At 39.9% G+C, this 60,948-nt stretch overlaps 1 protein-coding gene and 1 gene segment (V, D, J or C); both read right to left on the bottom strand.

Moving 5' to 3' along the window:
* Nucleotides 1-3,184: 3,184 nt before the first annotated feature.
* nacc1a (nucleus accumbens associated 1, BEN and BTB (POZ) domain containing a) lies at nucleotides 3,185-17,737 on the bottom strand (the record flags this gene model as incomplete). Its single annotated transcript, XM_083896641.1, has 8 exons — nucleotides 17,608-17,737; nucleotides 9,804-9,957; nucleotides 9,257-9,526; nucleotides 8,435-9,065; nucleotides 7,651-7,818; nucleotides 6,780-6,885; nucleotides 6,524-6,621; nucleotides 3,185-3,495 (listed from the first exon to the last, which is right to left on the bottom strand). Exons 2-8 carry the CDS (start codon nucleotides 9,927-9,929, stop codon nucleotides 3,185-3,187), a joined length of 1,710 nt encoding a protein of 569 aa, XP_083752767.1. The 5' UTR covers nucleotides 9,930-9,957; nucleotides 17,608-17,737.
* Nucleotides 17,738-28,666: 10,929 nt separating this feature from the next.
* Nucleotides 28,667-32,506, bottom strand: LOC310932707 (immunoglobulin heavy constant mu-like). The segment is given in 5 exons: nucleotides 32,459-32,506; nucleotides 30,750-31,046; nucleotides 29,705-30,040; nucleotides 29,293-29,607; nucleotides 28,667-29,170 (listed from the first exon to the last, which is right to left on the bottom strand).
* Nucleotides 32,507-60,948: the final 28,442 nt, after the last annotated feature.

The following is a 60,948-nucleotide window of genomic DNA, read 5'->3' as shown; positions in this document are numbered from 1 at the left end:
ATATATCTATATATGCTGTCGTAAGAAGTAGAGTTGGCCCTGAAAGCTTGACTATAGATAAAGCTCCTGACACGTACCGTTTCCATTCCAACTGATCTTAACGCGATGCCTGAACGCAGCGCTATGTGAAGCTTTGCTTGTGAGGTGTGACGGCGGGAGACTCTGACAACTGTGTGTGAACGCCTCTAAATTCTGCCTGGATTCCTTGTCAGAGCACGCTAATAATATGGCTTCCTTTTCTTTCTTTTTTTTAGATTGAATGCAAATTCACTAGTGACAGTTCAGCTGGTTCAGTTACACATTTCTTCATATTCTTTACCGTTTTATCGTCGCAACTTGATGTCGATGATGGTAATTATACTCTGCTTTCACCGATCCCCTTCTGAGAGGCACGATCAATAACAATCGTTGAATTATGGCGATAAAGACATTTAAACAGTTATTTGGCCATTTTTTTTAATACCTGGTCGTATTTCTTTCTCTCTGAGCAGGAATTTGAACTGGTTTAACGAACGTTGTGCTCAACAAGGAATTAAGCAATGACTTTTTCTCGTATCATTTTTACCCGGATTGATTTTGTCTCAAAACTCCACACGTTTAAAGTCTTTTTTGAGCGAAGTATGTTGGGCCTTTCAGTTGAATGAAAATCTTCAAGTTTGAGTGGCTGAGGTTTTCGGTTTCATGTGATATCCCAGCAGACTAGTTCATGGATAATGGTAACTTTAACACAACTGGCAAAGACTTGAACTTAAGTACTATGCTAATTGAAAATGAACTGCAGACTTCAGGACCTGATACAAAAACCACAGTTCAAATGACACGCGTCGTTAGTTAAGATTCGTCTGCGTTAAAGCTACTGCTTTGCCTCTTTAACACATAAGAAAAACTGATGGACGTGAACCATGACACCAGCTGCATGAAGGACAGGAAGCACAACAGTCTTCAAAAATACAGAGGAGGTATAAGTAAGGGAAGGGCTGCCCGTTTGGCATCTACAGTCAAATGCAAATTTGAGGTTTTGTTGTCATTATACTTACAAGGTACTGCATTGTTGTTCTTTCCACATGTCTCCGAGTCAAAGCACCTAAGTAAACTCATTCTTAAAAACTTAAAACAATAACAATAATAAAAAAATAGGTCTATCTGACATGCCGTTACTTATTTTCTAATAAGATTGACTCAGCTGCTGTGTCAGTCTTTTCAGAAAAGCCTCGTCAGTCACCTGCGTGACGCCGCCTCATCGTTTTCAGGAGAGCACATACACCCAATTCAGACATATATCCATCAGCAACCAGAACAATTCATTCCCCACGTATACTCGCTAACGTTCACAAAGAAAACAAACAAAAAAGGTGGTCATTTTTGACACGTCATCAACAGAAAGGAGGAACACTTGGGATTCAACTCGACGATCTTCCTGATTATTTACAGTAGGACTCTGTGCCACTTTAAAAGCAGGACACACAGGTAGACATGGAAAAAAGAAAAGAAAGACAAAAAGACAAATTCCTCCTCCTAAGGGGATTTAATTGCTACACTCATTTTTTTCCCCCCCAAAAAGGTGCATGAACCACTGGTTCTTGTCATTAAGGTGCACAAACCTCTACTTCCTCTCATGGAAGGTGCAAAATCATTTAAAACTCAAAGGAAAAAAAAAAAAAAAGGTCAGCCATTTTGAGTTTCCATATGTAAGAGAGGTGGAGCATTAGATATGTGAAGTACATACCAGAATACAAAGCCGCATAAAACAGAGATCTATGTCTCACATAGATAGTACCATAAAACCTATGTTCCTATTGCAATTGTTTTCTCTTTGACGGTGACATACTCACCAGCCTTCTGCTACTTAATTTCAATTAAAAGGCACATTCCATTATTTTAAAACTATTCCACAAAATGTCAGCAGTTTTCTCTTTACAATAAATGTTAATACAATTACAAAAAAAACTAACCGAGGTGTTAGATCAATATAACGCGTGTATATATATATATATTTTCTACAGGTAAACGCTGCGGCTTCATTACCGAACACGTAATGGTTATCACAGACAACAGTCAAGCTGGCTAAATCAGTCTCATTCCTTTTTAAGCGAGTGAACAGAAGATGAAACGCTTCAAATTTAGCAGTTCAACTGCCCATTCCATCACTCTGCACAGTAAAATAAGAATAAAAATAAATGACTATGGGACCTCTGATAAGACTGCTTTATTAAACTCCTTTTTTTTATTTTCAGCAAAAATACCGCTTCTCCTTATTTGACAAGACCTCTTTCAATAAAATATGAAGATCGAGATTCTAAAACAAACCCTCTCACTCTCGTCGCTCACGCCATTTCGAGGCATGGACACTCGTATAAATATAGTTTGTCTTCTAAAAATAGGAACGTCTCCAAATTACCTGTTGCCCTTTCTTTTTTTTCTTTTACAGTCGACGCAGAAGAAAAAAAAAAAAAAAGAAGAAGCTTCTTCCCTTCTCTCTGGATAACGTTTCACAAACATGCTCAAAATTTAGAAAAACGGAACGATGAGATATATTTCTATAAGACACTGCACAGTGAAACACTCCGGTGAGATTCTGTGGTCTCGAGAACGTGAGGTGAGGGTTAAGAATTCTTGCAGGGCGATGAGCAGAATATGCAAGAGGAGGAAGATCAGGTAGTGTTATTTTTTTCTTTTTTTGTAATCATACATCCATTTCTAATTTAGTTCCTTTCCCAAGGCTGAAAAACAAGGTGTCAGAATCCCACTGACACTTACAATCAATATAGTCTCCACCTCTACTACTACTACTAGTCTGTCCATCAGCACTTTTCCTCCTCCAGGCTGCACCTGAAACCCCTCCTCCCTCATCACCTGCTCGCCAGGGAATGTATTTATTTAATATGCAACAGTGGATGCGCTTACACACCTTAAAAAGACAAGGGGAGGCAGAGGCAGTTAGTATGTCACCAACTCTCTTCCCCCCATTCCTGAACTAACTCCATTGCACAGTCATAAAGCAAAACTTAACGTTTTCAAGTCCTGGTTACATCAGGGTAACAAAAACCCCAGCAGTGTAGTATAGACAGTCAAATATGAGATATCAGTGTGGGCAAAAGAGTGAGGAGGCAAGCAGAACCGGGAGGGAGGGGGTATACTGGTGTGTATGTTGCCAAATTTTTTAATTTTATCCCAGGAACAGTGTTCAAAATAACGGTCCTCCGTCCCCGCCCACACCTGGTAGTGATTCACCTGAAGAGCCACCTGACTCCATGCCAGCACTGCCAGTGGCCTCCAGGGAGGCGGGGTCAAACGCCTGATCCATGCCGAGGGCGTCGTCCTCCGTCTTGACGCTGTCGGGGAGGAACGCGGAGTAGGCGTCGCTCTCGGCCATCAGCAGCTTCAGCTTCGGGATCCAGCTCTTACGGACCACGCGGCGGGCGTTGGTGCACATGTCGGCTGCGATGGCGTTCATCTCGCTCTCTTTAAAGCTGGTGGCAAAGTTCTGGCAATAAACTGACATGGGAGAGGGAGAGGGGGAGGATAGAAAAGAGTCAAGAACGGCTGTCATGAGGGAAACAGGAGCCTTAAAGGACTCATATTGTACCCTATTTCTCCAAGTTAACCTAGTTCCCTGGTGTCCTAATGAACATGTCTGTGACATGCTTTGGTCAAAATACCTTATGGATGAAGCACCACAGAAGTTCAATCACCCTGCCAAAACAGCCCTGTTGAGAATGCTCGGTTTTGTGTGCCTGTCTCTTTAAATGCAAATGAGACACAGGAAACTACGTCAGCGTCACTGAGGCACCGGCAGCTAAGAGCAGTTAGCATTTGGAAAAGCCATCATTTGCCGACTCTCATCGCACATATAAAATGTAGTGCTGGGCGCGCTAACGGCGGCAACGTTAATGCACGACACGTTTCTATGACGACTGACGGAAAAAGACGCGTGTGACGTCATGTTTACGTGACTCCCGATTGTTAAAATGAGTCTCTAAAGTAACTTTAAAAACAGAGGCACACATACGCAGGTACGCTGGTTATTTGTAGCGCTGCTCTTTTCGTTTAATAAACAGACTGCTCCAGTTCGACTGTTAACGCGCTAAACAAGCTAATGCAGCTAACGGAGCTAACTGGTAAACGGTGCCTGGACTCCAGTGTCGTTTTGGGTTAGTCGTCACGGAAACATGTCATGCGTTAACCTAGTGCCCAGCACTAATAAAATGTATCCACTGGACACCTGTGGAAATCCTCTGAGGCTAGAAGTTTGTGTAGAACTCTGTGCTGCACTGTGCAGCCACGAATAGAACACTTTGCGGACTTCCACTCTTCCAGATACTATTGGCCTCGCCTGCACTCTCGCGTTTCTTAAGGACAAAGCGAATCTCTGAGAGACAACAATTCCAGGAATGTCTTATTGTGACGTAGCAATGAGTGCTGAAGTCAACATGTTTTATCTCCTGTACTTCGACTGAGGAGGACCACAAAAACATGACTGAGACATCTTTTTTTCACACTTTGCCTACTCATAGGGCCTCCAGAGTCCCAAATATAACTATCAGAATGATTAAAAAGTTGATTTTGCATAATATGTCCCCTTTAACACCGAGAACGCAAATGTGTCACATACCTGTTTTCTTACCACCTACTATTTGTACATAAAACTGATTTAATTTAACAAAGGAACAGAGGCGTAAACAATCTGTGTTCGGGGAATCTTTAGTGCTTCGTATCCTATCAGTGCTCTTCTGTAATTCAGCACATTTAACATCTAATGACTTGATGTGATTTTAAGTTCATTCACTCCCGACTGTTTATTCTATAATTTTTGCTGTGATGGCTCACTGTAAACGGGCTTGTAATTATCCTTTTTTATCAAGTTAATGATCACATTGCATCTCTTATGTTGCTCGATTACATCTCTTTTTTATACATTTTGTGCTTTCAGGTGATGCATGCCGACATAACAACGATGCCTTCGTTGACTGTTTACTGATAAAAGATGTCTGAAGTGCATGAAGTAAGTAAAGATTTTTCAATACAAAGTGGTGCACAGTGTACATAAGAACACTTAAGAACACATAAGAGCTGCCTCTCCGTGCATCTCTTAATCGCCCGACTGACCTTTGGGTCATTTGACAGGTTTCAAACTTGGCAACGGACGTAGAAATGTGACGGATAACGACATTTGTGTCAATAGAGAGAGTATAAGCAAGGCAATGTGGCATGATGCTGAGTCAGCTGAAGCCTGAGGTGTAGGTACTGCACTAGCATCAAAGCATCAAAAATAAACGGTATTTTCTGGACTTCATACTAAAACAGTAGTTAAAACTGTAAACTAATTTCTGCCTGAGATGAAGCCAGTCTGGCACGCTGCATTGAATTGTATGAATAAGCAGCTGAAAATGAGGAATTAAAATGTCTAGCTAATTTAATGTCTAAATGAAAGGAGGAGGTTGATAATTAGTGCAAAATGAGGATTTGAAAAAGTCTGAATACATCCATTTCAGTGTATGCGAGTACACCAAAAATGGAAGAGAAGTTGCAGCGCCTTTTAAATTTGGGGACCTTTGTGTCGGAGGTCAGTTTATACTGAGCTCTATGGAGAAGCCAGACAGTTCTCTTCCCTCACTCTCAGAAAAACTGTTCAAATTCTGTTAGTCACTGTGCTTTGAAAAAGCATGAAACTCAACACATTTGTCTACATTCTGGTAGAACGTCATGTGTGAATGATGAGGAGTGAAATTTGTGAATTTGGTCGGTAATTACCTTGATGTTCTGATTGTACATATGAAAATGAATTAATTACGTATTTTAAAAAGAGAGAACAATTTGACGTTCAAATGAAAGTTTGTCCACTGCAGCATTTTTAATTTTCAAGTTCATCTGAGATTAGCACAGCACCCCCCGTGACCATCATGTGGAGGATAAAGGGGTAGAATATGGATAGATGTGGAAGTATTTGAAACTAGTTAATGGCAAATACAGGAATTATTCAAAGAAAAAAAAAAAAAGTCATAGTGTGTATTAAGACCCTGGCTCTCTTAAACCCAGAGTCGAACCATAATTAATGTTACTGAATTTGACAGACGTATAACAACAAAGCCAGTGGCGCCCTGACACTTTTGCACAGCACTGCAAATCACTCCCATGTTTTCCTTGAAGATCTGTCTGCTGTTGAAGCTAAACCATCAGACTGAACGTTGCTCTCTAGTGGTCACTGTGAGCTTTTACCTTTCAAACAACATCATCGGAATAAACAGCCAAGTTGAACTGCTAATGGGTTATGATCATGAGCCAAGTGTACAAAAACCCCCCCAAAACTAATTGCACGTGGTTGTTTGTGGGGTATATTTTTGAGTTGAGGTTGGGGGGGGGGGTGATATTGTGTTGATATTGTGATGATAATAAATGTACAACATGTCACACAGCCCTAATGTAGACTCCCTTTTTGGTCTGTATGCAACATCACAAGCAAATGTTAAAATTGTCCGCGTGCTTTTGGGCAAACACCCACATACAGACAAATATGTGCACTCACATTTAACAGCGTGCAGCACTCTGTTGTCCAGGGGCTTGCGGCTCGGGTCGTTGGTGGATGAGCGGATGCCTGTGCCACAGCTATTGGCCAGAGTATTCCTGATACATTTAAAAAAAAAAACACACACACACAATTGATGAGCAAAACAGAAAGAGAAACAAAAATAAGTTGTTTTATCCCCTTCTATATTAAAACTAAGCTCGACATGAAACACTTGCAGAAATAGAAGCAGATACAGCGACGGAAAGGAACAAACCTGTCAAAGAAGGCGGCCAACAGCCTTCTCAGCAGCACTTTATGTCTGGTCCCTGCGCTCACATGACAGTTCATTAGCTGGGCTCGCGATATATACACAGAAGTACCTGCAAAGAAGAACGTGGATGAAAGAAGCAGATTTACCACCAAACATAATCAAAACAGTATGGAAACATACCACCACTGTACGTGTGTACATATATGTATGTACGTATATATATATATACACGTGTATATATGTGTGTGTGTGTGTGTATATATATATATATATATATACATACACGTGTGTATATGTATATGTGTATATATGTGTGTGTGTCTTTATACATATATATGTATGTATATAGACACACATAGATTACACGTATATATATGTGTGTATATATTTGTTTTTGTGTCACATGGTGAGTAAAATAGCTTTATTTTCTTATTTTCTTATATTTTTTACTTTTTAATTATACTTCAATCTCTCAAAGAGGAAATGTAACCAAGCCAATAAGAAAACAGTCACAGGACATACACACAACGAGTCACATGTACAATAGTGCCGAGGAATCTGCATGCCAGTGCCAAGCCCAGTCATTTGAGGACACCCTTCTCGACATTTGTATACATATCACTGCCATTGTCCCTGTACTGTTCCGATCCCTAGTATCAGGCAACACTGGTTTATTGCCACAAGACTGCTTCTTTCATTCAGTAATCCAGATTTCAAGATTATGCACTCTATATGCCAAACTATTAAGGGGCCTCGATCTAAATCTTAAGTCTGTTGTTTCTATGGAGAAGCTTCTCCCACACACACACACATATAAATGTTTGTGAGGACACGAGGCCCAAACCTTAGCCAACACAGATAAAAGCCAACATACCTGAGACTAACTCTAGTTTCTCAGTGGGGTCTCCTTCTTCATACAGTTTGGGATGACAGCGGTTGCCTATCTGAGCAATGAGTTCTGCTGGGAGACACGTCAGATCTCGGCCTCGCATCCGACCCCGCGTCTCTGTGTGGTCTGGTAGAGCTTCAACACGCTCGCCAGCTGCTGTAGACACACGGATATCGTTACAGTAAAAATAAATACCACATCGCATTCAGACACAGGGACAATATGTCGTGCTCATGAGCCTACAGTAACACGTGCCACCATTAGAGCTGCAATCGATGAGTATTTTAAAATCGAATTGCCGCAGCTGGAGCTGCAACTAATGTTTATTTTCGTAATCGATTTATCTGTCGATTACTTTCTCGACTAATCAATTAATTGTTTGGTCCATAAAATGTCATAAAATGTTAAAAAATGTTGATCAGACTTTGTCAAACCTGGAAATGGTGATGTTCTCGAAGTCTAATGATTCAGTTTTAATGATTTCTTTGTTATGTGGAGCAAAGAAACTAAGTAAAATTCACATTTAAGAAGCTAAAACAATCATAATTCTTGTTTTAGTAATGAAAAAAGCTTCAAACCGATTCGATTATCAAAATAGTTGAGGATTAATTTAATAATCGATTAACTGTTTCAGCTCTTGCTGCAGCCCTACCTACCGTACATAAGATAAATCTATAAAAAAGGGTATTTAATATTCGATAATGTCAAGTTAAACTGTAAACATAACCACATTTCCATTCATGCAGTTGCATTTACAGGTATCGGTTACCTGCAGCTCCCATATTAAGCATGCTGTACATGGTGTACATGTTGCAGATTTGCCTATACTGCTCTTCGGCACATTCATCTGTCCCTTCTTCCTCCTCTTCGTCGTCGTGGTAGCTGATGGGCGAGTCACTAGTGTAGGTGCTAAGAGTGCCCGGGCTTGCTCCCTCTGACATGCCCAGTCCTGCTGCAGAGTTCCCGTTGGTGCTGGCGCTGCCACTTAGCCCGCCGCTGGCTGCCATGCCTGCCAGGCTGGTTGCTGTGGCACCCATACTCATGGCCAGCCCGAGCGCTGCGGAGCTTTGGATGGCGCTGCCCCGCACTACCTCTTGGGAGTAACGCGCCGCCTTCCTGGCTCCGCCCCCTCCCGCTGAGCCGACCGCACCTCCGTCTCGGCTGCTGCCGCCCTCCCACAGCCGCTTGGCGACGGGGGTACAGACCACCGAGTAGGGAGTGGCTGCTTCTGGCTGGCTGGGCGGCTGCTCGGTCTTTACTCTTGACACGAGAGGGAGTGGCGTCAGGCAGGAGGCAGGCCGTGCTGCACTGTTACTGGTCTGAGTTACAGGGCTTTGTGGCTCAGAAGGTGGGGCTTCCTCGGCATGAAGGCCCTGGGAGTCACAGCTGGGTGAGGAGACCTAGAAATGACATATGTATCGATCAGCTAGGGGTGGTCCATCCCGTTTGGTGCATGACGTAACGTCCATACCAACAAAAAAGAATATAAAAAAGTGAAACCACATATTTTGTAAAAGAGCCTAATTTCCTCTTTTCAGATAACAAGTTCTAGTTATAGACACATTTCCACTGCAATCCACTTGAACTTTACCTTGAGGAAGAATTCCGTGCCTTTCTCCATGATCTGCTGGATCTGCAGAAAGCCAGCAGTGTACATGAGGAGAAACTGGTCCCCCACTGTCATGCTTAGACGGCCTGTGTAGCAGAAAGCTAAAATCTGCTGGAAACTCTGGGGCTGCACAGCCGGTGGGAGCTCTACTACTGTGGAGCTGGTGTCATTGTTGCTACCACCTCCACCGCTGCTGCTGCTGAAAAGGTCCCGGAAATAAGAGCTGCTAGCAGCCAGAACGGCCCGATGAGCCTAGAATGAAAATGAGTAAGCATGTTTGACAATTTTTTGGAAAACAGTTTTCAGATAAAAAACCTACACAAAAATCTATCAGTAGCTGAATCCTCCATCATTTACCCAAGTTACATAGTTCCAAAAACAACCACCAAACATTGCTAGAGTTATATTTGGTCTACATTGGTCTTCAGTCTGCCATGGAGCTATAAGACTGAACATGTACATCCAAACTTTGACTTCTCCAATTGCCATCGTGTAAACAGGGTTAGGTTAAGGTTAACTTTGTCAGTACCTTGAAGGCATGGCCCTTGACCACCACGGACACATCACAGTAAAGGCCCTGCAGTCGCTGCTCATTCAGACACTCTAAAATGTTGTTGCCAAAGTTCGGGATCGCCATCTGGAGGGTCTGGGCCATGGTGCGCCTACGCACACCACCAAAGGGTCTGCAAGAAAAAGAGACAGAAATGGGGAGCATGAAACAGGAGGAAATTAAGGATGGGGCCGATCCGATCCAATATCAGTATTGGGTTCCGATACAGACGTAATTGATGGATCTTAATCGTAACTGCTCTGCTAGCTGGCTGCAAAAAGTTGAAAGGATTAAGGTGTGGAGTAATGATGCACAATCTGTTTAGGAAATCCATTCCACAGTTTATAGCCAGCTAGCCTCGCTGAGGAGAACAGTACTGATAGCAGCTTAAAAACAATGAATATCACACTCCTCCAAGCCAGGGTTTAGGTTAGCCCGGAACATGCCGTTTTTTGGCCGTTGTCACGTGAATTTGGCCGGCGAAAAAAATGTCAGTGGCCAAAATGTCATCATAAAGGGGCCGTCCACACACAGGATCTAAAGGAGTTTATTAAAGCCTTATATAAAATCAACAATAATGATAATTATATTAAAGCAAAAGCAAAGTATCGGTATCGGCAGCTATCCAAATTCAGGTATCGGATCGGGAAGTGATATGTAGTACAATGGGTCTTCATCAATGGCCACCTTCATCTATCTTGAGTTCAGTTCTGATCTGACAAGGAGATGCCGGAGTTCTGATCCTGTCAAACGCAGGCTACGTGAACTCAACATCAAGTACTTTCTGGGCTCTTACTCAACTCTCTGTTACTGTTCATGGCAAAAATCAACGTTTCACCACTGCTGAAGCAGTTTTCATGTCCCCCTCGACTTCTCCTGGACAATGGCTAACCTGTTGAGGGGTAACTTTGCTGTTGTTATGTTGCGGATTTAACGTGTTATATAAAGTCCTCGTGTCGGATTTAACTAGTTTTCCATGTGTTTACTGTCTGTTACAGCAGTTGGTGAACTCCTTCAAAGATCTCACACACAGTGTGTGTACATCATACTGTTTCAAGGTCGACAAACATTTTTTCTTGACTGTCCTTGCTGCCCATAGTGACCAAAAATAACTGGTTGTTCGGTAGCTTCATTTAATTAATTGGTATTATTTTTGGAACCATAATGTAGCTTGAGGTTAACAGATGGCTATTAACTACAAGGCATGTCTGTTTTGCTGTAACGAATGAGTCCTGTTGAGTCCCTAAAGCCTTTCATTTAATTTTTGGATCCAATTAATCCGTGAAATGTGTTATATCAGTGCCAGTTTTAGTAATTCTTTCTCCTGGATTGGACAACACAACATTATTTAAAATCATCAGGAGTCTTGTGCCTAAAATCGACTAACTTTGTGCATGAATCTCTATACATAAGCCTAACATCAACAGACTTTCTGAAGCATGGTTCAATAGTTATATCTCAAATAATGATATTGGTCATTTCAGATCTGATACATTTCATCTGATCTAATAGCTGATTTAGTAATACCAGTGGTCGATTCAGGACAAAAAGAAAATAACATCATTGTGAGTCTAAATGTTACACAATTAATTAATGGGCCAACTCGAATTATCCCTACAATCCGATCTCTACTTGTCTGGATTCCTGTCTCTCACCCAGACAGAATACTCAATTCAGACATATTATCTGGATTGCTGCTGTGTCTGGAAAATTCAAAATCACTACCAAAATTAATCGAAGTGAGACGATACAAGAAACTGAACTTTCATCTATTTATTGATGAAACTTTCAATCAGTATTTTTCTTTGTTCAATCTGCCCTACTACCAGACTCTTATAGATACTGGCTTTTTTTTGGTAGTACTTCATCTGCTGCAGTTCTTTTTCTTTCAGCAAAAAATTATCTCCTGAAGTTCAGACTGCTATTGGTGAAGTGAAATTGAGTGATGATGCTCGGCTGTGTGGAATAGAGAACAGATTTATTCAAGTAGCTTCCCATATCCTCATGTATCTACTTGCTGATTTTGTTCAACCTTTCTCTTTCTACCTGTGAGTGGCCAGTTATATGGAAAGAAGCATCCATCACTCCTCTTCATAAGGGCGGGGATGCGCACGATAAGTGCTGGGCGGTATGACCAAGAATTCACAGTAATTTTCAAAATTTCAGCAGTTTCACAATAAACTGTACAAGGGTATTTTTTTAATGCATGAGCATGAGTGCTCCAGTGAGAGAAAAGTGCAGCTAAGTGTGTGCTCGTATTGAGTTAGTGGTCCAACGAGAAAGAGGGAGTGGCGCAGTTGAGTGAGTGTGTGCTTGTATTGGATAGGTGTGTGTGTGTGTGTGAACATAACTACATACATTTGTGGTACTCTAACATGTTTGCTGCCAAGTTGGTGAAATAAATGGTTCATTGTTGCAATTGCTACCACAGTTACCGTTTCTGGCAATGTAATCAATATGTATGTTGTTTATGCGCCAAACCTTTTGTTATTCATGCCGTGTGTAATGTGTAGTGCGTTCCTACTCGAGGACGTAATTGTGTGTACTTCAGGTAAATGTCACATCTATCTTAACTATTTAACTGAATTATCTGCTGCGCTATTTGGGTTCACTAACCAGGAAGTCAAGTGGGAGGTGTAGAACTTTCTAGTAGGTATGGAGCATGTGCGTAATCAAAGCGCAATTGTCATCAAAGCCCAGTTGTCATCAAAGCTTTGTCACCAAAGCAGTTTCCTGTATTGCTAATCTTTTATTTTCCTGTTTTCATCAGTAACTGATCGTTAGAACCTGTACGCTTTGTCGGTTTACAATCTATTAAGTAGTGTATTAAGCTGTGTGTAGAATAAAACAACTTATAGACTCTCGAGTTGTCCCCTGTACTTGTTCTGGCCGCCCTTCCCAGAGGGTAGTTTATTGAGCTGTAGGAAGCAGATGGTAAAAATCTGGTCTCTTTACCAACAGTCCACGCAGCTGAATGTTTTTAAGTGGAAAAACTAAAAGAACCTCCAGATCATGTCATTTCAAATCCAGCTTTACCCCACTGGAGAACAAAGTGAGAGAGTTGAGCTTTAGCAGGGAGTCCTCAAGCCACTTTTGGCCCTGCTGTATATTTAGTCCCCTGGTATTTTTATTGTTTTACTTATGCACTGGCAGTGAAATGCCCCCCTCAAACAGTATTTTGCTGCACCATGTTTAATTTCTCATAAAAATGTGCAAATAAAAAATACCAGTTTTCAGTATGTATACCGCCAAGCAACACGCATAATATTAAAAACGAAAGACCTAGAGCTATCTATCTGCTCCATTGCAAAGGTGTTTGAAAAGCTAATTTTCTAATCAACGCAAATTTTATCTCAGTAATTATACTATATCATCACCATTTTAATCTGGCTTCAGGTCGAACCATTCCACATACACACCTCTACTCGAGTTCACTCATGGTGTATTCTCTGCTGCAGGTAATGCGGATCTTACTGGTGCAATCTATAATGATTTATTCAAAGCTTTTATTTACTCTTAGATAAATGTCATTCCATCAGTACATGGTTCAACAAAAAGGAGTGGGCTAAACATTAGGACCACTTCTCTTCTCATTCTATGTAAATGAACTGTTCTGTTTAACTTTATGTTGATGACACCATAATATGTGTGTATGTATGTGTAATGGCCACCTCTAACTGATAGATGCATTCCCTGGTTAGAATTTACATGTGAATCCATGCATTTCAATAAGCCACTTTATTTAAAACATTATCTTGCACAATTCACATCTAACTCTAAATTAGGCACTCGGCTCCATGTTAACTCTACGTCCCACGCATGCAAAAATCTATTGGCAAAAAATCTTTTATGTTTACGGCTCCAACAGACTGGAATAATTTACCAGCTGATACCCTGTCCTTTGCATCGCTGGGTTTGTTTAAACGTACTGCGTACTCTTTCCTTTATACTGTTTTTCTACTTTCTGGTATTATACTTAACTGTATTTAGGGATCCACTTAAACTTGACTGTTTATCTGTTATTGGCCACTCTGGCCTCCCCACAGTTGTGATGGTGGCATTTTTATGTGTGTATTACTTGGGTATTATTCTCAAGAGGCTTATCCTCGTAAATTAAATAGATCCGTATTATTATATTTCCTGGAGAAGTTGTCGTGGATAAGAATTATATCCCTTGGTATATCCAGTTGACATAGGCCACAAAATATGTCTCCACATAGTTCTGCTGGGAGCTTTTGGCAGGCTCACAGGACACAGGTATTTGAAACAAAGTTGTGTTGATGCTTCCATGGATAATCTACACTGCATTAATCCCATACGTCCTCCAGCAGTTGTTATTTCCAGGAGTATAATGTTGTTTTCTGTGAGTTATGAAACCCTGTGTCCTTAAATGACTGGGTCATGGTCCATTATTCTATGCGTAAGCAAGTATGTGTGGCCTAACCAAACACCACATAGCATGTTTCTATTCACTTCTCTAAACAGTCAAAGGCAAACAAACCCCCTTGGTATGTACTCTCTCGAAGATTCTTATACCAAGACCGTCATTCTGTCAATATTAAATTTAACTGAACCAATTTAACTGAACCAATGTTCCCTCGGCTGTGGATATGAACAATATATGCAAGATGGGGTTTTGCCTGATATAGAGCTTCATCATAGTTTGTGGTATGCAAATGCACTTTTCAATTTAAATAGTTTCTATTTTATCCACTCACATAATATAGGTATAAGTGTAGATGAGGATACAGTGATAGCTTCTTTGTCCATGGATAATTTAACACTTAATTTTGCTGCATGAACGCACACCACAGAAACTCAGAGATATAGGCCAAGTGAAGAAAATCTCACATACTATAAGAACAAAATGATTGAAGTCTGCCCTGTTACAGGCATACAACCAAATTTGGTGTGGCTGCCCAATGCGGGCTGGAGTGAGCCGCCCCATCATATCCAAAGTCTTTCTTTGGGACCTAGCCAAGCTCCAGGGTACAGAGAAATGCTCTCTTTGTCTCTGTCTCACTCAAGCTCCCTCTCCCTCATACTAAAACACAGATGCACACACACACACAAACTCACCCACAAAAGGCACACTGAATCACACAGTGACATTAGACAATACTGCTTGTTTACAGTTTGGCGAGCCACAGTAAGCACACATGCGTGCACTGAAAGACACACAAACATAGGGCTGAGAGCTTGGGTGTGTTTGCACAGTTTGCCCTGACAGTGAGGAAGAATGTGAGTGTGTGTGTGTGTGTGTGTGTATGCATGTGTGTCCTTAAACAACAAAGAGGGGCAGTGGGGCCTGCAGAGATGAGAGGGATATCTCATGTCCTTATTCCATTGTAGATATTGTTGAGTTCAGTAGTTGTGAGTGAATGAGTGAAATTCACCTCAACTCACCCTGTGGATTAGATCATATACAAACTAGCCTGAGAGCAAAGTAGGTCAAACATGTTCACATGCTTAAGGTCCAGTGTGTCGTATTTAGGAAGGTTCATTGGTCGAAAACGAACATACAACAAATTAGTAAAAGATACGCACACACACCAGGGTCTCTGCAGGTTTCAACAAGTCAAATTTAAGACTTTTTAAAGACCATAATAAATACAATTTAAGACCCATTTCAAATCCATACTGGCAATTTTTTTTACAAAAGACATGAAGGAAAATTGGAACCACAAATCGATGAACTTGCAATTTGGCTTAGCCGTGGGCTTTCATTAAGTTTTCTCCGCTGCTATGCTAAGCGAACACACACCGCGGCGCGCGCGCACACAGCACACTAGCTAGTGGTGCTCGATAAATTCTCACTGGGGAACACAGGTGGCCTACTTTAGTTCCGTGTTGTAGTTATAACTTATGTTATCGCATCCTCAAAAATAGAAACATTTCAAAGCGAGACTGAAGTTTATGCATGTTTTTAAATAAAAGTAACGTTAATAGATTTTTTAGGACCTTTCAAAACTGTATTTAAGACCTTTTATGAGATTTTAGGAGAATTTAAGACATTTTAAGGCCTTAAATTCAAATGATTGGATTTAAGACTTTTTAAGAACCCGCGGATACCCTGACACACATATACGGTAACACGTTAGATTAGTGAACACATTCACCATTAACTAGGTGCTTACTAGCATGCATGAGTAGCATACTAGCCCTTTATCAGTAAATAGTAAGCAAGTATTAACACCTTATGTAGGAAAAATCTTAATTGATGTCGAGGTAGAATAAGGTTATGTAGAATAAGGTGTTAATACTTGCTTAATATGCTACTTATATATGTTAGTAAGCACCTAGCTAATATATGAATATGGTGTTATATGTTATATGGTTTTTCCTACTTTCACACAGCTTATGCTCTGATGAGATAGCCATCGACATACTTCTAAACTTATGCTGGGCAAATACTTTCCAGTTCATCCAGTTCTGCTCCTGACAACATTCTGTGGATGGCATAATTGTGGAGTCACTGGTGGAGTTGGCAGAGAATGCATTCCCTCTATAAGCATTTCCTGGTTCTCATGTGCCCCTGCCTGCATGGCTGTGCTGCTCCAGCCAAGTCAGGACAAACTCGGGGCCTCATCCATTATAGTTCATATGGGCTGAAACAGGAAGAGAAACTTCCTAACTTCTTACTGGTATATGTTTTAAGCCCATGCTTCCGATATGTGCGGATATTAAACAGGATAGGATGTGGGATTAACACGCACGCCGTGTGCCAGTCTACACGCCGAGTGTCTGCTTGCACCGCAGCCGAAAGGGGGGCGACAAAACACCGGTGATACTCAATGAAGGCGACGGTGTATTACTGTTACAGTGACATTCAAGTACATTCATTTAAACCATATTCGGCAGACCAGGCGGCTGTAATGTGCCCCTTCTCCGCCCCTCTCCCCTGTGGCAGACACCGCTGAAATGTTTAATGCCCTCTCCCATCCGCAGCAGGCCTACGGAGGTGGCTAACAGCTAAGCTAACGCCACTGTTAAATATTTTGGGTTCGCACCATCTACCTCATGCACAATATCAGGCATTTCCGAGGAGGTGCACACACGATGACTCACAACACAAACAACACTTACTGCCTGAGCGGACGAGGTAGGTGCTGGTGCTGCTGCTACGCCGGTTGTCAAGCCCAAAATGTTGCTTATTTAAATATTTTGGTGATGGGGGAAATCGCTCCCCCTGTCATTCTCCATTCTACCGACATCAACAGGTCATCCCAGGACACGCAGCAGCTGAGGGCGAGCCAGACGGAACCAGTGCGGCACGGAGCAGGGGGGAAGGCGAAGGTGGGAGAGAGCACAACAAGGCACAATTCTTTACTAGCGGCGCTCAAATTGGGGCCGACGTGCCAAAAAAAAAACCCGACTGCCACTGCTTTTTCACGTATTTGTGAGAAGAGCCTCGTGGAGTTCACCGTTTGACTACAAACACCGCTGGCAACGGCGCCGATCTCACTGTCCTGAAAAAGGTTGGAATGTGCCAAACTTCAACCTGAACGCTCCCCTTATCCCAAACTTTTTGTTTTTTTTAATCGTCCTTTATCTGTAACTTTATGTTGTCACACATTTTGCAACTTCGTCGACCACCACGCTATAAAGACCACCGGCACAGTCAGACACGCTCCCCTCCCTCTCCTCCTCCTCCCGCTGCTGCTGCTGCTGCTGTTGCCGCCGCCGCCGCTGGTGGTGAATCCTCACACGACCTCGGCAGGTCGCCTCACAGTAACGGCTGCAGACATTAAAAAAAAAAAAGAAAAGTAAAGAAAACACTCACCCCCTCGCTGGGAAGATGATGCAGGGTGAGGACGATGGTTCACAGGAGGAGACACCGCGCTCTCTCTCCGCGCTTTTCCTCTCTCCGGCTCCGGGCAGCCATTCAGTTTAAGCGGAACGCCGAGAACAGAGCCATGGAGGGCGGTACTGTATCCCGAGGGAGTGCGGAACACAGAGCCACTGATCGCGCAGAGCAGGAGAAGGAGGAAGACGAGCAATGACGCGCTCGTCATTCATTCAAACGCTTTGGTCGCTGCGAGCGCAGCCTCATTTTGGGGGAGACCTAACCCACAGCAGACTGTTGGCGCATTTGGCACAGCAACAACTCACTCCCTGACTCTCCCTCTCAGCATATGAGTGGAAGGATTGGAGGGAAGTAGGCCGTGCTTGTACAATTAACTAGTGAACTAGTGAAAATGTAGCTATAAAGCTCGTAAAATTGTTAAAGGTATGAATGACACTTTCACAAGTAAACACCCCCACTCCAACTGTTTATTAGGTTATGGCTCAATATGGTCAGTTAGTGGCTATTATGTCAAAGTTAATTCCTAATTAATGTTAAAGAAAGTAAGAAAAACCCTGGATCCATAATTGAATGGGGTCATAGGCCGCCACCACAAACTTTCACTGAAGTCAGTTTTTTGAGTACTGATGACTGACAGATAGATAATGACATTACCTCATTGACAAAAGTACAAATGTATTTCAAACTTTTGCCAAATAACCAAATTAAAATGCATAGAATATACGTCAGGAGTCCATTGGATAAATATATTGTATGTATATATATTGTTATAAATATATTGTATGTATATATATAATATATATATTATATATATATATATAATGACATTATATTTTGAAAACTGAATGACTAGTTTTTTTTATGTATTACACATCGCAATCCAGATAATGAAATATTAAAAGTGACAAAAAGTGTCCTAGGAACAGGAATGGGTCGTACTACTTTTTTTGTGTGTCCCCGATATTGATACCGATATCACAAACTCGAGTATCTACCATACCGATATTAGTCCGATACAGTCAGAACAAATATTGTTCTCTCGAAATGAAGACGTAAACAGCCCAAACATGACTCAGCTAAAATGCTTTTGCTGATTTTTATTGATGTTTTTACACTATATATAGAGGATTTTTGAATTTAATCGGATTCTACATTTTATATGTAGATCATTTTTTATATGCGATATCCAACACACCCAGGATGAATGACATTATGGATAATTAACATGATTGATGTTGATAGGAAATGTTAATGTCTGCAAAGTCAGTTTTGTCGAGGAAGAATTGTGGATATTTATAATATAGCCAGACTAGTAATGAACCATCCAGGTCATGTACCACTCTTTTGCACCCTGTAAATATTATAGGAATATAAATTCTGTACATTGGCGTACATTTGCGGGACAGCCCATAGCCGACCAGAAGGGGAACTTCACTTGTGACAGAAGGGTTGTCACGGTTTGAGTCTGCACTAGGTCAAGGGTTGAGGAAACCCAGAGCAAGTAACCCAATCCCCGTTGCTCAACAAGCCCATTGGGAAGGTTGCATCAGGAAGAGGATCCGGCACAAAAAATCTCTGTCAAATCAAATATGCGGATCATCCACTGTGGCGACCCCTGGAGAGGCAGAAGGCAAAAGGGTGAAAATAGTACTTTGCGTATATTTAGTCATGTACAATAAACATATATGGGGTCAATGCTGTGTCCTTAGCCCCATTAATCTACCACCACATGTGCAGAAATATCCGTTTTTAATTTTTCGTTACCAAACAAAATCTCAGTCACCGGATTATTTTGATGTTTAGCCCTATTATTTTGTAGCAATTATTCTATAATTTGTATCACTGAGGCTTTGTCTTTTGCTTTTGGCAAAGCAAAAACCACTGGTGATTCCTTACTTGGCTGACCTGCTATTTCCTCTATCTACAGGAATTAAATGTTGGTCAAAATGTCAGTATAATTATAGACATGCGACAGGTCATGATTAAAATCTTAATGGTTTGAGTGGATTACATTTGAGCCCGATCCTGAAACTGTATGTGACCTCGGATGGGGAAAAATGTAATCAAAACAGAAAATGAAAGTGAATAAAAAGGAGGTATTCTATTCATATTGACTAATTAAGTTGTGTTTTATTTATTTATTTATTTATTGGTAAAATATCAGCTTGCACACATTGACCTCTGAGTAAGACAATACAATGTTGTCAATACGTATCTAAAATGTTCACAAAAAGAGAGCATACAGTATTTCTGCCAAGGTAAATGTCTAATTTCACCGATTTATAATGAAATAGCCTCATTGAATTACGTGCCAAATGAAATGCATGGAATATATACGTCAGAATAGGAGAGTAGAATCTTGTGAGGATGAGCATGCTCTGAGTTAATTACTTATGCATTTTTTTTAGGTCACTGTGACCTTGTTGGACCACCAGGATGTTGCACTCCCTTCCAATGTGGTTTATTTCAACAAGCCACAAACACAGGCTCTCTGTATAATTCAGAATAGAATTTAAAATCCTCCTCAGTGATCTTTGAGACCCCATCATGTCTCAAAGAGCTGATCGTTCCTGATTACCCAAATGGACTGATCCGCTCTGCAAATGGAGGCTTGCTTGTGTGTTCCCAGAGTTTTTAAGTAGAATGGGAGCCGGATGTGGCCCCCGGGCCGCCAGTTTGAGACCCCTGAGCTGCACTCTCTTCTCCTGTGAAACCAGCCGACACTCTCCCTACATTTACAGTGAAACTTCAAACTTTCCTCTGGTTAAGGCTGGTTCAAGTGAACTCTGAACCATTGCTTAGTTATGCTGCCATAGGCCTCGACTGCTGGTGGAACAGCCATTATGCAGCAAGCACTCGCTCCGTCTCACACACACACACCTCCTCTACGTTAATCCCTCTCTCTCCTTCTCCCTCCCTCCTCCTCTTCTCAGCACTCACACTTTACCATGACAATAACTTTGTTTTCTCTCCCTCCCCCTAGTCCATGCTCTTCCTCTCTGTCCCCTCTGTCTCTCTTTGTTCTTATGTTACAGGTCACTCCGATACCACAGCTCAATTACTATTACAATACATTATGCAGCTGCTAATGAATGCAGATAGCACTGGGGGCAAGTGGCATGTCACACTCTGGACAAGATGATGAAGATTCCTGTTCTCCAGCTCTCCTCTATCTTCTTGTCTCCTTTGCACTCTTCTTTTTCACTAATCCCCCTTTCCCTCCTCTCTCCTATCCCAACCGGTCGAGGCAGATGGTCGTACGCTCTGAGTCCGGTTCTGTCTGAGATTCTGAGATTTCTTCCTGTTCAAGGGGTTTTTCTTTCTCGCCAGTGGAGGTTTTGTTTCTGTGCATGTTTTTTTTTTGTCAAGTCACTGCATATCAGCATCAGCATTCGCTCTCACACTTTTGTGTTTAATGGTTTCTTCACGACAGCATCATAAGGTTTTCACGACGTCACCTTTCTGGTGAAGATTTAACACCAAGAGGTCCAGCTTGAAAATGTTTCTTGCAACTGGAAAGGTTGGCAAACATGGTTCTATGTCATTTTAAAATTTTTCTCTGCCTGCTGTATTGATGTTTAAATGATTGCAGTTGAATCATCACAGATATTGGGTAGTGGCATGATGGGGTCTCTGTGCTCTGGCTCATCAGGATACTGTGTTAATTTCTCACAAATGTGTGTGTATGAGAGAGAGCTCTATATGTCATGATGCTGTCACAACAGTATTGATGTGACAATGCTGTAATGATCATATTTTTCTCTCTCTCGCCATCTACCTTTTATATTGTGTATTGTATGGCCCTTTAATGACTGCACTGCTTCACACTCATGTTCAACATATTTAAAGGTGCATTATGTAATAAATCTAAAGCAACTGGCCATAAAATCCTCCTAATATGTCACAGAGACTCAGGAAAAATGTTCATATAACAAACTGAACTCACCAACAACGACAGTACAGCCAAAATATTTGCATTACAAAAAAAATATTTTGCAGACTGCAAATCATGTTTTGGCATGTGGCGCCACCTACTGCCGTCTACCAATCATTGCAGTCAGTAGAGTCTCAGCTGCTGAGCAACCATGGGTTGCCAGTTACGTCGGAAAACGAAAACCTAAAAGACCTTGGCGCTTTGAATTTGAATGTAGTAACTGTTTTTGGCCACATTCTTACATATGGCACCTCTAACACTGCAAGCTGCTAGGTACAACCACAGACCTCTATACCACCGGCCACTGGATGGGTCTGGACAGAGTTCCTTGCTCATTGCGTCTGAACAGCACAGCTGTGGAAGAAAAGATGCTTCCAAGTTCTTTAGTATCTTGTCCCTGGTTCATAAAGACCAATTCATGCACTTTGGAGATATGGGATTTTGACAAGGAGACTCTCTCAGGGCAGTCTGCTAACTCTTCCTTGCTTCCCTGTTGCAGGCCTCTCAGCAATGAGACTGGCAGCATCATGCTGTGACTCCATCCCAGCAACAGCGTCACAGAATTGGGCTGGCTACCATTGGGTCCCTGGCCAATCAGTGCATGCACAGTGCCAGATCACTGCAGAGGTAGCCAATAGTGAGCCTATAGTGTGCTGAGCGACATCCCTCCCAGATGTGAATTCCTCAAAAGCCACAAGGTACACAAATGCAGACCCAAACGTGCAACTCAAAATCAAAGACAAAGTGTGCACATGCACAGTTGACTGTGTGTGTACTGCACGTGTGCAAAGGAGAACGGGACACAATGCAGACTCTGTGTGCTGTCATGAATGTACCTGTGAATTACGCCTTTTAGAAAGTTTAGCATCATCAAACTACTTTGCCACCAGTGTTTCATACACAGTCGAGGTGACAAATCACCCCTGCTGTATACGGACCTTTGTCTCACTCTTGTGGACATTATTAGAAATGCAGGGTGACTTGTTTTATTGTAGTCAACAAAGACACATTATAAAAGAGATCCAACTCGTCCAGTCACTGAATATTTGTTTATTATATTGTTTTTTTGAAAGATTTAATATGAAGACTAAATCAAAAGAAATTAATATAGTCCCCAAGTAAGAGAAATAGAACCTTAAAAAAGAAATACATGCGACCTCTCCATGTCATTTGGATCATAAGCTGAGAGGAGATCTTTCCTGTGATCATCATCTGGTCTAAAGGGAAAAAATGAAGAGGGAATGAATATTAAGTTCACTTTAAGAATACGGACAGATGTTTTTTTTTTTTAAAACACAACACAAGTATTACAACCATACTGTTAAACCTGAAATATTGGATGATGACTTTGACATTTCAGAATGGCAACAGTTGCTTTGTCCTACCATAAATATGGTCGCCGAGATAGCGTAGATGACAGCGATGAGAAAAAACGGCAGGAAAGCTAAAAAGATATAGCTTTCCACACCTATGTCCTGATACAGGTCAGCATACAAGATGTCGTCCAAGAAATGACAGTGGTCCAATGTGTCTGTGAAAGAATTAGCGTGAGATTTAGCACCGATTAGATTTTAAAATTGATAATTGAAAGAGACAAGAGACGAGCTCACACCTGGTTTAGATATATTCAGTGATAGCACGGTGTTTGCGTGCGTCACCCTGCAGGTAATGGTTGCTCCAGGTAACCAGTTGTCTTCGGACAGACGGAGGTGGCTTTGGATACTGAACTTTCCGTTCTTGCTCTTTTGAGGCTCACTGGTGTTGAAGTCCCACAGTTTGATGGAATCATCGAGAAACCAAGTGATGTTAATAGATGCAGGACTGAAGCCAAACACTAGGCACACAAGTTCATTTTTACCCTGGAGCAAGGTGCCCGAAGGTTCACTGTGGGTCACTGTGGCTGGATAAAATAGTCAAAAGTTAATTTGTCAGTAGCTGGTTCTGAGGAAGGTCAACAAGCAAGAAGAAATGCAAGCATATTCACTGTCACAGTGGGAAATTTCAGCAAAATCATTTTGTGGAACTAACAAAATTCCTTTGATTACTATCAAACGTTATAGGCATTATGTTTAGTTCATCATTATATTTAATACTGCAACACCGACTCCAGAGAAAGACAAAGGGAGTAGCCAAAAAAAGTAGGAGAATAAGAAGCAAGGCAGACTGCACTTCACACTGAACTCACCAAACACCTTCTTTATGGTGCTTTGAAAAGGTATTTCAGAAGACTCGTGTCTGACTGAACACAAATATGCAGTCCCCTTGTCTTCGTGTTTGGATATGTTTAGGCTGCTGCTCATTGAATAAGTGCTGCTCCCCGCGTTGCTCCACGCAGCGCTGTTGGTGAAGCGATTTGCTGGAAGTCTCTGGCCATTGTGCTCCCAATACACCGCGACATTAGATGGATAATATCCAGAAACCAGGCAAACAAGTGTGACAACGTCTGACGAAAGGGGGAGCTCAGCGGCACTTGGCTGTATTATCGTCACTGTCGGTTGGTACAGGTCTTGAGAAGGAAAATGAAAACAACAGTGAAGAAGAAGACTTTTTTTAATTTTGGCCAATTGTTTTCTAAATGATGCTGAATTCATATTCATAAACTACAAAGAATCCAACAGTACCTCTGCTTTTGCTTATTTCTTCCTTGTAGCCGTTTTCGGAGCATCGATGCTTTCCCTCACAGGACACCGGTTTATAAGCGTGCCAGTCTTCTACCGAAACGGTGAGGTAGCTCTGCAGAGTCTCTGACCCATTATTGTGAGTTACTGGTTGCTCTTTACGGAAAGAATGTCGCGTGGCCCCATGGACTGTCCAAGTGATGATGAAATCATCAAGCCGACGGCCAACGAGAAGACAGGTGATTGTCACATGCCCCTTGTCCTGAGGCTCAGAAAGCGGGGGTCCCTGAACATATACGGCAACTTTCTGCGATGATGCTGGGGTCACTGAAAAATAAAGACCAATATAATGAGTAGAAAAATGTCTCATCAGTTGACTAATACACTACTAAAAGGCTGACACATTAAGACGTGGATTCAGTTGTACCTGAGCAGAAGCTGACACTTTTGCTGACATTCTCATTCAGAGTTGCGTCGGACACGTCACAAGTGAAGACTTTGCCTGTTTTCCACTCTGTTTGAGTGACATGAAGTCGACTGTTTACTTCCACATGTCCATCCACTCCCATGGCAAAGTCACTTTTTGTGGAGGTTTGCTGAGACTCAGGAAACCATTTCATTTTAGGGTCGAATCCCCTTCCGGAGCATAAGAGTACTTGTGGTCCCGATTCTCCACTGGGAACCAAAAAAAGTTCCACAGAAGGATCCTCTAAAGGAAATCAACGAATAGCACCATTGGACATTAATGTCATGTGAAACATCGCAACGCAAAGTCAATTTTTTGGGAAAGAAGAGGCGACTTTCTCACCGAGTATATTGCCAGTTGGTTTTGATGTGTAGGGGCCGGAGAAGCCTTGGTGGACTTTGCAGGTAAACGTTGTGTATTTTTTCCAGTATTTTGAAGGCACAGTGAAGCGTCTGGTAATTGAATGGAGTTCTGTCGCCTCAGGAAGATCGACATAGAGTTTGGGAGAGATGTCGGAACCGTTGGCCTGAAAAGTGACATAGAGGTCACTAGAGGAGCCCGGGGTGACGACGCACTCGAGCACGGCACTTTCTCCCTTCAACAAATCTGGCAGGGATCGCTTGATTTCTACTGATGGAGCTGTCACTTCAGGTCCTGGATGAGGAATCGCAGTAATGTTAACTCTTTGCAGTCTTTCGCAGTTATAATATTCACGTTGTAAAGTCATCTTACCTCTGATATTTACTGTCCTCTGAGCAGACGGAAAGCACTTGTGGTCAACTTTACAAGATATAAATCTGAGTTGTTTCCACCGTCTCAAGGGAACCGTGACTTTACTGTTTATATGAGTTGCGTTCACAGCCTGTGTCACTGTGTTATCCGGTGCAACTTTTTCATTCATCAGCCAGGTCACCTTAGCATTAAACAGAGTGTGGACAGAACATGTTGCTTTCACTTCAGAATCTGTCATTACAGTCCTGAAGCTGGGGATCTCCACATCAATGGAAGGAGGGCCACTTGGATGCACTGTGGGGCAAAATTCTGTTTTTATCAGTGGTATTAAAGCAATGCTATTTATGAGATGATTAGACACACATACCTTGACAAATATTGATTGTTTTCATAAATTCCGTTTGGTTGTGAACGGCCCTGCATTTAAACGAGGAGCCGCTTTCCCATTTGGTGTGGTCCGGCTCAATCTCACTGTTGAGCGTGAAGGTTTTCTTCACTCCGATGCTCTGCAACTTTGTCTGAAGTGGGACACTATTTAAAGCGTCAGTGTCCTGTTGCCACTCCACAGTCAACTTGTCTGGATAGAAGCCACTTAGGGTGCAGACGAGTTTGACGGGCAATGTATCTTCCCAGTTTGAGTGCAATGTGATATGTGGTGCGATAACCTCGATTACTGAGGAAGAGAGAGAGAGAAAAAGAGATTATTTTGTATTTACTTGACTTATTCCAAATATTAGATGTATCTGTTCAGTGATACATACCTTCCGATTACTCTGAGATAACCAACTGTGTAGTTCTCAGTTCTAAATGCAATGTCTTTATTTTTAGGCTAGATGGCAGAGTTCTACTTTTTTTTTAGAGTGTCTTTTTTTTTTTACAGTCAGGTGGAATTAGGGCTGCAAGTCTGTTGCACAGATGTTGACAGGGCAGAGTGATCACAGCAAGCGGCAAGCAGAAACATTGAGTAACACCCACGTCCCAAAAAAGCCCGGAATACAGAAGTGAAACGGTGCAGAAGTCAACGGTGCGTCACACAGACAACAGGTGTGAGGTGGAGTTATGCCGGTAAGAGTAACAGAATGTGCATTTACATATTTCAGATCGGTTTACATACGTTGTCCCGCAGATTTAGCGCGACATCTTATGACTTTGCCGAAGAGGCCAGAAAGCAAACGGACTGTAAAATCTGCACGTTTTCACGTGGAGAGGATCAAGGTCTGTTGAGTCCAGGTGTCTGGGAGGTGACAGACTGAACCTCACATTACATAATACAAATAAAATATCACACTTTTGTGCATTAAAAATGAACAATATGAATTCAAAATAAAGGAGAGGGAAAAAAAAAATGCAGTAACAAGATTAGTTATCTTCACGTGAACATTTATTCAAAAACACACACAAAAAGTTATAGATAATGGCTGCAATTACTTACATGACGCTGAGTTTTTAAGAAAAATATGTGAAAAGATTTTTTTATTTTTTTTTGGTTGCCTTGTTTCATTTAACCTGAAAAGACAGAAGAAAAAAAAAGTACATTAATGATTCTGAACCAATTCAAACCATGTATCACCGCTTAAATGTGTGGTTATAATGGAGCTGTATTGAATGCGCAATATCACATTTCTGCATTATATTACAATTACAATATCCATGTCATGATTGCTGGTCTGACGTCTTCGTAAAGTGTTTCCACTGGGACCCTTTTAAATTCAAAAGGACTTTTCCAGCTCAGAGCTGTTATAGATTTTCTAAAGAATCGGTATTATGTGGCACAGTGATGAGTGACTCTTTTTTAGTTAGGTGTTTTGATGTGCTGAATCTAAAAATCACATTGGTTTTGCTCAATCAGGTCAACTTTCTGAACAAAGCTACCTATTTGTTTTTTGTACGGGTATTTTCACGTCAGATGATGCAAAATTCTTTTATATTTCTCGCAAAAAACAATATCTGAAGATTTTACATGTGCCGTCGTATGACTAATGTATATTACAAGTGAATGAAATGGCTTCGACTAGAAGATCGGAGCAAAAATAAGCCTGACGTATTCTGCTACAGGAATCTAGTCAAAAGTTCCATAAAGCGTGCTTACCATGCTTATTTTTTTGGGGGCATTAAATGTGGTATAATGTCACAAAAATGTAATCAATTTAGTCAGAAGATCGGATTTTTCAAAATCAAATTAGCATAAAACCCTGACCTTTATTGAGAAAAATGGATGTCATTTTTAGATTCAGCGGTGCAAAATGTTCCTAATTCAGTTGAAAAGACATTGACAATTTACAATTTTTTTTTTGTAACCCAGTCTTATTTTAGACTAATTAGTGAGGGGAGCTTTTCGTTGCATGTTGATTATACACTCCATGCCATAACATTAAAAAAAAAATAGACAGCAATAGATGTAATTTAATCAATTATATATTTATATATATATATATATATATATTTTTTTTAAACAATATTATTCCAATATATAAGGTAATTGTTACCTTGAAAGCGGTGGTTCCAATGGCGAACAGCAGGGTGATGAGAAAGAGAAGGATGAAGGTGATGGCAGTGTTTCTCATGTTATCGTCTGCCTCCTTGCCACTATCCCATTCAGTCAGGATCACTGCAGTGAATGTACAACAGGTATTCAGTGAATACCAAGGACAACCCACACCCAAATGAACAATAAATGAATTTCCTGCAGTGTGCACCATTAACCCCAATAGATCAGATTCTACCAGTTCTAACAATCAAGAGCCAAAACACCAGTACTGGCTTATCTCTTGTTACACATTTCAAGTGTAGCAAAGTTGATTTGACATCTAACCCTTAAACCCTTTTTAAAATAGTTGATTGCGTTGACTAAAGGGCTCCCACAGTGACACTGATTTGCAGAGACTCCATTATATGTGTGATATGCACGATCTGGCTTATGAATGTTGAGTCTAACTGAGAATCAAGTCAGAGTTGATCCAATCTGATTCTGATTTGGGAGGGGGTGCAAGACCCAGTAGAAGACGCAGACACACACACACGACGACACACAAACAATGTCCTCTTTCTTCCTTTTTTAAAGTGATTTGTAAAATAGAATTTTTGTCTGACGTAGAGTTGTTGGGGTGGCATTTTCAGTGAACGTATGTCGAACTTGAAGATAAAAAATGACCAAGTTCCAATTTGCTGAGGCTGCGTGAGAATAGCACTGAGACGATACACATGTAACCAGAAACATATAGCGCCGGAATCTTGGTTCGGATAAAGACGTGAACAACATGCAACAAACAAACAACACGGTTGCAAAGTGCTTTTTTTTTTTATTTTGATTTTGAAACTGCATTAAAAAAAAACGACGAACACAATGTCATATCACAAGCAACAAACATTAACAAACATCAGAAGACACAGCGACACAAAATGACATCTACTGGTTCTTGCACGGGATGTTCATGTTGAGGTTGACCATGTTGTGTTTTTCAGATGTTCTTTGCCCAATGGATCTGATAATGGCTTTAGTATTGTTGACCAAAGACTGGTGGTAAACTTGACAGCTGTACACCATGTCTGTGTTTTCCCACTGATCAAGACTGAGTGATAGCTGGCCATAAGCAGAATAGGATCCATTGGTTTCAATGGGCTTTGTGGTTTTATACTTGTATTTTGAGTCTACTGCTTCATCATCAACAAGCCAAGAGACAAAAACCTCCCGAGGGAAGAAGTCTTTTACATAGCAAGTCAGGGTCACTGTTTTTGCCCTAGTGTGTTCTATTGGGGGCATCATAAACACTGATGGACGTCGCATCTCTCCTGCAAACATGAGAGCACAGTTAAGCCTCCTAACACATGTAAACTATACTAGGTGCTATAACAGGACTTCAATACAATTTGCACTTAGAAACAACTGGCGAGCATAATCACACTAGTCTTACCAGTACTCCTTTCGTAGGGTTTCTTCGCTGGGAAACTCCAATCGCTATGTTCCACAACGCAGAAGAGCTTAATCCCCTCGCTCCATTCATTCAGCGTGATATCCAGTGCAAGGGAAATTCTCCTGTCTTTTCCATTTGTGTTCACTTTTTCCGTGACCATTTTCTTCCCGTTCTCGGTCTCCCAAGAAATCTGAGTAATGTGTGGGTTATTTACGGTGACGATGCATTTTAATGTTCCACGGTTGTGCAAAAACAGGTCCTCCAATTCGGGTTCCTCAATATCTATGTTGGCGTCTGCTTCAGGACAGCCCATCACTGAATGAGAAATGATCTGAGATATTAGGCTACTGTGGAATCAGTGACAAAATAACACAATTTTAATGTTCAAAGACAAAGTTCAACGTTTACCCACCACAATCTTCAGTTGGCTTGAAACGAAAAGGTGAGTCTAGGTTAGCGTCACCGGTTTCATTTTTCCCCTTAAACCTACACGTAACTTCAGTATTAGCAGGCACGTCACTGGAGTCCATTGTGAGAATACTTGTTGCAGTGTACACTGTGCCATTGTCAGTTTTCACTCCATCAGTGTGTGTTTTGACCACACTTTTGCCGACCATTTCCTTGTTATTTTGTAGCCATTTGATCTCATGAACCTTTGGTGAAAAGTTTTCGGCTAAGCAGAGGAAGGAAGTCGTGTCTTTGTCGGGAAAAGCCAACACTTTAACATCTGGTAGGCTATAAAACATCTCTGAAAAACAAACACACACACACAGATATATGTATGCAGAAGCAGGGTATGATATACATACATATATATATATATATATATATATATATGCAGAAGCAGAGAAGAGTAATGTGCTTCACTGATCATGTCATTGAGATGTGCTGAAATATCTGACTTTGTAACTGTGCACAAACAAATACACAAACTGTGACTAAAAGGAAAAGAAATAACAGAGCTTTAACGCTCACTTCTGCATATACGTTTACTTTTCAGGCAAGCAAACACGAGTGTTAATAACGTGTTAATTCATGTGAATGTTAATATCGACGCGGATAAAAGACAGATTACGCAGACAGGTGGAAGTAAGCAGAGCGCGCGCACACACACACACACACAAAAATCAGCAGCTGAATATAAATCAACAAGCCTTAGCCCTCTAATTCCATCTCACTGTTTCGAGGAGTTACATGCATGTTTCCTTTGAATGACACAATGTACAATGATGTAAGCAAACAGAATCAGATTTGAGGTAGTCAAATATCTCATATGAATCAATACTTAATAATAAGTATTTGGTTTTCTGAATGTTTTCTGCCTCCATTTTTTTTTTTTTTTTTAAATCACCATTTACCTACTTGTGTAATTAAATAATAATGATAATAACTATTACAGTGCAGTACCATGCGCTAGAATCTACTAATCAAGTACTTATGTTAAGCATAGGTCTTACGTGGCTTCAAGATGTTAACGTTTGAGTTTCCTCCGGGGTGCGTCACGGCACACTCGAAAGTCTTCCTTGCCTCCCAGTCCGCTCTGCTGACATGGACTTGGCTGACTCCTGTATAAAAGTTGCCTTTCAGCACTGGAGGGTATTGAATGAAATTCGTCAAGGACACCCCATTCTGTTTCCATGCGAAATTCAGTGACGAGGGTGTGAAGCCAGTGGCAAAGCAACCAAGAGTGACGGTCTCCGTCGTCCCGTAACCACATGGCATCAGAGGAAACACAGTTGGTGCACTTGGAGTGGCTGGAAAAGAAAAATCAAAAAAAAACTTAATTGTAAAAACTAATTTCCACGAAGAATTACCTGACAAAAAAAAAAGTCAATAAGGGTTTTTTCAGTCCCATAACAACACACATCATAGACATTGTTGCCTTTTGAAATGCAGAATGTGAATATTTCCGTCACAGCTCCGTCCACATACCTTTATGTTTTTCTTTTTCCATTTTTTGGACGAAAATTAAACAGAATATGTGGCACCGTCATGTTAGATATTACTTTAAATACACAGTTTTTGGTATTGATTTCGCATCTCTGTTGTTGGAAAGGTGTTTAAGTCGACAAAAATAAAGAAATCTTTGAGTTAATGGCATCTTTTACTAACAGTACGAGATTTAATCATTCTTACCCGAGGAGTCTGTTACCAACGTTCCTTTTCCCCAGTAGTCAAAGGCACGATGTTGGTAACAGTGCTGAATTTACTTACGTTTACTTCTTTACGTTTAATCTATTATAAGCGCAAAAACTTTGTTTTAACTGAACCCCCACCATTTTTCATTCCACTAAAAGCTGTCTATCGTTGCTGTATTGAGACTAGGATTTGAGTTTCAGCAGTCGATGTTCTGCTTAAAAAGTCACATTTTGGAAATGAGACTTGACAGGAGTCGAAATATAATTTAAACACAAAACTAAAGACTGAAACAAATTTTTTTTTAATTGTATTGTTATTACCCGAGGACACTGTTACCATCGTTCCTTTTCCCCAGTAGTAAAGTTCACCATAGTAGCACAGCGCTGAATCTACTTGGCTGTTAATATGAAAATGTTTCATCTACTATAAGCACAAACACTTGTTTGTAATGTTTACATTAACTCCCACTGTTTAAAATTCCACTAAAAGCTGTCTATCGTTGCTGTATTGAGACTAGGATTTGAGTTTCAGCAGTCAATGCACTGTTTAAAAAGTCACATTTTGAAATCGAGACTTGACAGGAGTCGAAATATAATTTAAACACAACACTAAAAAGACTGAAACTACAATTTTTAATTGTGTTGTTCTTACCTGAGGAGACTGTTACCATCGTTCCTTTTCCCCAGTAGTCAAAAGCCCAGTAGTCACAGTTTAGAAAGTCAAGTCAAGCTTCTTTCAAAAACTCATTACTCCACTAACAATAATATCATATCATAGAGTTTGGTTTCAGCACCACTTTCAAATAAAACTCCAAATGCTCCTTACTGACATTGCGTTCCATCTGAACTAAAAAAGTAAATACATTTTTTGCAGGTTCTTTGCTTACAAAAGACCGTACCGTACATCGTAATACTTATCACTGACAAACGCTTGAAAATCTTGACTATGTGGAAATTATGATAGTGACACAATTAGGACTTTCTTTGTCCAGTCAAACAAAATTTAAAGAATGAATAAAATGACATACCTGAGGTGACAGTGACCATGGTCCCTTTCCCCCAGTAGTCAAAGCGACCATCACAGTGATACTAACAGCTAACTACTGCATTCAAAAAAACATCTTCCCAGAATAGGACCATAAAGAAGATAAAACTTCGATTTAAAATTGTTGACCAATATTGATTTGTTAAAAAAAGGCTTCTTTTACCTGATGTGACGGTCACCATTGTTCCTTTTCCCCAGTAGTCAAAACGATCGTCACAGTATATTACACCAACACACTCAACATACAAAAACTGTCACCATAAAGTAGATAAAACTTCGATTTTAAAATTGTTGACCAACATTAATTCATATAAAAAGGCTTCTTTTACCTGATGTGACGGTCACCATTGTTCCTTTTCCCCAGTAGTCAAAACCATAGTCACAGTGTAGTACAACAACACACTCAACATACAAAAACTATCACCATACAGAAGATAAAACTTGGATTTAAAATTGTTGACCAATATTGATTTGTATAAAAAAGCTTCTTTTACCTGATGTGACGGTCACCATTGTTCCTTTTCCCCAGTAGTCAAAAGCACCATCACAGTGTAATACACCAACACATTCAACATACAAAAACTATCACCATAAAGTAGATAACACTTCGATTTAAAATTGTTGACCAATATTGATTTGTTAAAAAAAGGCTTCTTTTACCTGATGTGACGGTCACCATTGTTCCTTTTCCCCAGTAGTCAAAACCATCGTCACAGTATATTACACCAACACACTCAACATACAAAAACTGTCACCATAAAGTAGATAAAACTTCGATTTTAAAATTGTTGACCAACATTAATTCATATAAAAAGGCTTCTTTTACCTGATGTGACGGTCACCATTGTTCCTTTTCCCCAGTAGTCAAAGGCATAGTCACAGTATATTACACCAACACACTCAACATACAAAAACTATCACCATACAGAAGATAAAACTTAGATTTAAAATTGTTGACCAATATTGATTTGTATAAAAAAGCTTCTTTTACCTGATGTGACGGTCACCATTGTTCCTTTTCCCCAGTAGTCAAAATACCAATCACAGTGTAGTACAACAACACACTCGACATACAAAAACTTTTACCACAACGAAGATAAAACAGATTTAAAAGTGTTGACCAACATTAATTCGTAAAAAAAAGGCTTCTTTTACCTGATGTGACGGTCACCATTGTTCCTTTTCCCCAGTAGTCAAAATACCAATCACAGTGTAGTACAACAACACACTCAACATACAAAAACTTAACCATAAAGAAGATAAAACAGATTTAAAAGTGTTGACCAACATTAATTCGTAAAAAAAATCTTCTTTTACCTGATGTGACGGTCACCATTGTTCCTTTTCCCCAGTAGTCAAAGTAGTAGTCACAGTAACATGTTTCAGCAGCACTTTAGTACAAAAACATTTTCCAGCACAAATCCTGATACTAAGAAAGGGTAAAGTTTTAGATCATTACTTACCAGAAGTCACTGTGACTTGTGTCCCTTTTCCCCAGTAGTCAAAGTAACCGTAGTAGCACAAAGGTGTCATTCAATGTGCTTCTAGTACAAATATTTAAAAACGTTGTTTGAACCAAGAGGCATAAACGGGTTTCACTGACAAAGCAGTGGCAACTGAATTATTTATTAACCCTCTCCCTTGAGAGGATGTTCCACACTTCCTGAGGTCTGAGTTATATAAAATTATGGGTGTTTGCCAACGGTTAGTTGACACTTCCTCTTTTTCTTGGACCCTACTGTCAGCTCCAGTTCCTGCAGCATCACACAAGATCACACAATACAATGTGTCCGATTCAGATGTATTACTGTTGAGCTTGATACAGAGCGAGCTCTGTGCTATAAAGTCTTGTTTAGATTTAAATCGATCACAGTCTTTGTACATTTCACCTTTTTACAATTGCCATTTTAATGAACCATATTACCTAACCTTAGTATTTATTTAATACTCACAATTAGAATATTTTTAACTCACATTTTGATCTAAGTTGAGGGAAGAGAATTCCATTTTGACATAGTTCTTTACATAACTGTTCTTGTGAACCATGTGTTTCAATTGGGTATAGACATCGTAAATCGCCCCATCATCACCTGACTGATGTCTATTCATGGATCATCATTTTTATGCAAGGAATTGCATCTTTTGGTCACATGTTCTTTAAAACAGTAAGAGAGAGAATTGCTGATCTGTAAGCCAACCTCTAGTTCTATATTATAACATGAAAAATGACTATTACTGCTACACCTATACACTTCTTTCTGCTCCGCCTTTGGAATTTTGATTTCAGAACTTTGAAAAGGCCACGAACTTGGTTTTTTCTAGATCAAAGCTCCCATATAAAGAGATGTAATGGCTTAACTGCCTTTTCTACCAGGAAACACAACTTTCCCTGTAATATGTTGGGATGAAATGGCGGTGCTCATACTATATATGGATGTCTTTTTGCATGTGTAACAAGCTTCCTGGCTAAATAAAATGTGGGATACAATTTTCGGCAGCTGTAAAACAAAGTCTGCCAGAAAATGCACCCACCGTTTATTTATTTTTTTGTAGACCATCTGTGATAAAATGGTGGCGCTCAAGTTATATTTGGATGCCTTCTTGAATATGAGAGTTAATTAAACATGGGTAACACACTTACTGGTTAAATAAACTAGGGGATGAAAATATTGCCAGCTGTAAAACCAGTTACGTCAAATAATGCTCCATGTGGTTTTTTTAAATTTTGTATAGTGTCGAAATGATGAAATGGTGGCGCTCATGTTATATATGGATGTTTTATTGCATGGGAGTTAATTTTACATGTGTAACAAGATTCCCGGCTAAATAAAATGTGGGATACAATTTTCGGCAGCTGTAAAACAAAGTCTGCCAGAAAATGGACCCGCTGTTTATTTATTTTTTTGTAGACCATCTGTGATAAAATGGTGGCGCTCAAGTTATATTTGGATGCCTTCTTGAATACGAGAGTTAATTAAACATGGGTAACACACTTACTGGTTAAATAAACTAGGGGATGAAAATATTGCCAGCTGTAAAACCAGTTACGTCAAATAATGCTCCATGTGGTTTTTTTAAATTTTGTATAGTGTCGAAATGATGAAATGGTGGCGCTCATGTTATATATGGATGTTTTATTGCATGGGAGTTAATTTTACATGTGTAACAAGATTCCCAGCTAAATAAAATGGGGGATGCAGATCTTGGTAGCTGTAAAAATCAGCTCTGCCGAAAAGTGCACCGCCTATTTATTTTATTTTGTAGAGCATCTGGGATAAAATGGTAGTGCTTAAGTTATATTTGGATGTCTTCTAACATATGAGAGTTAATTTTACATGTGTAACCTGCTTCCCGGTGAAATAAAATGGGAACTGCAAATCTAGGTAGTTGTAAAACCAGCTCTGCTGAAAAATGCACCCCATATTTATTGTATTTTGCAGAGCATCTGGGATAAAATGGTGGTGCTCATGTTATATATGGATGTCTTCTTGCATGTGAGAGTTAATTTCACATGTGTAACAAGCTTAATAAAGCCAAAATAAAATGGGAGATGCAAAGATGCAAGAGCTAGCTTCAGAAAGTTACTAGTCGCTAAGTAACTGCTGTCCTTGGATAGCTTATCATCACTAATGAATCCCAAAAGTCTCACAAAACGTATTGCCTGTTCATTTTCGTTAATTTTAATACACACACATACAGTATATGTACATAACTTTTCTGTGATATCCTAATGCAAACACAAGCTGCATGGTAACATAAGCAGCATTTTCTTTCCCAGTTTCAGGTTTTTGTTATAGCATGTATGACTGTTGATTGATATGGGGCTGCATAAATAAAGTAGACTGTGATGATAGTAGACTCCACTGTGATGCCACCATGTAAAAAAAACATCAATTTATTGCTGTGATGATAAAGAGTTTTGAATTTTAAATCCTTTCAATCAGAGAGTAGATTGCATAGTAATGAACAACATCATTTTTAAAGGGCTCCACTTAAAGGCTCTGGTCCAGTCAGTGCAGCAAGATGAAAAGGCATCAACAGTCATTTTCTGTCAAAACTGAATTGTTGAACTCAAACACTGAGTTAAAAACACATAAAAGATGAAGAAAAAAAATAAAATGTTATTTGTGCTGGTGACTGAGCCTCTTTTTCAAGTCTGAAGTTTCAGTTTTTGAAACTGGCTGAGGAAGCACCTGTTGTGGTTTCCTCTGGATTACATAAATATTACCAAGTAAACATATCAATGACCTCAGGTTTTACGCATTTTCATTTTGTCATTTGATACCGAGTACAACAAACTAACAGCATTTCAGTTCATATATCAAACGAGTTACAAATAGTAGTTCATTTAAATGGCAATAAAAACACCCATTGGATTCTCAAGTAATCACTTTTAACTCACATTTCAAATATTATATTATATTTAACCCCACAATGTAAATGGACAGATGCCAAATATTTGTTGTTTTCAAGTTTCTAAAATGTATTACATGATTAAGCTTTTATGTATTCCGCTCTGGAAGTCATACTGAATGACTCCTGCATGTCCTGCAGTGCAGCAACAGTTTTTGCATTGCCATATATCACTGTGGGTAGTTATAGTTACACAGCAGTTCATACTCATACAAAAACCTCTGCCTGATGATGTCAGTATCTGTGGTCAGTAGGTGTTTCCGTATTTAAATTGTGGATTCCTGATCAAAATTTGTTTTATTTTACTAAAATTGTGCTAATACAATCCTTAGTGTACAGCACATTATTGCAACTGTAATTATTTATTTATTATTATACTGTTATTTCTTATGATGCAGTTTGTTCTCTATCATATAATATAAATGTATGACATTTGTCAATACAGTGCATGACAGTTTTAATGAAAGACCGAATCTCTTCTTAAATTGTGCAAATTGTATCGACTTGTTTCCACTTGATCTGCATCTCCTCTGCTGTGGCTCAGTTGATATAGCAGGTCATTTTCTAATTTGAAGGTTGGGGATGTGAATGGGTGAATGGCAATCCATGACCCTGACACTGAGTGACTCTGAGTGTATGTCCTGCAGTGCAGTGATAGTTTTTGTATTGCCATATATCACTGTGGCCACCCCCCCCCCAGTACACAGCCGTTTATACTCATACAAAAACCTCTGCCTGATGGAGTCAGTTTTTTGCAGCTGTTTCACTTTTAAGGTTATTGAACCGCAATAAACCCTTTCATTTTGTATATTTTTATCAGAGAAGAGAAGAGCCAAACCAACCAAGAAAAGAAAAAGATGACTCATTTTGCACAAAACATTTTTAGAAAACAAACGAGGCCAAACCCGAGTAAATTATCCTCGAAGCTTTTCAGCAACGGTGCAGGATATGAAGGTCATAGTTTTTCAAAAATATGGCCTACTCTTCCGTAAAAGCCCATATATCTGTAAAAGGCTCACGTCAGACAAATTAATTCACATACTGAGTGGTCCAGTTGTGTAACTTCAGAGTGTGACAGCTATTTCTGCTACACAATGTATTTATTCATTTAATGTTACGATAAAGAGTCTTGAATTTAAAAACCTTCAAATCAGAGAGCAGATTACATATCAATGAACAGCATAATTTTTTAATGCCTGCTCATTTTTAAATGGCTTCACCTCTTCTTCCCTGACCCTCTTTTTGGGGTCCCTGCTCAAAAATGGCATGCCCAAACTAGCTCTATATGAATAATCTTGGTATCAAAATAAAGATAACTTGTGAGAAGTGTAAGTTTCACTGTAGCTGCAATGGTGTCGGAGTAAATGCCGATGGAACCCAGCATAAAATGAAGGATTTTTTCCCTCGCCTAAAAAATATTACATTTTAAAGTAAATAACACCTTTAAAAATATGCAGTATGAGCTTAAAAAGTCATGGAGGTCATGTAACAACATGTGGCCGTGAGCTGTGCAAAGTCTGATGTTGCTGAAGTGAAGCAGAGTAAAATGACAGAGATTTTAGTAAAGAGATGCCTAGGCGTACTATACAGTTTGGCATAGTTTGGCACCATCTGTGCCATTTGACATTTGTTAGGCACCAAATTATTAAAACCCATTGAAATGTATTTACATGTCACTATTGGTCTAAAAAAAACCAACCTGTTTATTTATTTATTTTAAAGTACGAAAACTCGATGTAAATCGGTGCTCCCTGTGCGTAGCGAAATGACAGCTCTGTGACTCTGCAGCATGTTTTGTTACGCAAGGCCATAGCCGTGGCTTACAATTTGGTCAATTTGGGTGATTGACAGCTTGTTTTAATCCTCTAAACCAATAGAATTAGGCTCCGGTCTCCAAATGCATATGAATCACTGCATTAATGTGTTTTTTTTAATCACTCAATTAGCGTGTCAAAAGGACGCAATTTGACAGATATTCGCCCTTCTCCAAACAGAACAATCTAATTTCGCCAATCACACTGGGAAAAGTACCCAAAGCATGCTGGGAAGTGTAGTTCTTCATTAGAATGAGTTTTGTTCCGGTGGAAATAAGTGAGTTGCTTTGCTCCTATTTTGCGGCTGAATCCGTGAATGTTGGTTGTAGAGTGATAAAAAATGGTTCTGTTGGAATCTGTGGATTCACTGCTGACATGTTTGTTTGTTTGTTTGTTTGTTTACATAATCACGCTGATTCTGCCGCTTTTCATTGTTAACGCTGTCACTGTGTTTTCTGCTCCTGCTGGTTTGATGGATTGGTGTTTTAACTGTGTTTGGTGAACATAAGAATGGTTTTCATGAGCTTTTAGCCGAGTTTCTGACCTTTCTGTGGGTATGCAGCATGTCTGTGGTTATCTCTTTTTCAAGTCTGAAGTGTCAGTTTTTGAAACTGGCTGAGGAAGCACCTGTTGTGGTGAAGCTTGTTTCCTCTGGATTACATAAATATTACCCAGTGAAGATATCGATGACCACAGGTTTTACACATTTTTCATTTTTGTCGTTTGATACTGACTTCGACAGAATAAAAACATTTCAGTTAAATATCAACAAGATTACAAATAGTAGTTCATTTAAATGGCAATAAAAACACTCATTGGATTCACAAGTAATCACTTTTAACTCACATTTCAAATATATTCTATTTAACCCCGCAATGTGAATGGACAGATGCCAAATATTTGTTGTTTTCCAGTTTCTAAAACGTATTCCATGATTAAGCTTTGATGTCAATGAGGGAATCTCCTCTTAGATTGTTTGAACAATATCAACTTTCTTCAGTGTCTAAATGATCTTGTACTGCAGGGATTGTTAAAATGAAAACTTTCAGTCATTTACTCGATTTATAACTCATTTTCTGTGACGCAGTTCTCATCGTAGGTCATCCTGTAGCTTGAAGTCATACTGAGTGACTCCTGCATGTCCTGCAGTGCAGCGACAGTTTTTGCATTGCCATTTATCACTGTGGTTGCTATATACGCACAGCAGTTCAAACTCGTACAAAAACCTCTGCCTGATGGTGTCAGCATTTGTGGTCAGTAGGTGTTTCCGTATTTAAATTGTGGATTCCTGATCAAAATGTGGCTTTTGTTTATTTTTGCACTATTTGTTTTCTTTTTCTGTCCTTATTGTACACAACACATTATTACACATGTTTTATTTCTTACAAATTCAGTTTGTTCTCTATGATATGATAGAAATGTATGACATTCGTTTATACAATGCATGACAGAGTTATAATGAAAGACAGAATATCTTCTTAAATTGTGCAAATTGTATCCACTGGCTTTTGTGTCTCACAGCCATTGAACAGGTTGCCTTTGCTGCAGCAATTGGTGACATTTCAATTTTGACTCATTTACTTGTTTCCATTCGATCTGCAACTTCTCTGCTATTTTCTAATTTGAAGGTTGGGGATGTGAATGACAATGAATGGCCCTGACACTGAGTGACTCTGAGTGTATGTCCTGCAGTGCAGTGATAGTTATTGTATTGCCATATATCACTGTGGGTACCCCCCGTATACACAGCAGTTTATACTCATGCAAAAACCTCTCCCTGATGGTGTCAGTATTTGTGGTCAGTGGGTGTTTCTGTATTTAAATTGTGGATTTCCTGATCAAAATGTGGCTATGTCCTGCAGTGCAGTGTTTTTGTATTGCCATATAACACTGTGGTAATTCCCATATGCACAGCAGTTCATACTAATACAAAAACCTCTCCCTGATGGTGTCGGTATCTGTGGTCAGTAGGTGTTTCCGTATTTAAATTGTGGATTTCCTGATCGAAAATTTGGCTTTCGTTTATTCATTCCTGTGTGCTAATACAATCCTTAATGTGCAGAAACATTATTGCAAATATTTTATTCCTTTCATCTGGGCTTGCTGTGCACACTCATGAAAAGGAATTAAACATTGTGATTACACAATAAATACACCCATAATCCTGCTCCAGGTCTTTTTTTTTTAAAGTTTCGAATAATGTCTGTTTTAATTTTTGACATTTTTTCCTTTTAAATAATGTGTGTAGTGAATGTATGTGTATATTATGTATGTGTGATGTCTATGTCTTGAGCTGCTTGGATCCTGAATTTCCCTTAGGGAATCAATAAAGTATCAATCAATCAATCAATCAAACATTTTCGAATTTGAAGGTTGGGCATGTGAATAACAATGTCAATGTCCGAGTGTATTTCCTGCAGTGCAGTGGTACTTTTTGTATTGCCATATATCACTGTGGTTGCCACTCCATACACAGCAGTTCATACTCATACAAAAACTTCTGCCTGACGGTGTCAGTATCTGTGGTTAGTAGGTGTTTCCGTATTTAAATTGTGGATTTCATCATCAAAATTTGGCTTTGATTAATTTTTGCTCTATTTGTTTTATTTTACTAACAAAAAGGTGTATATGTATATGTGTATATATATGTATATATATATACACATGTATGTATATGTGTATATGTGTATGTATATATGTATGTATATACGTGTATATATGTATGTATATATATATATATATATACACACATACACACACACATATATACATATATACATGTGTTTGTATATATGTTTATATATATGCATATATATGTATGTATATATGTATATATGTATATACATATATACATGTGTTTGTATATATGTATATATATATGCATATATATGTATGTATATATGTATATACATATATATGTGTATATATATATATATATATATATATATATGTGTGTGTGTGTGTATGTATGTGTATATATATGTATACGCACTACATATATGTATATATGTGCATATGTATACATATATATATAGGTATACACACATCATTTTTCTGGTATGTTCAGGTTAAAACTCAATAAAAACAAACAAATAAATACCCAAGCACAAATTGCATTTTCCTGTATGATATTGAATGTCAGTCTGGGGGATTTTACTGACGCGGAGCAAATGGACAGGAGAGGTTTTTGCACGACAATTTATCACTGTGTCCCCCCAGTTATCACAGTGCCACACATTCGTACAAAAACCTTTACACAGGAAGCACAACAATCTAGCAGTCTACTTTTTCTCCATGGCATTTTAGACGTTACCCGAACTGTTTCATTTTGGAATTGTAAAAAACCATATATCATTAATTGGTATTTGTTAGCCCATGTTCACTTGAGATTCAGTAAATCTATTATAATTAAAGCATCACCGACTTCTGTACATCAGAAAATGTAATCTGACAATGCCAAGGTATCCTTTGACAATCGTCCGATCGTTGTCACCGGTCGTTCACTGTGATCTTTGCCTTCTTCATATTCACAGAGTACGTCGAGACCTGTTTTCACAGGGTTTTTGTAAGGGTGTGTAACACAGTGCTATAACCACTGCTATGGTAAGCACAGTGAGAAAAGCACTTCCCAAAACCTAAGTACACTTTCCCAGGGTCATCTTTTTTTTTTTTTTAACTTGGTCATGCCAACTAAATAGAGATAGATTATAAATGAATACATGGCAACTAATGAAGTAACTAATAAATTGCAGTTTTGTGCAAAATATCAAAACCTTTTTTATGAAAATAAATGCAGAGCAGACATCATAAAGGTGACTTCGCACCGTTCTAATCACTATTGTGATTTTTCAGCATACTGTCCACTGTCTTTTATTGAGTGGTGGTTTTATCGTAGTTCATATAATAATTGTTGTACTTAAATTATAGCGTCACATCTCACACTGTATCAAATCCGAATGTATTCCTGAAAGGAAGGGAAATCATTGGTGCTCTTACCTGAAATGTTAAAGACCGTTATTTGTGTAAATAACCAACAAAATGGCCAAATGTGAAGAACAAAGATTATATTTTGCGAAAACCATGACATTTACTAGGAATTGCAATAGAAGGTTTGGAGTGTGAATCACAATCAATGGCCCTGACACTGAGTGTCCTGCAGTGCAGTGGTACTTTTTGTATTGCCATATATCACTGTGGCTGCTACTCCATACACAGCAGTTCATGCTCATACAAAAACCTCTGCCTGATGGAGTCAGTATCTGTGGTCAGTTGGTGTTTCCGTATTTAAATTGTGGATCAAAATTTGGCTTTCAATTTTTTTTTAATCTGAGCTTGTTGTGCACACTGATGAAAAGGGCTGAAGAATTGTAAAAAAAATAGTTTGGGGTTGTTACAATTTTTCTTTTATGTTCAGGATTAAACTGAAAGAAACAATAAAACTAAGCACACATCACATTTCCCTGCATGATATTGAATGATTTTACTGAAGCAGAGTGAAGGGGCTTAATGCTTTAGTACAGGAGAGGTTTTTGCACGACAATTTATCACTGTGTCCCCCGAGTATCACGGTGCCCCACACTTGTACAAAAACCTTTGCATAGGAAGTTACCCTAACTGTTTCACTTTGGAATTGTAAAAAAACTATATAGCACTAATTGGTATTTGTTAGGCCATGTTCACTTCAGATTCAATAGCTCTATCATAATCAAAACATCACCAACTTCTCTAAATCAGAAAATGTAACAAGTCGAGACGTGTTTTTGTAATAGTGTGTAACACAGTGCTATAACCACTGCTATAGTAAGCACAGTGAGAAAAGCACTTCCCAAAACCTTAGTACACGTTCCCAGGGTCATCATTTTTGTTTTTGTACATGGTCATGACAACTAAATAGAGATAGATTATACTTAGAAATGAATAAATGACAACTAATCAAGTCTCATTAATTGCAGTTTTGTGCAAAATATCAAAACCTTTTTTGCATGAAAATAAATGCAGAGCAGACAGACTTTAATGGCTGTTTGCTTGTGTACACTGATCGTACAGCTTGATAATTGACTTTGCACCTTTGTAATGTCAGTATTACTATTGTTATCTGTCAGCATACTGTGGACTGTCTTTTATTGAGTGGTGGCTTTATCGTAATTCATATAGTAATTGTTCAATTATAGCGTCACATCTCACACTGTACCAGCTCCAAATTTATCCTCGAATGTAAGAGAAATCATTTGTGCTCTTACCTGAAATGTTCAAGACCGTTCTTTGTGCAAATAACCAACAAAATGGCCAAATGTGAAGAACAAAGATTTCATTTTGTGAAAACTATGAATCTATATGAGGTGTAGGAGAAAATGAGAACATGTATTTCTTTATAGGCTACATAGAAAGGACACATACAAAATACAATCAAATACAAACCCTTTGTTATATACTTATAATTACTTCAAAGGAAGAACACGTGGAATTATCTGTGTATCTATACCATCATTTATTTTTCGTCTCACGCAGCTGTGATGTGTCCATGCTGCATTTCTCAGAGCAGTGACAGCAAGTGACAGCACACTTAAAAACCCATAGATGGCAGCACAAGCGTAATTTTCAGCTTGAGCGGTTAGTGGATCATTGGCAAATTCACATTCATTCCTCACATACTGTAAATTTATACAATCGTGCTCAACATACAGTGTGTAAGAAATTGTCTTGACCACCTGTTTTAACATTTTAAATATTTAAATATTTTAGAAATCTTTCAAAAAACTTTCAAAAAAAGAGAGAAAATGTTATGTTAAGGTCATCACTGGTCAGAAATAACATAATAATAAAAAAAAACATAATAACATTAAATTATTTAAAAAAATAATAAATTATATAAAAAGAAATGAAATTAAATAAATAATAATAATAATGTTTATTATGTTCAGGAATGCAACTAACTATAATTTGACCTTAATCTTAATCAAGAAATAATAATGTGTTATTTTTTGTAAAACAGTACATTTGAAAATTAATCGACTATGATAATAATAATAATAATAATAAAATATTTCAGCATTAAAAAATATAATTTTAGAGCTATTACATACTGGTGTATTAACCATTACAGAAACAGCTGTGGAATAACCCTTACATTGGGTGGTGGTCTACTACATCTGTTAAGCACTGTACATAAGCGAAATGAAATGATGTAATAACCGTTTTGAAAGTTTTGAAATAGATACATTATATGATGATAAAACTCGATTATAACAAGTAACAATAGAGACTAACTGTGTTGGTCCCCTGATTACTTTTCAAAAAATACAATTTTGTGGTGCCCTCAGTGAGAGAAGATTCTCATCTTCAGGCAACTTTAAGTGTTATTATAAACACATGTTCTTATAACCAGACCAGAACAGCCATAGCTTAGGAAAAAAAACACAAACTTTCAAGGTTACCTCCCTAGATATAAGGGATACATAAAGAAGGCTTCAGTCTTTCTACTTTTGATACTTTTGTTTTTGTACTTTATAATCACTTCCTTACTTTCTTTTACACTTTGCACGTGTGTGGCCTTGATGGCAAAATGTCGTTGTCCAGGTAACTGTCCAATGACAAATAAAAACTCTTAAATCTTGATCTAGATATGTGAAATAAATCTGCTATTGAAGTCATTAAGCAAATGACAGATTTGTATTTTAAGGAGTTGTCACCGGGGCTTCAACGTGAGCCATTTCATACCCAGATGCTGATATGCAAATCCACAGCATGTAGAGTCACTGTGTCTGTAGCCTGCTTCGAGGAAGTTTATTTCTGACCGTTTCTACAAAGTTTCACTGCAGCAGGTGTAATCCCACGAGCACAGAGGGTGCGAGCTGTGGCTCTCTAAAGATTCTATGTTTAGACGAATCAAGGAACTGAAAAGCAGCAAGAGTTTAACTGATAACAAAAGTTCATGGTGTGTTGACAGGAAGTGGTGCTCTTTTGAGATATTCTTAGATCACCTTGTGACTCACATGAAACATTAACCCCCAGTACTTTTACATTTAGGCATTTAGCAGACAACTTGCAAAACAGGAATAACCTACATAGAAGTATAGTCTTGGAAATAAGTCAACTAGATAGGACCAGTGGACGGAGAGAGGGTGAGAGTGCAGGAGGAGATGGGGTAGGACAGAAGATGCTAAGTGCTAGGACAGAAGATGCTCTTGGAAGAGCTGGGTCTTCAAGAGCTTCTTGAAGATAGACAGGGATGCTGTTCTGTTCCGGTAGCGCTCAGTAGGTTATTCCACCAGCGTGGACCCACACATGAAGAGAGTCTGGTTGGTCTTGTGCGGGGGTGTTTGCACCGCCAGACGACAATCCTTTGATGAACGGGAGTAGTCGAGGGGGACCATAAGCCTTTAGGAGAGCATCGAGGTAGCTGGGAGCAGATCCTTCAAGTACTTTGTAGGCTAGCATCAGTGTTTTGAATTTGATGCAGGTAGCTAAGGGTAGCCAGTGGAGTTCAGTGAACAGAGGGGTGACACGTGCCCTTTTTGGCTGATTGAAAACCAAACCATATGTAGTGATTCCACAGCACAGGTTTGGAGGCCTGTTAGCAGGTGTTGCAATATACTAAACCATGTACTAGGAGCTAGGTACGGCCTGGTTTTTCTTATATTGAATAGTGCACTCTCAAAGCAATCTCTAAAGGTCAACTGGTCATCAATCATGACACGCCAGTTCTTGCTATCTTGGAAGGAGCCAGAGATGCAAAGTCGATATTAATGCAGATGTTATGATATATCATTGGCTTGGCTTGGAAGACCAGCAGCTCAGTTTTGGAGAGGTTGATGCTGATACCGTGTGTTCGTCAGGTGGGAATGACAGATACTAAGTCCAAGCACACCATTACTCAAAATAAAATAATGTCTTTCTTAAAAAACTCACTGACTTAATAATCGACAAAATGGAGAAGTAAGAGGAATTTTATTTTGTCCGACAACGAAACAATACAATTTCTTATTTACATCATGAGCAAATTAAATCATACTACAATAAAAGAAACGTGTAGCACTAAGCATTTGTGATCTTGAAATGCAAATGAGGTGTAGACGGTGGTGAAATGATCAAACGGTCTTTTACTTGTTTCAAGATATATTTAACGGACAGGAACAGTGTTGTGTGTCCATACCGTCGTTTATTTCCTCTTTGCCTGAAACACACAAAACAAGAAAGTTTCAGATAGTGAAATGATGGGGGGGGGGGGGGGGGGGGGGGGTAGGTCTGTTTCAGCACCATGGTTACTCTTCTAAGTGTTTGAGCTCTGGGATATTTTGACATTTGCCAAGTATTCTTGTGATTTGCAGCAGATATGTACTGTAAGTCCTGAATTAAACCTGATATACAGTCTTTAGAACTTGCTAAAATCAGGGAGAGCCTGCATGTTTACCTTGACCAAGCTGAATATCATGTTGTAGAAGACAGAGGATATGAAGAGAAATATGAAGGAGCAGGTTGTGGACCACAGACTGCTGAATTCATCCTCCTCAGTGAGATCTTCTGTGCAGCTCAGACTCAGAGTATAATTCAGATTTGGCTCTGGTGAAAAATCTAAGAACAGGGAAGTATAGGTGGTTAGAGGATAGGTGTTTGATATGTGTGTGTGTGTGTGTGTGTGTGTGTGTGTGTGTGTGTGTGTGTGTGTGTGTGTGTGTGTGTGTGTAACTCATAAACATCAGTGTCTTTCTCAAGTGGATTTTAGCCTTTATTCCCTCTGTCATGACTGTTACGTGTTGACGTTAAATCAACAGCAGTGGCACGGTCATTGCAAACTACTCATGTAAAGTGATTCATTGTCATTGGGGTTTGAAAAATATGGAAGTCATTCAGGAACATGTAACAACGTCTCTCCAAGCAACATTTATTTCAAACAGTCAGCACACTTTTCAAGCTGTCGGACAATGTGACAGACACAGTTTGAGGACAAACAAAACTGAACGGACAGGTGGACTCGTATTTGTACAATCACAACAACTGATGACATTACAGAGGGCACAGATTTCCATGGCGGGGTGTACAAACACACACAGAGCGACAGACAGAGCAACATTGTAGGACAAACGTCACTGAATCAGCTATTTGTCACATTCAATGGAGTTACCCATATCCTTAGACACTCCCACTGGTTTCATGGACTCCCTGCTACCAGCGGGCCAGACATTGCAGTAGAAAATGTCCTGCTGTTCCCACTTTTTCTTGGTGGTGGTGTAAACACTTGCTACCATGTAGCCATTCTGTGTCTTCTGTGAGGGGAAGTTGATGCCATCAACATAGTTGCCAGATTGTTGTCCATCATGATCTGACCATGTGATGTAGTAATCCACCAGCACTGGACTGGAGACCAGACACGTCATGGTGACCTCTGACGAGTCTCCTTGGTTGATGCTTTCGTCGGGAAGAACGTGAACCTTCACTGTTGTTTGTCTTCCATCTGAAAAGAAGCATTTGGTTTACCAGGAGGCTTTTTAAAATTAGCTTTGCATTTGTTTTTATTGTATGACATAACCTCATTCACACACTTCTACAAGCCATCAGTTTGTAATATACCTCCTTTGTGGACAGTCAGATCTTGACTGACTGGAGTCATATGTTCTCCATGAGCAGAACAGTGCACTTTGTTGACATGCTGCCACTCAGTGTTACTACGAGTCATTGTACTGATTTTGCTGTGTTGTCCACCTTTGGATATTCTTCTTTCAGTAATGCGATCAGTCACAGTTCGACCATCAATTTGCCACGTGATTTTGGCTGTATCAACTGTGACCTTGTCTTGTCCAGTGATGACACAGACCACCTCGGCCTTGTTGTCATTGAAAATTATTTTGGGACTTGGTGGTGTCAGGGTCATTGTGGTAAGAGCTAAAGGAGGAGTCGCTGTGGTGGGAAGAGGCCCTGAAAACAGTAGAGGAAACAGATGAGTCACATATATTTTTTTACGTGTTTACGTTGGGGAAATAGATGAGCCAGGGAGACAAAGCGATATCCTTGGTTAAAATATAAATTAGTAAGAGCAAGAAAAACACAATAAAACAATTATATCACACATGTTAGTGAATTATTAACCAATAATTACATACTTTGTACTTGCAGACTTTGGGGAGTTCCAGCGTGTGTTACTGAACATGTGAAAGACTTCCTCGAATCCCAGTCAGTTTTGGACACTTTGACCACACTGACACCTATGTATTTGTTATTTGCCTGAGCTGGAGGATACGGTACTGAAGTCAGGTTCGTCCCACTGGCATCACTCCACGAGAAAGATATGCTCTTTGGTGAGAAGTTGTCTGCAAGACAGCCGACAGTGACCGTATCTTCTGAGGCAGAAGAGCATTGGACCAATGGGTAGAGAGTTGGTGTTGTTGGCGCTCCTGTGTTAAAGGGTTTAATAAGATCGGATTTGAGTAAAAAAAAAGGAAAAAGAAAAGACTGCAATAAAGAAAGTATTTCACAAACCAATAAATAAATACATTTGATGTTGAAAAAAAAAGGCATTTTCTTTTATATTTTACAACACTGAACACATTTTACAACAATTTTTTTTGTACTTTCTGAGAATCTCCTGATCATAATACGGAATTTAGGAGAGAAAAAAAAGAAGATCATCAGTGAAGCAGAAGATTCCTGAAAAGTGGTGGTTGTCTTTTCTTCTGTTTATCTTACATTTTATTCCTCCAATGTCTTAAAATAATAAAACAGTTGATTGCGTATTTACTTTTTTACTCAAAAACAATTTAAACAAAAATAAAAATTACAAATCCTAAAAAGTAAAGCAAGATTTCCGACTCTAAAAAACTTCTAATGCTAAAATATTCTCGTTCAAATGTCAATCTGCTGTGTGGTTTTAAATTAAACTAAACCCATATTTGCTCATAACTTTAACTTTTCTTCTTTTTCTCTTGTGATGTGTGTTAATAATGTTGTTAAGGTAAATTATAGTAGTGTTTTGACAAATATCTTCTTTAAAAAAAAAAGTTTTATCATTTATATGTGAGGTTTTAAAATAATTGACTACCTTTTAACTATTAATCTGCAAAGCAAAACTTTAAAACATGGTAGTTACCTCATATTCCAACATTAACTATTTTCGTTCTTGAAATGACAATGGATGAGTTGAAATTTGAAAATGTTTGCTCTCAGGTTTTTGTATGGGTGTATATCTCAGTGATACCCACCCACCCATATATACACAGTGATGAACACTAATTCAAAAACCAAACACCATTTCCTGCTCCGGAGAGTGACAAGACTTATATATTTGTGAGCAGCAAAATGTCAGATCTTGAAATACAGGGACCCACCGTACATCCAGCGGCCAAGGCGCCCAGAGTTGGCCTCCACCGAGTGACCCCCCCCCCCCCCCCACACACACACACACCAGGATGTGGCTTGGTGTGTATGTATATGTGTTCTGGGATGTGCGTATGGGGATGTTGGTATCTAGCGTGCAATAAAAATTTGGGCGGAGGATGAGGCGACAGGAGAGTCACCCCACTGCTTGCTGACAGCAGGGGTTGTCGATATGCCCCACCCCTCCCCCAATTCTTAGTGTCTAATATGCCATAAAATACTGAGGAAAAAAAAAAAAGTTAATTGCTCTTGGGGGCTCTGTAGTGATCACGGGGCCCTAGGCAATGGCTTAGTTCGCTTATGCCTTGGGCCGTCCCTGGTTATATTGGTCCACCAGGTTCTGGAATGGGATGAATATAGGCCACATTATACTTCTCCGACTGCGCAATGCGTTATCCGTCTGCGTCGCCACGTAGACCACTCGAGCCTTTATACTTCTGCGTCGTGGTGACGGATCGGCGCTGCAATTTCACGCCCGATCAGTAGGGGTCGCTGCGCAAGGTTGTTGTGCTTTTGGCTACAGTGAGCAATGGCGTCCGAGGGAGAAAGACTGTTGTTGTTGAAACAGCGGCCGTTTGTCCCTTTTCTGTGTCCCGGAACGCAGTTTTAAGATAATTTGAGGCGAGAAATTGGCCATTTAGAGTCTAAACATGTGCTGTGTGTGTTAAGATATGACGTATTTATAGTTCGGCAGCGACGAAGTCGGCGGTGTTCAGCTCCGCCCTCTGTGGTCGCTAGCTGCTCACTGTGAGCCGGCACAGAGCAGCTTCGCTCGGCCTGTCCTGAGGACCAATCGCAGCTCTTGCCGTCTCCGTTGTCCCTTGACGGAGTGACGGACACTTAAAAAATATTCCGTGCACCCGGAGACGACGCAGAGGCTCTTCGACAGGTTCTGCGTCGACGCAGAGGACTCTGCGTAGCCTACGCAGAGCACTTTACGCAGGAGTATAAATTGGGCTTTAGTTGGAGTATTTGTTCCAAGTACCTTATTCCTTTTTCGTGCCATGATGAGAAGTTTAACATTACTTTAGGCCGAGAGGGAGGTATTTATAGTTATGCTTTTAAAGCATTGGTACTGCTTAATGTCTGTACTGATGAAAGGTAGATCACAGATTTGGATAGCTTTGCAGAATGTTTTTTCAATGTCTAACCAATGACTGTCCAGTGGGTCAAGTTTTATCCATTTTTAGACATACTGTAGTTTATTAGCCAGGAAGTAATTATGAACATTTGGGAGTTCCAATCCTCCACACATCATTGCTTTTTGAAGGGTTTTTAGACTGTTGCATGCTGGTTTATTTTTTCACAGGAATTATGTGGAAGCTGAATCTGATGATTTAAACCAGCTTGGCGAGAGTTGGGTGAGGATCATAGAGAAGAGGTAATTCATTTTTTGTGAGGTCATCGTTTTTATAGTGGCGACTCTATCCATAAGTGATATTGATAGAGAGGTCCATCGTTGGAGATCATTTTCAATTGTTTTAAGTTGTGCTGTCAGTTAAATGCGTTATTAACGTTTGCGCAAACCCATTTTAACGGCGTAATTTTTTTTTTTATCGTGCGATTAACGCTCTTTTTGGCCGAGCAAACTTTGTAGTTTTTTTTTCACATGCTGTTGCAGTAACTGGTAACATGAGAACAACTTTAACACCACACCGGATCTAGCTAGACCGGAAACAAAACAACAGACACGCTGCGCTCACTTGTTCGGGCTTGCGAGCCGGCCGGCCTCAAAATATGCAGAGTGACAGAGACATTCACGCTAATATAAACACACGGAACGCATTACTTCCTGCTTCACCTACGCACCTCTCTGACGTCACACGCAACAGTCAGTACACAAACGTCATAATAATAATAACGCAACTCCAACATCACACACACCAGGTTTAGCCTGTAACATAGAAGAGACTAGGATTAGTTTGTGTCTGACAGGGTGGTTCAGCCTGTAGAATAATCTAAAATAATATGTTGCCTGAAACAAATATTGCGTCTTAAAATTGCAGAAAGCTGTATTGCGATTTAGATAAAATTTGATTAATTGTTCAGTCCGACACTACAGCATAAGAATATGCAAATAACATATTTACACAAAGCAAGCCGATCCACTTTTCTATGTTGGTAAGAGTATTAAAATGAGGAAAAATATTGGTACAAAAAGAAATCAAGGGACATTTAGAGTTAACTATGACATTAATGCGATTAATCGAGATTAAATATTTTAGGCTCAGTGGTCTGAAGGCTCCTCCTCTGGTGGATTCATGTTACAAGTGTTCAGGCACTGAGGGGTTTTTGTTCATGTCTACTGATGGTTTGTATCATTGTGATACTCTGGCACAGTAATACACTGCAGTGTCTTCAGGCTGCATATTCTGTCCATTCAGAGTCACTGTGTTCCTGGAAGTGTCTAAGTTGATACTGAATTTGTCCTTCAGTGAATCTTTGAAGTATGAGCTCGATCCAACTCTCCATCCAATCCACTCCAGTCCTTTCCCTGCAGGCTGCCTGATCCAATGTGTCCGATCGCTACTAACAGAATAAGAGACCTGACAGGTGATGGTCAGACGTTGACCTGGCTGCACAGTCACAGAGGCTGGCTGTGTCAATGTGTAACATTTCACACCTGTTAAAATAATAAAATATTTAGTTATAAATGATCAAGTTTTCCTGTAAAAGAAACATTTGTTGACTCTGACAAATCTAGAGAGACTCACAGGATCCAGCTGCCAACAGCAGCAGCAGCAGAGCTACAGGAAACATGGTTTATGATGAATCTAACGTGCTGTGAGCTCCACTGTCAGTCTGATGTTGACTTTTTATAGGAAGATCACTGAGTTTGCATAGAGTCAAATATTGCGATTAATCGCGAGTTAACTATGACATTAATGCGAACAATCGCGATTGAAAATATTTGAATCGTTTGACAGCACGAGTAGAAATGCAAAATATATGTGAGAGTTTAACTTCAGGAAACAACATTGTTGTCCTTTCAGTGAATAAATGCTCTTTTGGGTAAACTTTAATCACATTCCTGCAAGCAGATGCTGAGATAGTTAAGAAGTGCATCAGTGGGTTATATGTTAATATTGTGCGAAAATGTAATTTAAATTTAGTTTTAAAGAATGTGACATATGCAGAGAATTATAGTTTGAATCAGTTCTGCTTCAGTCTTCTATGATAGAAAAGGACGGAGTGTTCAGGCACTGAGGGGTTTTGTTCATGTCTACTGATGGTTTCTATCATTGTGTGTCTGACACAGTAATACACTGCAGTGTCTTCAAAATGTGTAATCAAAAGTAAGGTAATCTAATGCAGTTCCTCTGTTTACTAATTGGATTAATTTTGTCAGCAAAAACACTGAAGATCTTCTCTTTTCACATTTAATAATATATGTGAAACAAATCTGCTATTGAAGTCAATCAACAAATTACAGATTTGTATTTTGAGCTGGATTTTTGTATTTTGTATTGGGGCTTCAATGTGAGCCATTTCATACCCAGATGCTGATATGCAAATCCACAGCATGTAGAATCACTGTGTCTGTAGCCTGCTTGGAGGATGTTTTTTTCTGACCGTTTCTACAAAGTTTCACTGCAGCAGGTGTAATCCCACGAGCACAGAGGGTGCGAGCTGTGGCTCTCTAAAGATTCTATGTTTAGACACATCAAGGAACTGAAAAGCAGCAAGAGTTTAACTGATGAAAAATAAACCCCCAGTACTTTTACATTTAAGCATTTAGCAGACACTTTTATCCAAAAACGACTTACAAAAGAGGAATAAGCTACATAGAGGTAGTCTAGATAGGACCAGTGGACTGAGAGAGGGTGAGAGTGCAGAAGGAGATAGGGTAGGACAGAAGATGCTAAGTGCTAGGACAGAAGATGCTCTTGGAAGAACTGGATCTTCAAGAGCTGAATTGGTTTTTTTGCAGGGGGTGTTGGCACAGCCAGACAACAATCCTTTGAAGAATGGGAGTAGTCGAGGGGTAACATAAGCTTTTAGGGAGGTGGGAGCAGAATTTGATGCCGGCGACTAAGGGTAGCCAGTGAAGCTCAATGAACAGAGGGGTGACGTGCCCTTTTAGGCTGATTGAAAACCAGGCATGATGCCATGTTCTGGACTATCTGTAGTGATTTCACAGCACAGGTTGGGAGGGCGTTGTAGTATACCAAAGCCTGTATGAGCTAGTTAGCCTGCTGAGTTAGGTACGGCCTATTTATCGGCCGGTTTATCTGATATTGAATAGTGCAAAGTGACATTACCAGGCGACAGAGGCAACACGATCTGTAAAGGGCAACTGGTCATCAATCATGACACGCCAGTTTCTTTCTATCTTTAGAAGGAGCCAGAGATACATGGTCGATATTAATGCAGATGTTATGTTGTATCGTTGGCTTGGCTTGGGAGACCAGCAGTTCAGTTTTGGAGACGTTTAGCTGTAGGTGATGGGCTTTCATCCACGTCAGATATGTCAAAGAGACGATCTGAGATTAATGGTGAGACTGTATGGCCGTCAGGTGGGAATGACTGACACTAAGTCCAAGCACGCCATTACTAAAAGTGAAATGATGTCTTTCTTAAATATCACTTACACTGACTTAATAATCAACAAAAAAGAGAAATAAGAAGAAAAAAGTTTTTATTTTGTCAAACAATGAAACGATACAATTTCTTATTTACATCATGAGCAAATTAAATCATACTACAATAAAAGAAACGTGTAGCACTAAGCATTTGTGATCTTGAAATGCAGTTGAGGTGTTGACGGTGGTGAAATGATCAGACTTGTCTTTTACTTGTTTCAAGATATATTTAACGGACAGGAACAGTGTTGTGTGTCCATACCGTCATTTATTTCCTCTTTGCCTGAAACACACAAAACAAGAACGTTTCAGATAGTGAAATGATGTTTGTATTCACGCATGTACTGTGTAAATACAGATATTCAGTTGGAGACCGGAACAATTCAGTGTCCTCTGTGTCTTCAGTACAGGATAGTTTTAGTCAGCAGATTAGCTGTGGGTGTCACTGGTATTTGTTTGGGGGTTTGGGTCTGTGTCAGCACCATGGTTACTCTTCTAAGTGTTTGAACTCAGTGATATTTTGACATTTGCCAAGTATTCTTGTGATTTCCATGTACTGTAAGTCCTGAATTAAACCCAATATACAGTCTTTAGAACTTGCTAAAATCAGGGAGAGCCTGCATGTTTACCTTGACCAAGCTGAATATCATGTTGTAGAAGACAGAGGATATGAAGAGAAATATGAAGGAGCAGGTTGTGGACCACAGACTGCTGAATTCATCCTCCTCAGTGAGATCTTCTGTGCAGCTCAGACTCAGAGTATAATTCAGATTTGGCTCTGGTGAAAAATCTAAGAACAGGGAAGTATAGGTGGTTAGAGGATAGGTGTTTGATATGTGTGTGTGTGTGTGTGTGTGTGTGTATAACTCATAAACATCAGTGTCTTTCTCAAGTGGATTTTAGCCTTTATTCCCTCTGTCATGACTGTCACATGTTGACGTTAAATCAACAGCAGTGGCACGGTCATTGCAAACTACTCATGTAAAGTGATTCATTGTCATTGGGGTTTGAAAAATATGGAAGTCATTCAGGAACATGTAACAACGTCTCTCCAAGCAACATTTATTTCAAACAGTCAGCACACTTTTCAAGCTGTCGGACAATGTGACAGACACAGTTTGAGGACAAACAAAACTGAACGGACAGGTGGACTCGTATTTGTACAATCACAACAACTGATGACATTACAGAGGGCACAGATTTCCATGGCGGGGTGTACAAACACACACAGAGCGACAGACAGAGCAACATTGTAGGACAAACGTCACTGAATCAGCTATTTGTCACATTCAATGGAGTTACCCATATCCTTAGACACTCCCACTGGTTTCATGGACTCCCTGCTGCCAGCAGGCCAGACATTGCAGTAGAAAATGTCCTGCTGTTCCCACTTTTTCTTGGTGGTGGTGTAAACACTTGCTACCATGTAGCCATTCTGTGTCTTCTGTGAGGGGAAGTTGATGCCATCAACATAGTTGCCAGATTGTTGTCCATCATGATCTGACCATGTGATGTAGTAATCCACCAGCACTGGACTGGAGACCAGACACGTCATGGTGACCTCTGACGAGTCTCCTTGGTTGATGCTTTCGTCGGGAAGAACGTGAACCTTCACTGTTGTTTGTCTTCCATCTAAAAAGAAGCATTTGTTTTTATTGTATGACATAACCTCATTCACACATTACTCTTCTACAAGCCATCACTTTGTAATATACCTCCTTTGTGGACAGTCAGATCTTGACTGACTGGAGTCATATGTTCTCCATGAGCAGAACAGTGCACATTGTTGACATGCTGCCACTCAGTGTTACTACGAGTAATTGTACTGATTTTGCTGTGTTGTCCACCTTTGGATATTCTTCTTTCAGTAATGCGATCAGTCACATTTTGACCATCAATTTGCCACGTGATTTCAGCTGTATCAACTGTGACCTTGTCTTGTCCAGTGATGACACAGACCAGCTCGGCCTTGTTGTCATTGAAAATTTTTTTGGGATTTGGTGGTGTCAGGGTCATTGTGGTAAGAGCTAAAGGAGGAATCGCTGTAGTGGGAAGAGGCCCTGAAAACAGTAGAGGAAACAGAGGAGTCACTTTTTTTCCTACATTAAATGTTGTCTTTAAGTGAAGAGATGTTCAGTCAAAGGGAAATTCATGTGCCAGGGAGACAAAGGGATATCCTAGGTTAACATCTAAATTAGTCAGAGCAAGAAAAACAAAATAAAATATTGGATAAAACTTATCACTGAATCAGATATTTGTCACATTCAATGGAGTTACCCGTATCCTTAGACACTCCCACTGGCTTCATGGACTCCCTGCTGCCAGCAGACCAGACATTGCAGTAGAAAATGTCCTGCTGTTCCCACTTTTTCTTGGTGGTGGTGTAAACACTTGCTACCATGTAGCCATTCTGTGTCTTCTGTGAGGGGAAGTTGATGCCATCAACATAGTTGCCAGATTGTTCTCCAGCATGATCTGACCATGTGATGTAGTAATCCACCAGCACTGGACTGGAGACCAGACACGTCATGGTGACCTCCGACGAGTCTCCTTGGTTGATGCTTTCGTCTGGAAGAACGTGAACCTTCACTGTTGTTTGTCTTCCATCTGAAAAGAAGCATGTGGTTTACCAGAAGGCTTTCAAAAACTAGCTTTGCATTATGTTTTTATTGTATGACATAACCTCATTCACACATTACTCTTCTACAAGCCATCACTTTGTAATATACCTCCTTTGTGGACAGTCAGATCTTGACTGACTGGAGTCATATGTTCTCCATGAGCAGAACAGTGCACTTTGTTGACATGCTGCCACTCAGTGTTACTACGAGTCATTGTACTGATTTTGCTGTGTTGTCCACCTTTGGATATTCTTCTTTCAGTAATGCGATCAGTCACATTTTGACCGTCAATTTGCCACGTGATATCGGCTGTATCAACTGTGACCTTGTCTTGTCCAGTGATGACACAGACCACCTCGGCCTTGTTGTCATTGAAAATTCTTTTGGGACTTGGTGGTGTCAGGGTCATTGTGGTAAGAGCTAAAGGAGGAGCCACTGTAGTGGGAAGAGGCCCTGAAAACAGTAGAGGAAACAGAGGAGTCACTTTTTTTTCTACATTTAATGTAGTCTTTAAGTGAAGAGATGTTCAGTCAAGGGGAAATTGATGTGCCAGTGAGACAAAAGGATATCCTAGGTTAACATCTAAATTAGTCAGAGCAAGAAAAACATAATAAATTATTGGATAAAACTTATCACTGAATCAGATATTTGTCACATTCAATGGAGTTACCCGTATCCTTAGACACTCCCACTGGCTTCATGGACTCCCTGCTGCCAGCAGGCCAGACATTGCAGTAGAAAATGTCCTGCTGTTCCCACTTTTTCGTGGTGGTGGTGTAAACACTTGCTACCATGTAGCCATTCTGTGTCTTCTGTGAGGGGAAGTTGATGCCATCAACATAGTTGCCAGATTGTTGTCCAGCATGATCTGACCATGTGATGTAGTAATCCGCAAGCACTGGACTGGAGACCAGACACGTCATGGTGACCTCCGACGAGTCTCCTTGGTTGATGTTTTCGTCTGGAAGAACGTGAACCTTCACTGTTGTTTGTCTTCCATCTGAAAAGTAGCATTTGGTTTACTATGAGGCTTTCACTAAATAGCTTTGTGTTTGTTTTTATTGTATGACATAACCTCATCCACACACTTCTATAAGCCATCACTTTGTAATATACCTCCTTTGTGGACAGTCAGATCTTGACTGACTGGAGTCATATGTTCTCCATGAGCAGAACAGTGCACATTGTTGACATTCTGCCACTCAGTGTTACTACAAGTCATTGTACTGATTTTGCTGTGTTGTCCACCTTTGGATATTCTTCTTTCAGTAATGCGATCAGTCACATTTTGACCGTCAATTTGCCACGTGATATCGGCTGTATCAACTGTGACCTTGTCTTGTCCAGTGATGACACAGACCACCTCGGCCTTGTTGTCATTGAAAATTATTTTGGGACTTGGTGGTGTCAGGGTCATTGTGGTAAGAGCTAAAGGAGGAGTCGCTGTAGCGGGAAGAGGCCCTGAAAACAGTAGAGGAAACAGAGGAGTCACTTTTTTTTCTACATTTAATGTAGTCTTTAAGTGAAGAGATGTTCAGTCAAGGGGAAATTCATGTGCCAGTGAGACAAAGGGATATCATGGGTTAACATCTAAATTAGTCAGAGCAAGAAAAACATAATAAAATATTTGATAAAACTTATCACTGAATCAGATATTTGTCACATTCAATGGAGTTACCCGTATCCTTAGACACTCCCACTGGCTTCATGGACTCCCTGCTGCCAGCAGGCCAGACATTGCAGTAGAAAATGTCCTGCTGTTCCCACTTTTTCTTGGTGGTGGTGTAAACACTTGCTACCATGTAGCCATTCTGTGTCTTCTGTGAGGGGAAATTGATGCCATCAACATAATTGCCAGATTGTTGTCCATCATGATCTGACCATGTGATGTAGTAATCCACCAGCACTGGACTGGAGACCAGACACGTCATGGTGACCTCCGACGCGTCTCCTTGGTTGATGCTTTCGTCGGCAAGAACGTGAACCTTCACTGTTGTTTGTCTTCCATCTGAAAAGAAGCATTTGTTTTACCGGAGGCTTTTAAAAACTAGCTTTGCATTTGTTTTTATTGTATGACATAACCTCATCCACACACTTCTACAAGCCATCACTTTGTAATATACCTCCTTTGTGGACAGTCAGATCTTGACTGACTGGAGTCATATGTTCTCCATGAGCAGAACAGTGCACTTTGTTGACATTCTGCCACTCAGTGTTACTACGAGTCATTGTACTGATTTTGCTGTGTTGTCCACCTTGGGATATTCTTCTTTCAGTAATGCGATCAGTCACATTTTGACCATCAATTTGCCACGTGATTTCAGCTGTATCAACTGTGACCTTGTCTTGTCCAGTGATGACACAGACCAGCTCGGCCTTGTTGTCATTGAACATTTTTTGGGGATTTGGTGGTGTCAGGGTCATTGTGGTAAGAGCTAAAGGAGGAGTCGCTGTAGTGGGAAGAGGCCCTGAAAACAGTAGAGGAAACAGAGGAGTCAATTTTTTTTTGCATTAAATGTTGTCTATAAGTGAAGAGATGTTCAGTCAAGGGGAAATTCATGTGCCAGGGAGACAAAGGGATATCCTAGGTTAACATCTAAAGTACAGCAAGAAAAACTAAATAAAATATTGGATAAAACTTATCACTGAATCAGATATTTGTCACATTCAATGGAGTTACCCGTATCCTTAGACACTCCCACTGGCTTCATGGACTCATTGCTGCCAGCAGGCCAGACATTGCAGTAGAAAATGTCCTGCTGTTCCCACTTTTTCTTGGTGGTGGTGTAAACACTTGCTACCATGTAGCCATTCTGTGTCTTCTGTGAGGGGAAGTTGATGCCATCAACATAGTTGCCAGATTGTTCTCCAGCATGATCTGACCATGTGATGTAGTAATCCACCAGCACTGGACTGGAGACCAGACACGTCATGGTGACCTCCGACGAGTCTCCTTGGTTGATGCTTTCGTCTGCAAAAACGTGCACCTTCACTGTTGTTTGTCTTCCATCTGAAAAGAAGCATTTAGTTTACCAGGAGGCTTTTTAAAATTTGCTTTGCTTTTGTATTTATTGTATGACATAACCTCATTCACACACTTCTACAAGCCATCACTTTGTAATATACCTCCTTTGTGGACAGTCAGATCTTGACTGACTGGAGTCATATTTTCTCCATGAGCAGAACAGTGCACTTTGTTGACATGCTGCCACTCAGTGTTACTACGAGTCATTGTACTGATTTTGCTGTGTTGTCCACCTTTGGATATTCTTCTTTCAGTAATGCGATCAGTCACATTTTGATCATCAATTTGCCACATGATTTCAGCTGTATCAACTGTGACCTTGTCTTGTCCAGTGATGACACAAACCACCTCGGCCTTGTTGTCATTGAAAATTCTTTTGGGACTTGGTGGTGTCAGGGTCATTGTGGTAAGAGCTAAAGGAGGAGTCGCTGTGGTGGGAAGAGGCCCTGAAAACAGTAGAGGAAACAGAGGAGTCACTTTTTTTTACATAAGATTTTGTCTATAAGTGAAGAAATGTTCAGTCAAGGGGAAATTGATGTGCCAGGGAGACAAAGGGATATCATAGGTTAAAATCTAAATTAGTAAGAGCAAGAAAAACAAAATAAAATATTTGATAAAACTTATCACTGAATCAGATATTTGTCACATTC

This window comes from Microchirus variegatus, assembly GCF_963457635.1.
Source record: "Microchirus variegatus genome assembly, chromosome: 10".
Taxonomy (NCBI): domain Eukaryota; kingdom Metazoa; phylum Chordata; class Actinopteri; order Pleuronectiformes; family Soleidae; genus Microchirus; species Microchirus variegatus.
This window is presented reverse-complemented; position numbering and strand designations above follow the sequence as displayed.